This window comes from Nylanderia fulva, unplaced genomic scaffold (assembly GCF_048542155.1).
Source record: "Nylanderia fulva isolate GAGA-0341 unplaced genomic scaffold, ASM4854215v1 Scaffold71, whole genome shotgun sequence".
In the NCBI taxonomy this organism is placed as follows: Eukaryota; Metazoa; Arthropoda; class Insecta; order Hymenoptera; family Formicidae; genus Nylanderia; species Nylanderia fulva.
In genome coordinates, this window is record NW_028190819.1 from 548,851 (window position 1) to 620,939 (window position 72,089).

A 72,089-nucleotide genomic window follows, 5' to 3' on the forward strand; every position below is an offset into this window, starting at 1 on the left:
GGATTCTTTCAAGACTGGCCTAGCCAGGATTCTTTCACGACTGGCCTAGCCAGGATTCTATTAAGACTGGCCTAGCCAGGATTCTTTCAAGACTGGCCTAGCCAGAATTCTATTAAGACTGGCCTAGCCAGGATTCTTTCAAGACTGGCTTAGCCAGGATTCTATTAAGACTGGCCTAGCCAGGATTCTTTTAAGACTGGCCTAGCCAGGATTCTATTAAGACTGGCCTAGCCAGGATTCTTTCAAGACTGGCCTAGCCAGGATTCTATTAAGATTGGCCTAGCCAGGATACTAAAGTCATTCACATCTATTTAACGTATTGAATCTATTCGCTGCTACGATACCTTTTGTCTGGTTTAACGTACTAATTTTATGTTTATAAAATACTAACGTCACTTATGGTTGTTGATCTCACCAAGACTTATGTTTGGCTTGACGTCTTGATTTATATGTGTTTAATACTTATGTTTGGCTTGACGTCTTGATTTATATGTGTTTAATACTCATGTTTTGATTTGACGTCTTGATTTATATGTGTTTAATACTTATGTTTGACTTGACGTCTTGATTTATATGTGTTTAATACTTATGTTTGACTTGACGTCTTGATTTATATATGTTTAATTCTCAAGTTTGATTTGACGTCTTGATTTATATGTTTAATACTGTTGTTTGATTTGACGCCTTGCTTTTTTTATGTGTTTAATACTTATGTTTGGTTTGACGTCTTGATTTAAATTAGTTTAATACTTATGTTTGATTTGACGTCTTGATATATATATGTTTAATATTTATGTTTGATTTGATGTCATGTTTTATATATGTCTAATCCTTATATTTTATTTGACGTCATGAAATTATCATATCTTTAAGACATTTATGTTTGACTGAATTAAATGAAATTCTATATACCGTTCAGATATTCTGTTTTCTACATTTAACGGTGACTTATTAATTGGATATAATATCTATTATATTCCTTAAGCGTTAATATATATATATATATATATATGTGAAGATTTGATCATAATGAGTAAAGTTGATAGTATGTTTCTCTCACAATAAATTTCTGTTATTATATTTTATAAAAGTCCACCAACTCCCTAAGTATATCCGGAACAAAATTACAATCTATTTTTTTTAATTGATTAGAAGCAGCACATATGAATGATATTTAAGTCTCGAATTGAGGTTTAATTCCAAATAATTTAGCATCGTATCAAGCAAAATTCATGTGCACAACAAAATTATTCAGTTACAGCAAAAAATTTATTTCGTTATCACTGACACACCATTATCTGCTTACACTCTTTTAGTCAGTTAAATTCAAATTTCTAGTCAATATATACAGATTGCAAAAATGCTAATAAAAATATGATAACTACGATATAAACAACATAATCAATAAAATATAGATAATAAAATAAGAAATAGAAACAATTAAGTTAAGAAAGGTAACAAAATAAACCAAAATAATAAAATATTATTTGATATTATGCACAGAAGGATACATGAGTTCGTAGAATAAACAAATCATATTAATATAATTTTAAATAAAGACGTATTTTAATGATATTCATACCTTCTGTTATATAATAAAATTCATTATTATTGTTAAGAATTATGTAATATGTTTGGTGCTTTTGATAATTATCACAGTAATTTATCGGCATTAACCACACGTGCGCATCTGGAAAGCAGAAATCATCCCAATTATTAGGTCTTTTCGTACTTTCTCTGATCAACTTAATATGTTCATCTTTGTGTCGATGCCATCCGATTATTACACCTGTACAACTATTAGCAACATCTGTATGTTTTACTATCATTTCAACCGCAAATTTTACGTTTTCCCGACTTATATTCATTTGTTCGTTGAAATAAAATCGAAGCTGGAAAGTACAATATTAGATTTTAAATGATTTTTCTTGTCAATTAATTCCTAAACAGATTTTTATAACACGTTAAATTACACTACATACCATTTAAATTATAGATATTTTTAACTTGTATGTAATTGTATGTAATTATCAGAGAGAGTTCTCAGAGAAATTATATATATATATATATATATATATATATATATATTGTATGTATATATACATGTATTATATAGTGCTTTACATACCGTAATTACTTTGAAGTATTTCCATTCATGCGCATTAGACAATGAATTTTCGCAATAATTGAAATATTCTATTATATTCTTAAATATTTTCATCAATCTTACCGATATCTGAAAATAATTAAAAAGAAGTGAAAATTAAAGAAAACAGCTTTAATTACAAACAAAACAATGTAAGATTGTATAACTGTTTCAGCCTATGTATAAAGCGTGTCTCATTGATTCACATCTTTACGAACATATTAATTAAATTAGTGTTAAAATTAATAGAAATTATATATGTATGATATAGTATAGTTTTTACCTCTTTAGATGTTACAATTAAGGTATAATTTTTAGAATTGTCATTTGTTAAAGGCTGACTGGAAAAAGAATTTTGGATATTCTTAGAAAATTTGTTAAAGCACCTTATTTGGTCCGGGTTTCTGATTTTACGAACAATAAAAAATTATGTATATATGCATGTGTGTATATAATAAGAGTAATACTAGAAAGTATAGATAATTTCAAATCTAATATTACACTTACGACTTCCAAAGTAAAAGAAACTTGCAATTTTCCTCGTCTAAACTCAGTACCATACAATCTATACCAAGTCTTCTGGCCACACTTTTACATATTATTAATACAATTATTTCTTCGCCACATTTATCTTCTAAGACCTGCGTCAAAAATCAAAAAATACAGAAATTAATTAGAGTGCGAATATTGTAGATCCTTTAATTAAAATATATATTATAAAAATCTGTTATAAAACTAATATTATCTATACATAAATATTTTATGTTGGTGTGTTTTCCGCAAAATTGAAAGTTTAATGTGGTAAATATATATTCATGGATTGTATTCATAATCTCCATTGATTCTATTATATTTCGTTCCAATGATTTTCAAAGGCCATAAGATGGTTATTTTTCCAACGGAAAAAAGTTTCATTGGCTGTCGAGTGTATCGAATGATCGGGATATTTTTTTTTGAGGGAATTTAGCACACTCGTAACCATATTATCGATTGATGCTTCTATGGACTCATAAAGTACATTCTCTTCGGGTTTAATGCATTGTGCCATAGTAGTAGCAATCTTTTCAAAAATACCTTCTTCAGGAAACTCTTTTGTATATTTTATCAAGTTTTTTTCTGCGGAAATTTGCTTTAAATGGCGAAATAATTTTGAAACGCAATATCTTTCGGTTAGATCGCAATCAGTTCTGAAAAAATTAATACTGTGCAATAAGTATATTAATTTATAAAATGAATAGGACTATATATAATGGTATTGAAAAATGGTATCCTACTGTGAAGTATTTGCAAGCACGTATTTAAGCTCATCAATGATATAAGTGTATTTTTCAGGCGTAGTCGTTATTTCAGACAAATAATTGTTTAAACTATTATTTACATCGAATATGTTTGTAAAATTGATAAAATTATCTATTAGACAAATATATTGATTATGATCAGAAATACTTGGTTCTTGAAAATATTTTTTCTTTATTTCATCCACAATTTCTTGTAATTGTTTTACATAATTTTTGCCTGTGGACACAAAGTTTTCAATTTTTTTTCCGTTTTTGTTAAATATTTCTGTAGACTGTTTGTCATATAGTTTTTTTGTAGACGGCCATCTAAAATTGAATCAAAACATTTTTTAATAAAATTGTAAAAAAACTAAACATAATACTATTGCAACAGTAACGAATTTTCAATAAATTTTTCAATAAATTTGTTGAAATTTTATGTATGTATGAGAACAATAAAACTGTAAAGTAAATAAATTAATAGAACAGAAAACAATATATAATTAAAATAAATAGAAAAATAAAAGCCAAAATGTAACAAAAGGAAAGTGCGAGAAGTTATTTAAAAAATAAAAAAAAATACTTTGATTTATATTTTATTTTATTTATTAATGTGTTAAAATAACAATACAAAAACAACGCTATGTATTTTTTATACATTACATATTGTACTTTCATTTTTTAATTTAAATTAAAAATTTTTATTGAACTTTAAATTTTTTAATTTCTTACATTAAATTTTTTGTGCCTTATATTATCTTTTTTGAATATAAGTTTAAATGTATTTGAGTTAAATAATTAATAAATTATTTAGAGATAAATAATTTATTTTATTATATATACGTATTTATCTAAATATTTTATAAAAATATATATTAACTTTATAATGTGTATACATTCCAGTTTAAATTAATTACATAGTTATTCATGTTATTAAATTTAAAGAGAAATAAATACATATATATATTTTAGTGAATTTATTTTTTAATATATATATATTATAAACATTTTTAAATAAAGCAATAATTATACATTTGTATCATTATAGAAAGTTCATCTAAATATTATATATTATGTTGTCATTTACTTACAATTAGTGTAAATTTTTGATTTTACTATTTTTTGATGCTAATATTTTAATTTTTTTCTAGTATTATTAACAAAAATAAAATATAATTTATAAATATAATTTTTGAGAAAATATTTTTGATGATAATTAATTTTTGCAAAGAATTATTTTGGTTATAAACATAATTTTTGAGAAGATAATATATATTTGATTACGATTTTTTGTAAAGAATTATTGTTGTTTGCAAAAGATATAACTTAGCCTTTTTTTATATCTGTGATGTCTTTTTTAATGGGATTTCACATATTTTTGCAAAGTTCATTAATATATTAAAAAATATGTATATGTAAACATATATCTATGCTTACGTGCGCACATGCTTGTGTACTTACATATGTATGTGCATGCGTGTAGCTTTTATAGTGACTCTCAATATATTTTGTGCAACCGGTGCGCGAAAAGTCGCCCTTTACGCACATGATAAGATTTTAGAAAGGGCTCCCTTTCCACGCACCGGTCACACAAAATATCGTAGCTAACATGTGCGGGTCATAAATCGGCCGATCGTGCGCCAAACTTCCGCATTCTCGGCCGATTTACAATCCCCCGCACTTGTTAGCTATTATACTATTATACTACAGTTACTTTAGATAAAAATTGAGCTATATCTCAGAAAAAATGTTAGAAAACTGAAGTTTGGTACAGACTTTTGTTTTTGCATGAGATTAAAGAAAAAGGCCACTAAAACATAAAATTAAACAATTAGTACCCAAATTCTGTTATTTTGCAAATATCTCGTTATATATTCATTTTAAATAAAAATACAAAAGTACGAAATTAAAGAATGGACAATTTTGCATGAAGTATTCTATAACTTTTTTCGTATAAGCTATACTTTTTACTTAAAAAATTTACAAGTTGTTTGTTGTGCGGTGAATTGACAGAGCATGGTGGAGCGTGCCAACGGACGTTATGTGGATTAAAGTATTGCATGCGCGCACAAAAATGTCATAACTTTTGAACAAATTAGCAAACAGAAATTAAAAAAGAACCGTTGAAAATCTGGGAATTTCAGCTTTTTAATGTAATTTGTTTTGTTATTTTATGATAAATTTTCAAAAAATTCTAAGACTATCTGTTACTAATTAAATGAGAGAAGACAAACATTACATGTAACATTTTGTTTAAACTATCGTAAAATTTTTAAGTATTAGCGTAGTATAACAAAAGGTTGCATTAAAAAGTTGAAATCTCTGGCTTCTCAATGATTCTTCACTTATTTCTGTATTCGTTCAAAAGTTATGACATTTTTGTGCGCGCGTGTAACGCTTCAATCCACATAACGTCTGTCAGCACGCTCCATGAATACATCGCGCAGCGTACGTCTTGCAAAATTATTTACATAAAAAATATTACTTGTATGAAAGATTTATAGATAACATTTTTTATGCAAAATTATCAATTCTTTAATTTTGTACTTTTGTATTTTTTTTTGTTTTTTTGTTTTTTTTTGTAAAATCGATATTTAACTAGATATTTGCAAAAGACAAAATTTGAGTTCTAATTGTTTAATTTTTCTTCTTAACGACCACTATATAATAATAGTAATTTTTTTTCCATTCCAATCTTATGCAAAAACGAAGATTTGCACCAAAATTCAGCTCTTTAACATTTTGTGCGAGGTCAAACTCTAAAGTGACTGTAATATTATTAAATATAAAAGAGAAAGACAAAGGTGGGAAAAGAGAGAGAGAGAGAGAGAGAGAGAGAGAGAGAGAGAGAGAGAGACAATAGAACTATCAAGTTTGTTAAAATCTTATTTTATTAGAAAAAAATCGCGCTTTCGATTGATATGGTCATCTTTTCAAAAAAATGTTCCAGTTCATGAAATATTTCAAATTTTTGTTTTCATGGTTACGAAAATCGTGTTACATCCGGTAAAGGATACACAGTAGCGTCCTACGAATAATTTTCGTTATTGTTTTGGTATTTTTGCTATCTTTTCGATATCTTGCAGTTTTTTTTTGGTCTTTTTGTAGATTGTATTAAAAAACGCTACCGCGTCTCCTGATATATTGCGCGTGGTAGATTAATGAAAAAAGTTACATAATGCAACATAGTGCAAAATACTATTGTAACAGTAATGAATTTTCAATAAATTTTTTGAAATTTTATGTATATATGAGAAAAATAAAACTGTAAAATAAATAAATTAAAAAACAGAAAACAATATATTATTAAAATAAATAGAAAAATAAAAGGCAAAATGTAAAAAAAGGAATATGCGAGAAGTTATTTATAAAAATTTTAATTATTAAAGAAAATAAATTTAATAACATTTAAGTGAAAGTTAAAGTAAATTTTAAATTGAACAACTGAAAAAAATTTTATAAGATCTTGACTGCTCGTATATATTATTTTTTCTTATCTCTCATTAGTCGTATTTCTATTTTCCTACTTGTTTTTTATATCAATTTTATTTGAATTTTTTATCTGTTTCATATTATATGATATTTTTAATATTTTATAACTATTTTATTTTACTAGAATTCTTATAAAATTTTTGTTAAAAATGTAGGAAAAAAGATGCAGATTGCATTTCTCCATTCTATGCGTCTTTGGAGTTTAAAATTTAAACTGTATCTTTAAAATTTGAGACATATTTTTATTTAAATATCCCTTTGTATCATTTTATAGATTATAATAATTTGTAATAATTATTTTTATATTACAAAAAGTTTATGATAATAGCGCGATAAATTTCTTGATGACAGGTTGAAGAATCGGAGAGGAGAGGGAAGGGCAAATCATCTTTAAACACTTTCTAGCATAATTTTTTATAAAACATTTTTTTTTTATTTTAAGTATTTTTTAAATTCTCTACATATTTCTCTAAAACAAACGATATTCTTGTTTTATTGACTTTCTTATAATTTAATATATAATCTTCATTATATAACTTTCTTTTTCGTGATCTGGACAATTTTTTTATTTGTCCAACGATTATCTAGAAGTCTCCTTTGTTGTATTTCCTCGAGAAATTTGTAAAATCTTTAAGGTAGACAATTATTCTTTGTTAATAATTTCTCGTGGTCTAAAGTCAGTCTATCGGCAAAATCCATTTTTTGTACATCGATGACAATGATTGACGTTCCTTTTGACATTGATAAATATTTTAGTCTTCCAAATTGGCTGAATTAAAGCTGTCTTTTACTGCGGATTCTTCGCCGCTCGATTTTGCAGTCGAATTCCTAAGCAAGAATCTGTCTTTTCTGGACAACTCTTACGAAAAAAACCTACAAGAATACGAAAAAATTATAACAATAATATATTATTGAAGAACTACTGTTATATGAATAATTTTTTTAATTTTGTAGTTTCTTTTGTACTGGAAGTGAGTGTTCCATGTAACTTTGGCATTCGACAAAGCTCTATCTTACATATTTATTTTTTTCTTTGGCTCAAGAAGACTAGAGACCAGGAGACCGAACTCCTTAGAATTTCAGTGGTGCGGGTAAGTCAAAATACGGTCTCATTTCATGGGTGCTGTTCACCTTGTGGAAATTTATCTCTAGTCACGACAATAAATAATTTATTGTTTTATTTTTTAAGAAAAATCGATCATTGACGATTATATTTTATTGTAACTTCTTAAGTATATAAATTTATAAATTATATACTTTTTTTTATTATGAATTAAGAAATATTAAAAAGAAAAAGAATTGAATTAGTATTATCAAAAAGTTTCAAAATTTGCAGTTATTAAGATTACAATAATTACAGTCATATCTACTTATTCTTCTTTGAGGAATTTTATTTTGTTAAGAAATTTCTTTATTTTTATTCGTTAATTATTTGCTTATTAAAGACCTTTATACTGCAAATTTACTCTTATTTAACTTTAGTTATTGATTACATTTTATTATACTTCTTGCATTTAAAAGAGATAATTATTATTTATGAACGATAAAAAAATAGAAATAAATTTGCAAATTAATGTAGTATTTTACCAAATTAAGAAAATATGTACATACCTTACTTTTTCGATCTTCTTTACGATTTCCTAAAGAGTCTTTGACAGAATTTCAATTATTTTATTGAAATTTTTTTTACCGAATATTGTTCCGGATATACTTAGGGAGTTGGTGGACTTTTATAAAATATAATAACAGAAATTTATTGTGAGAGAAACATACTATCAACTTTACTCATTATGATCAAATCTTCACATATATATATATATATATATTAACGCTTAAGGAATATAATAGATATTATATCCAATTAATAAGTCACCGTTAAATGTAGAAAACAGAATATCTGAACGGTATATAGAATTTCATTTAATTCTGTCAAACATAAATGTCTTAAAGATATGATAATTTCATGACGTCAAATAAAATATAAGGATTAGACATATATAAAACATGACATCAAATCAAACATAAATATTAAACATATATATATCAAGACGTCAAATCAAACATAAGTATTAAACTAATTTAAATCAAGACGTCAAACCAAACATAAGTATTAAACACATAAAAAAGCAAGGCGTCAAATCAAACAACAGTATTAAACATATATAAATCAAGACGTCAAATCAAACTTGAGAATTAAACATATATAAATCAAGACGTCAAGTCAAACATAAGTATTAAACACATATAAATCAAGACGTCAAGTCAAACATAAGTATTAAACACATATAAATCAAGACGTCAAATCAAAACATGAGTATTAAACACATATAAATCAAGACGTCAAATCAAACTTGAGAATTAAACATATATAAATCAAGACGTCAAGCCAAACATAAGTCTTGGTGAGATCAACAACCATAAGTGACGTTAGTATTTTATAAACATATAACATTAGTACGTTAAACCAGACAAAAGGTATCGTAGCAGCGAATAGATTCAATACGTTAAATAGATGTGAATGACTTTAGTATCCTGGCTAGGCCAATCTTAATAGAATCCTGGCTAGGCCAGTCTTGAAAGAATCCTGGCTAGGCCAGTCTTAATAGAATCCTGGCTAGGCCAGTCTTAAAAGAATCCTGGCTAGGCCAGTCTTAATAGAATCCTGGCTAAGCCAGTCTTGAAAGAATCCTGGCTAGGCCAGTCTTAATAGAATTCTGGCTAGGCCAGTCTTGAAAGAATCCTGGCTAGGCCAGTCTTAATAGAATCCTGGCTAGGCCAGTCTTGAAAGCATCCTGGCTAGGCCAGTCTTAATAGAATCCTGGCTAGGCCAGTCTTGAGAGACTTGTTACCTTGTCGAATCCTTTTAATTAAGAATACGAACGGCTCTTTTTCTTTCCTCATCAGGCGAACTCAAGGGAATTTGTCCTCCAAACCAAGAGATATGTCCCATCTCATAGTTAACCTTAAAAGGTTCCAAAGCGTCCAAGCTCGTAGTTTTCCAAAAGAATTATATATTCAAATCAATCTCTTCTCAATGTCTGAACCGAACGGAAACCTTTTTATCACTGAACTAAAGCGTCTCCACGGACAGTAGAGAATCGACCAACAAGGATTCCTAAGCAACGATTCACGTTTGTTTTTTTTTTCAAGAGAGGATCGCGAACAGAAGCCGACTCGGCTTAGCGGGACGACGAAGGAAGAGGCTAGCGCCTCAAGCGTTCGTCTTAGGCACTAACGGCCTCTCGTAGCGCCTCTTCTTCCGGCGCGCTACGCGTCACTCGCGGAGGCGAATAAGACGCGAGAATTCAAACGTCAGAGAGTTTCCCAAACAAATATTTTTTCAAACGAAAAAAGAAACATAAAGTTCACACTTTGAAGGGGATCGATATCGATTAATTTTTAAATTATACTGTAATCCATATTCAAGATTAAATAAAATTATGTAGATTAATCGAGATGGTCAATATCAGTTGAGAATAATTAAAGAAACTGCATGAGCGGACTGAATAATTTTTTGCGAAGAAATGAATCACACTTTAGTCCATGATATATTATTATGATAAAGTCGTATTTCGAAAGCCTCATCATAATTTGTTAATTGTACGCACGTACAAATTGATTTAGCAAATTAAGAATTTTGAAAGTTCTTTTTGTGAAAGAATAGCATCAGATTTATTTATTGTAAGTAGTTTATTTTAATTATAAAAGTTTTTGAAATTAAAATTAAACATATCGGTTCTTGAACAAACCCGATTCCTGAATAAAAATAAACATTCGTTATTTTTATTTAGGTAAACTTTTATTTTGAAGACAAAATTTATACGTCAAAATAAAATATATAGAGTTTAGCGAAAAAAATACTTACCGCATACCAAAATTTAATTGTATTATTTGAGTTATGAATTTAAAAAAAGTTTAATATCATAAAAACGCATATTTTCATTCATGAATTAGTTCATGTATCTTAGTGGCATATAAATATAAAATTTTTATAAAAATGATTAAATATTACATTAATTTTAATTTATATAAATTTATTTAACGTCTAGTTTTATGCAACTTTAGCAAAAAGAAACGAAGAAAAGAAACACAGAAAGCGATAATATTTTCATTCAGGTGTTCTGTTCAGATCTGTGGAAGAGAAGAGAGTAAAAATGCATTGTATAGGAAATATTCAACCATTTCCAGACTTTTGGGACACTCTGTATATATGTATATATATTTGCTTGATTTGTTCTTACAAGGGACATGTCACAACTGTCCGGAACCGATTTGATTCTTCTTAAAATATATTGTTAAATACACAAATCTAGAAGACACATATTTTTTTATAGGTGCACAATATTCAATCCTAAAGAAAAATACCGTTTTCATTTAAAGGGGTATTTCACCCCTTAAAACATAAAATGCGCACGTATAAAAAAAATACGTGTCTTTTAGATTTGTGTATTTAACAATATATTTCAAGAAGAATCAAATCGGTTCCGGACAGTTGTGACATGTCCCTTGTTAGTGTATTTGTAGACGATGATTGTATATACAAATTTGAAAACTCCAAAAGAGAGCTTTTGTCACATTATATGATAAAATGTAATAAAGAAATATTTAAGACAATTCGATACATGCAGATTTCATCTGTATATTTGTCATTTTCAACGGAAACATATATGTTTTCGCAATTTTTTCTTTTATTTGATTAAAAACACTTTTCGATTGGAAACATTTTCTTCCTCATATAAAAATTAACACAACACATTTTTTAATACTAATACAAATATAATATATTTGATAAGTATTTGATAAGGACTTATTATTAATAAGTTCGTACATCCACACACGAATACCCTATATCTTTTCATTGTTTTCAATAAATGTTTAGTAAATATATTAAGTCATATAGTAGAATTTATCTATGCAAAGCATGATCCTATCAGTAAGCAGACAGGCAACCTGCCTACCGCTCGTACGCGCGCCGTAATTCGCTAACTATTTCTTTTAATATCTCAAAAACTAAACTTTGAATAATATTTTGGCAAAGGAAAAATCGTTTTAGAATTGAGTCAGGAATACGACATGTTAAGGACAAACGGTTGTTTAGAATCACCCTGTATATCTCGGCAGTTTTAGCAGAATCGTGAGGATAAATTGTTGCCACTTTTATTTGATACGTAATGTGTACTTGTAAATTCAAGAAAATAACGACCTATTTCGCTATTCTCGAGGTACATTTTAAATATATCTTACCCAGCACTGCAAGTTAGAGGTCAACCGGCAACTGAACAAGAAAAATTTTTTATATATATTGGCAGTTATAGCAGAATCGTCAGGATAAATTGTTGCCAGCCTTTCATTTGGTACGTAATGTGTGCCTTTAAATTCAAGAAAATAACGACCTATTTCGATATTCTTGATTCATTGCGGCGTTGTTAATTTCAAAACGTCTAAAATACAAAGTGCAACTTAAAATTATAATATAAATTAGAATTATTTTTTTTTAATTGGTTAGAAGCCGCACATATAAATGATATTTAAGTCTTGTATGGAAATTTAATTTCAAATTAACCTTCACATCGTATCAAGCAAAATTCATGTACACAACACAATTATTCAGTTACAGCGAAAAATTTATTTTGTTGTAACTGACACACTATTATCCGATTACTCTCTTTTAATCAGTTAAATTCAAATTTCTAGTCAATATATACAGATTTCAAAATTCTTAATAAAAATTTAATAACTACGATATAAACAACATAATCAATAAAATATAGATAATAAAATAAGAAATAGAAATAATTAAGTTAAGAAAGGTAACAAAATAAATCAAAATAATAAAATATTTTTTGATATTATGCACAGAAGGATGCATGAGTTCGTAGAATAACCAAATATAATTTTAAATAAAGACGTATTTTAATAATATTTATACCTTTTCCCACATAACAAAGTTCATTATGATTGTTAAGAATAATGTAAAATACTTTGTGTCTTTGATAATTATGACAGTAATTTATCGGCATTAACCACGCGTGCTCACGTGTAAAGCAGAAATCCTTCCAATAATTAGATCTTTTCGTATTTTTGGTAAACTAATATGTTCATCTTTGTGTCGATGTCCGATTATTACACCTGTACAACTATTAACATCATCTGTATGTTTTACTATCATTCCAACCGCAAATTTTACGTTTTTCCGACTTATATTCAATTGCATTTTTTGTTGAAGTGAATTCGGAGCTGAAAAGTATAATATTAGATTTTAAATGATTTTTCTTGTCAATTAATTCCTAAACAGATTTTTATAGCACGTTAAATTACAGTATATAGTACTTAAATTATAGATATTTTTAACTTGTATGTAATTGTATGTAATTATCAGAGAGAGTTTTCAGAGAAATTATATATATATTTATTTATATCCTTTTATATACAGGGTGTTCGGTAACAGGTGAGCCAAAATGTAAGGAGTGATTCTACATGATAAAATAAGACGAAAGTTAAGAATGACAAAATTGCGTTCGAGACTTTGTTTATTAATTATAAATATTTTACATTTTGCAAAATATACATCAACGGTTACGATGTAAGTTTTTGTATACCTATGCGTCACAGTGTATTTTGACGGCGACTCTACCGATGTACCTTACGCACGCCAAATATCGGAAAATTGCCGTGCGTCAGGCGCCCTTAATGCGAAGTTTAAAATATTTATAATTAATAAACAAAGTCTCGGACGCAATTTTGTCATTCTTGATTTTCGTCTTATTTTATCATGTAGAACCACTTCTTACATTTTGGCCCACCTGTTGCCGAACACCCTGTATGTCAAATATTTACAAGTGTTGAACTGTCCAGCACAATTTTAAATCTTGGTGACATATCTATAGACATTTATCCTAAAAATTTAATTTGAGTGTAACTTTATGTAGTATTAAGATATACTCTTACAATTAAGGAGTTTACACACAGCAAAAACAAAGAATTGCAAAAATCTCAAGAGTTCATACTGTTATAACACATAATGTTATTCAATAAAACGTTTTAAGAAAATAATGACATACTTGTTACAACTAAAATATAAATATATATTATATAATTATTAATATATATATTATCCATGTATTTTATATATGTATATCAATATATATTTCATGTATATTGTTTTATAGATGAAAAATAAAATAAATGGAATAAAATCGCAACTTATTAGTGTGTAAACTGCTCTACGAAATTATCTTGTAGATAAAAAAAATTCTTTATAATAAGTAAACATAACTTTAAATTCAACATAACGCGCATATAGTAAAAGATTATTTTATCTTCAACGTTTTACACGACGGAGTTATTCCAGCTCTCCAGCCACTGAATGCTCTGCTTGCTGTCAAGAGTGTCAATATAATTTGACAGGTCATCTTGGTGAATCCCAGTGGAAGCACAATACAAAATTGCAGTATTTTCTAATAATTCTTGCAATGGTTCCGTAGTCGACATAATTTCGTCTTCGAACGACGTTCCTTTCTGCTCCAGTTTTGCTTCAGTCACAACAATTTTGCGCTCCTTGCAAGATTTAGCAGCGGACTTCTCTCTTATGTATTTGTTTAAGCTCATTTGCCGATCAACGAGAGGGACTTGGTTACTCTCCGATGCAGAGTTGGGTAATAACTAGTTAATTAGTTAAAAGTTAAAAAAATTAAAAAGTTAATAATACTTTAAACTTAAATTTTAAGTTAAATTCTTTTATCTCTGAATACCATTACTGTTTTTTTACAAGTTATAATTGTATTATTTTTAAATTAAAGTATTATTAATTTTTTATGTTTATTTGTCATCAATTGTAATTACCAAAAAATATATTTCTATATAAAAATCAAAATTTCTTTGTTGTTATAAATTTTAAAAGAATTAACAAATAAAATTCTAATTGAATATATATATATATATATATTTATATATATATATATATATATATATATATATATATAATTAGAAAAAAATATTTTTATCGGCTCCCAATATTAAGAATATAAATATGATGCTTTTTTTAAATCGGCCAACAGAGCCAAAGCACGAAAAATTAATTATTCGGAACTGTTATCTCTTGATTCGAGATCACTAAGTTCCATATATAAATTAATCTCGAAACTTACATATGGAGAAATAGGCGCGAAAAATATAGGTTTGAAAAGTCGCTGAAGAGATACAGTTCCGAATAATTAATTTTTTGTGCTTTGGCTCTGTTGGCCGATTTAAAAAAAACATTTATATTCTATATATATAATGTTTTTAAAAATAAACTTTTGGTTTAACTTCAGTTATTTTAATTTTAATTAAACTTTAACTGAGTTAATTTTTTGTTCCTGCAACTAAATTAATTTAAAAACAACTAACTTAATTTTAAAAAATCATCAACTTACCCAACCTTGGTCCGATGACATCGAACAGCTGTTTTGGCTATTTTGAACACTCCTAGGGAGTTCACTGTTTCTGATCTTTTCCCCTAAGATCGGATTGTATCTCTTCCACTTTTCTTGCGTGAGATCGAGGTCCGAATTTCCATCCGGAATCACGAGGTTTGGATTTTCCTCCGCTGTTATTGCACCTTTCTGCCAGAAGTTCTTCGGCAAAGCTTTGTTGGCGCTCGAATCGTAAATCCGATTGTGTATCGCGGACTTCCTCAACGTGCCACTGTTGTATTCCGACAGAATTCTGGCGATCTCCGAAGCCTCGTTCGTACTGTTCTTCATCATCAGAACTTCATCAGCCGATTCTTTAACAATCCTTATTTTATCATAGCTTCTGCCTTTGTGGCTCTCTTTCACGACCTGGACAGTCTTCTCGTTCTCCAACTGGTCCTCCAGAAAGGTCTTCTTTGTCGTATTCGCGGAATATCTTTTCAAGGTGTACAGATTATTCCTCGTCGACAATTTCTCGTGCTCCAAAACCAGTTTGCCGGCAAAAGCCAGGTTCTTATAGATCGACGACACTTTACTTAGTGTCTTGACGTCTTCCAACTTCGCTGGACCGAAGCTGTTCTTCGCTCAGAAGTCTTCGCAGCTGGCTTTTCTCGAATTCTTTAACAGAATCAAGGAGCTGCTCGAGGCGTCTCGCAAGATCCATTTCAAATTCATCCCGATTGTCTCTCCGCTCTGCGGAATCATTTTCGAGCTGTTCTGTGCTTCCGGTGTAAAAGTTGCTGAAGACGAAGGACAAGTCGCGACAGGTCTTCGACGGTTCGGAATATTTTTATTCCGAGCTACAGCGATGGCTTCGATCAATTTTGCCGTTTCGGAGGAACTCGCGGTTTGGTTAGGCTTGAAATTTGCCATCCTTGCCGGTGCTTCCGCAAATGCGGGACCTGTCAACTTCAGCTGCTTCTCCACCGCTTGCTTATAAGCTGGGGCCATCACTTGCGAGCAATAACCGAGCACGCAGTGAAGACTTCCGTGCATGCACGTCTCGAAAAAGGTGTCTTCCCCGAAGAAGTAAACGTTCCACGTAACTTTGGGGTTTGACGAACCTCTGCCTTTCACCCTCGTCCTTCCCTTCGGCTTCTTCTCGGCGAAAGAGGCCCGTCGATCGCGATGCGGATCGACCGCGACCACTTCGATTTCCGGCTTGTCGATTATCTCGCAGAGGGAGAATCCGTCGAGGCTGGTGAAATATCTTCCTAGATACTCCACTGCCAGACCAGCCTGGAAAATAAAATTAATGAGATTTTTTAAATTTTTTTAAAATTAATTTGTATTATATTGAATATTTTTTTTTTATTAAAAGGAAAAATTATTGATGAAAATATTTATAAATTATATATTTTTTTCTATTAAGAATTTTTCTATTAAAGCGTATTATAAATTATATTAAAGAGAAACAGAGTATATTTAAAATTAATTAATGAAAGGCTCGTATAATTTAACAAAATTAAACAAATCATATATAGTAGGCCAACTGAACGAGCAAATAAATAAGGTGTAAAAATTTTTATTAATAGTTAAATAATTAAATTAACATTCCGTTACAGAATTGATATAAATTGTAAACGTTTCGACTGCACTACAGTCTTTATCAATACATAAAAGTTAAATATTAAAATACAAAGTTAAATGTTAAAAATACAAAGTTAGTTAAATATTAAAATATAAAATTGAAACGATTCTTCGCTGTTGACCAATAGATATGCAAGGCGATTGGTCTGAGATGCCAAGTTATGCGACATTTGAGCATGCTACGGATATAATACGCGAATTAAATCAATGTCAGAGAGAATTAAAAAATCTTTCAACTTACATTATCGTTTTAACAAGTCCTTTTCCCCGATATTTCAAGTGTGTGTTGCGAAGTCTGAATACCAAATGTCAAAATAGAGAGCGTGATGTATTTATTTATTACCAATGTTTTTTCTAAATTATGATTCAGCAAATTTTTTAAGTATGTCAAAATAACTACTGTCTAACAATTCGGTGTCTGTATTTAAATTAATTCCATTTTTCTGTTCTTTAATGTGGATCATTTCAGATATTAGTCTTTTATGGTAGTTCTTTTCGTGATCCATAATTTTAATATTGTCCCAGTCAAATGTATGTTGTTCGTTTAGAATGTGTTCTGTGACAACCGAATGTCTAGCAGAGTCTAATTTAATATTATTTTTATGTTCTTTAAGTCTCGTTCCTAACTGTCTTTTTGTCTGTCCGACATATGTGGCGTCACAATCGTTGCAATTCAATTTATAAATAACATTAGAATTCGTGGGGCAATTATTTTTGTCCTTTTGAACTCTTATGAAGTCATTCAATTTTTTAATGCAACGATATCCTACCACTACGTCAGGTCTTCTTATTGCTGAAGCAACTTTCTCAGATATTGATTCTATATATGGTATGACAAAATATTTAATGTTAGTATTAGTATTATTGGTATCTGTTATATTGTTATTATTAGGCTTGTTAAATTTCTTAGTTGAGAGATTTTTTGATCTGCGTTTTATTTCTGTGAAAATTAGATCAAGAGGATAACCGTTGGATAGCAAAATGTTAATAGCTTTCTCTATATTTTTTTTGTGAAATTGCGGATGTGATAGTAATAAAGCTCTATCTACCAAGTTATAAATTGTTCCTATTTTATGACAAGTCGGATGATTTGAAAAAAATGAAAGTAATCTACCTGAGAATGTCTTTTTGTGATACCAATCTAAATAAATTTTATTATCTATTACTTTGATCATTATGTCTAAAAAGCTTATACAACGATTATCCTCTTTTTCCAATGTAAATTGTAGTCTATCGTTATAATTGTTGAATTCGTTCAAAACATATGTAATATTGTCAGCGGAAGTGCATAAAATAATGTCGTCTACATAACGGATATATGCAACATTCTATCAGGGAAAACAATACAAGATACCGACATAATAGTTTCATTGGACGTTGTTTCATTATTTACTAATGTTTCTGTAGATCTTGCATTAAACGGTATCAATAATAGATGGCATTTTATAGAGTCACACACAAAGATTCCCAAAAATGAATTCATAGGTATGATAAAATTTATATTAACTTCTACATTTTTCACTTTTAATAACATAACTTACAAACAAATTTATGGGACTCCTATGGGTTCCCCACTTTCTCCGATCATTGCCGATATAGTCATGCAGGACTTGGAAACATTAGTAATTAGTAATTTAAATTGCGAAATGACTTTCTATTTCCGTTATGTAGACGACATTATTTTATGCACTTCCGCTGACAATATTACATATGTTTTGAACGAATTCAACAATTATAACGATAGACTACAATTTACATTGGAAAAAGAGGATAATCGTTGTATAAGTTTTTTAGACATAATGATCAAAGTAATAGATAATAAAATTTATTTAGATTGGTATCACAAAAAGACATTCTCAGGTAGATTACTTTCATTTTTTTCAAATCATCCGACTTGTCATAAAATAGGAACAATTTATAACTTGGTAGATAGAGCTTTATTACTATCACATCCGCAATTTCACAAAAAAAATATAGAGAAAGCTATTAACATTTTGCTATCCAACGGTTATCCTCTTGATCTAATTTTCACAGAAATAAAACGCAGATCAAAAAATCTCTCAACTAAGAAATTTAACAAGCCTAATAATAACAATATAACAGATACCAATAATACTAATACTAACATTAAATATTTTGTCATACCATATATAGAATCAATATCTGAGAAAGTTGCTTCAGCAATAAGAAGACCTGACGTAGTGGTAGGATATCGTTGCATTAAAAAATTGAATGACTTCATAAGAGTTCAAAAGGACAAAAATAATTGCCCCACGAATTCTAATGTTATTTATAAATTGAATTGCAACGATTGTGACGCCACATATGTCGGACAGACAAAAAGACAGTTAGGAACGAGACTTAAAGAACATAAAAATAATATTAAATTAGACTCTGCTAGACATTCGGTTGTCACAGAACACATTCTAAACGAACAACATACATTTGACTGGGACAATATTAAAATTATGGATCACGAAAAGAACTACCATAAAAGACTAATATCTGAAATGATCCACATTAAAGAACAGAAAAATGGAATTAATTTAAATACAGACACCGAATTGTTAGACAGTAGTTATTTTGACATACTTAAAAAATTTGCTGAATCATAATTTAGAAAAAACATTGGTAATAAATAAATACATCACGCTCTCTATTTTGACATTTGGTATTCAGACTTCGCAACACACACTTGAAATATCGGGGAAAAGGACTTGTTAAAACGATAATGTAAGTTGAAAGATTTTTTAATTCTCTCTGACATTGATTTAATTCGCGTATTATATCCGTAGCATGCTCAAATGTCGCATAACTTGGCATCTCAGACCAATCGCCTTGCATATCTATTGGTCAACGGCGAAGAATCGTTTCAATTTTATATTTTAATATTTAACTAACTGATAGGTGTTTGATACACACTGCAATTATATTAGACGTATCGAACATTAGATCTCGATATAACTATTATCGATTGTACTATCGATATGGATGTAACGTCCATTTTTGTTCTTTCTTCCCTTGTGTCTTTTCTATTATTACGCATAGCCGTAAGCATTCATTAAAGTACAACATATATGTATTAAGTCATTGCGTTATTCATATACACCTATCCTTTGAGTTATATAGATAAAGGTAAAAGGTGTATTTTCTGCTAACAAGGTTATGGGCCCAGGACGGGTAAATAAGTAAATAATCACATTAGTCGAGAGAAAAGTAAAAATAACCTAACTCTTAGTGGAAGGTTCTCGATCGAGGCAAATAAAACACACATTCAGAATGTCCTCGTTATCACAGATTGTTGATCGCATTGACAAATTAAATGGTGCAAATTATCGGTCATGGAAATTTAACATGAAGATGACCCTGGTACAAAGAGAGTTGTGGCAGCATGTAACCGGCGAAGCCGCCTTGCCGGACGGCCACACGCAAGAAGATGGAGAACGTTTCCGGAATAAAGAAAATAAAGCTTTGGCGACAATTGCTCTCGGTGTCGAACCTGAACATCAAATACATATCCTGGACTGTAACAAGGCATCTGATGCATGGGAGGCATTACAAAGAATTTTTGAACCGAAATCTCGTGCATGGATTCTACAACTAAAGAAGCAGATGTTGTCTATAAAACTGGAATCGACCGAGACGATGAATTCATATTTGGCAAGACTGAAGACATGTAGTGACAGTCTCAAAGAGGTAGGATATGAATTTAGAGATGATGATTTAGCATACGCTATGTTATCAGGTCTTCCGGATACATATGATGGAATAGTAATGGCGCTTGCAAATTTGGATGACGAAAAATTTAAATCGACCGAAATCAAAGAAATACTTATGAACGAATATGAACGTCGAGCACTGAAGGAAGGAGGACAGCCTGAGGAACCATCAAAAGAGGCATACCATCAAACAACTAGCAAGGAAACTAGTAAAGAAGAAAAAAGAAGGTGCTTTAGATGTAATAAAATAGGGCATTTAGCAAATAGTTGTAATGCAAAATTGTTTAATGCGAAAGGAACTAAAAAGCGTTACGGATCAAATACACATAAAAATAGTAATGTGTTATTATTAGAGTTAAATAATACTCAGCTAGATGATGCATGGTTGATAGATAGTGGAGCAACCCACCACGTATGTAAACATAGAGAATGGTTCGATAAATATAAAACAATAGCTAACGAAATAATTTATTCAGCAGACAGTAAAAATAGTGATACTCTGAAAGCTGTAGGTGTAGGTAATATAAAAATACGAACCTTTGTTGGTAATAAAAAATTCGATTTAACGCTACTAAATGTATATCACGTTCCAAATGTAAGACGTAACTTATTGTCAGTTTCTCAAATAGAAAAAAGATACAAAAGACTATTGATAGATAACGGAAAACTTAAGATTCAAGATAAAGAAAATAATATGATAGTGGGGGAAGCTCTATGCGAAAATGGTTTATATATTGTCAAAGCAAAAGTCATGAATGATATAAATAATGTGACTAAAAGCGAAGCGCATGTTACGTATACTAATAAGTTAACAGATTCTGTTAAGTGGCATCAAAGATTTTGTCATGTGAACATGAAAACTATTCATGAGCTATCAAAAGGAAATTTGGTTAGAGGTCTAGACAACGTAAATATAAATATAAACGATGCGCATTGTAGTAGTTGTAGCATTGCAAAATCAACAAAAGCACCTTGTAAAGAAGTAAGTCATAGACAAACAAAAAATGTATTAGAGCTCATTCATTCAGACTTATGTGGCCCTATGCCAATAAAATCAATTGGTGGAGCAAAATATTTTTTAACATTCACTGATGATTATTCCAGAAAAGCGACAGTATATTGCTTACAAACTAAGGATGAAGTAGTTGAATATATTCGTAAATATGTAGCTAGGGTAGAAAGAGAAACGGATAGAAAAATAAAAAGATTTAGAAGTGATAATGGATTAGAATATTGTAATAAGATTCTTGAACAAATGTTTGATGAAATGGGTATAAAACATGAACGAACAAATGTATATACACCACAAATGAATGGTGTTGCTGAACGATTCAATAGAACGTTATTAGATTTAGTACGAGCGATGCTTATAAATGCTGCATTACCTGAAAGATTTTGGGCCGAGGCCGTGGTAACCGCGTGTTATATTAAAAACAGAGTCATACATTCATTTGTTAATGATATTCCCGAAAGGATTTGGACAGGGAATAAACCAAGCGTGAAACACTTAAAAGTATATGGTTGCTTAGCCTATGCACATATAAATAAACAAGGTAGAAACAAGCTTAGTTCTAGAGGAAAAGAATGTATACTAATTGGCTATTCTAATCAAACAAAAGGATATAGACTGTGGGATCCAATTAAATGTGACGTAATACAAACAAAACATATAGAGTTCATTGAAAACGTTTGTGGGTATGAGCATATTTATAGTAAAAAGACATTGGAAACTCCGTTTACTAACACCGATAATGTAAATACTGTAGATGAAGATAAAGAATCAGTAACTAGTGAAACACAGGAAGAAAACGCGAATAAAAATACAGAATTTGTTAATTCGCATGAAACAATATCCGAAACAAAACGTAAAGTAGGTAGACCGAAGAAGGTAATTAAAAATCCTTGGGGTCGTGCAGGGAAACCTAAAAACGTAGAATTCAATTTAACAGAAATAATTGAACCGATAACATATGAAGAGGCGGAAATGTCACCACAATCGGAGGAATGGAAGTTAGCAATGGATGAAGAGTTAACAAGTTTGAATAATAGAAATACTTGGGAAATATTAAATAAACCGGAAAATGTTAATTGTATTGGAAGCAAATGGGTTTATAAAGTTAAAACAGATTTAACAGGAAAAATAGCAAGATATAAAGCTAGAGTAGTTGCACAGGGTTTTTCGCAAAAGAAAGACATTGATTATTCAGAATCATATGCACCCGTCGCAAATATTTCATTAATTAAATTATTAATATCTATGTCAGTATTACATGATTGGAAAATACATCATTTAGATGTGAAATGTGCATATCTCTACGGAAATCTTAAGGAAGAAATTTATATGAAATTGCCACCAGGACATAAAGACTATGAAATGAAAGTAACAAAACTTTTAAGACCAATATACGGTTTGAAACAAGCAGGGCATAACTGGAATAATGCAATTAATGAATTCTTAATAAAACACGGATTTAAAAGATTGCAAGCAAGCAATTGCGTTTACGTTTATGATAATAATCTTATTCTTACATTGTACGTAGATGATATTATATTATTTGCTCCATCAATTGACAAAGTAAATGAAATTAAATCATTACTTGCGTCTAAATACGAAATAAGAGACTTAGGTAGAGTATCATACTTATTAGGTATAACTATTGAATACGAAGAAAATAAAATAAGACTATCGCAAGCGTTATATATAAACAAATTGTTAAGCGATTATGGAATGAATGATAGTAAAACATGTAAAACACCGATTGAACCAGGGATAAAATTATCGAAATGTGACGGTCCACAGAGCGATATTGAAAGGAGCGAAATGAATAATATCCCATATAAACAATTAATTGGTTCATTAATGTATGTAGCGTTAGCAACACGGCCAGATATATTATATGCAGTAACGAAATTATCACAATTTAGTTCTAACCCAGGAAGAACACATTGGTTACAAGCTAAAAGAGTATTAAGATACTTGGCTGCGACAAAAGACATTGGCCTAATGTATACTTCTGGTACAAATGAAATAGAAATTTTTAGTGACGCAGACTGGGCATCAGATATAGATGATAGACACTCTTATAGTGGTATGGTAGTATTTTTATACGGAAATCCAATAATATGGAAATCGAACAAACAAAAGTCAATTTCAACATCTACTATGGAAGCTGAATACGTTGCGTTAGAAATAGCTGTAAAAGAAGTTATATGGTTGGATATGATGTTCAATGAATTATCACAGACAATTGATTTAGACATACCATGTAAGCCATATGTCATTAGATGTGATAATAAATCGGCAATTGACTTTACAAGAAATAGAATAGAGAGATCACGCACGAAACATATCGATATTGCTTATCATATTACTAGAGAAATGCATGAAAACGGTTTAATTGAATTAAAATATATCTCATCTAATGACAACGTGGCAGACATCTTCACAAAGCCATTACCTCATACTGTAATAAATAAACATATTGAGAAGTTGGGATTACAACTAATTGCAGAGTGATCATAGTGGGGGATTTGATAGGTGTTTGATACACACTGCAATTATATTAGACGTATCGAACATTAGATCTCGATATAACTATTATCGATTGTACTATCGATATGGATGTAACGTCCATTTTTGTTCTTTCTTCCCTTGTGTCTTTTCTATTATTACGCATAGCCGTAAGCATTCATTAAAGTACAACATATATGTATTAAGTCATTGCGTTATTCATATACACCTATCCTTTGAGTTATATAGATAAAGGTAAAAGGTGTATTTTCTGCTAACACTAACTTTGTATTTTTAACATTTAACTTTGTATTTTAATATTTAACTTTTATGTATTGATAAAGACTGTAGTGCAGTCGAAACGTTTACAATTTATATCGATTCTGTAACGGAATGTTAATTTAATTATTTAACTATTAATAAAAATTTTTACACCTTATTTATTTGCTCGTTCAGTTGGCCTACTATATATGATTTGTTTAAGAGTATATTTAATTTTATCTAAAGATTTTAAAATTTACAGCTGTTAAGATTATATAACAATTACTTTTATTTTCTTTCTTTGAGAAATTTTCGTAAATTTACTTTACCTTTTATTACTAATAAAGAGTAAGAATATTTAAATTAAATTATTTGTTTGATTATATAATTGGAGTATTTTACCTATTAAAAAAGATTTTTCTATTTTTATTTATTAATTATTGTTAATAATAGAGACTTTTATAATTAAATTGTCTATCATATAATGGTAATTTACTATAAAATAAATATTACGATTTAAGATTTTTCGAATTTAAAAATGTATAGAATTCTGGAAAATATCAATCTTTTAAAGATTCAAGACTAATTATTTCAATGAGAATCATAACATTTCATCTAGTTGACAAGCCTTTTAAGATTATAATTTGATACAAACAATAATTGAAGAAATATTAAAAATTACAAAATTAATTTAGTTAAGTTAAAAGTTTGCATGAACAAAAAATTAACTCAGTTAAAGTTAAAGTTAAAAATAAATTAACTAAAGTTAAATAAAAAGTTAATTTTTAAAATCATTATATTAAATTAGAATTTATTTGTTAATTCTTTTAAAATTTATAATTACAAATAACAAAGAAATTTTAATTTTTATATAGAAATATATCTTTTGTAATTACAATTGATGACAAATAAATATAAAAATTAATAATACTTAAATTTAAAACTAATACGTTTATAACTTATAAAAAAACAATAGTGGTATTCAGAGGTAAAAAAATTGAACTTGAAGAAAAAAAGTGAAGTTAAAAATTAGTACATTTTAAATTAATTAGGCTAAATTTAAAGTTTTTAACTTTTAACTAATGAACTAGTTGTTACCCTACCCTGATAATAATATTATATATTGCTAGAAAAGATCTTTCTTACTTGGGGATGAAAAACTGGTCTTTCGTGCATTCCATGCGCAGGCCATTCTTTCCATTCGGTCTCATCTTTTTTGGTAGGTGCCTGATAAGTTGCACCCACAGTATACATTTTTCGCGTGACGGATCTGGTTTTCATATATGGCATCGTGACTGATTTAATATGTTTAGCGGATTCATAATTTGCGCAAATTTCTCTCCTACTGTTGACTAATAATCGCTGTTTTGATGGAGGAAATTCCTTGTTCTTCTTGGATACTCGCATGGGATTTCGTCTCACCTCTACAATATCACGACTAAAAATGCATAGAGATATATTCTAATTCATTTAATATTAAGTTTTTGAAATATTTTTGACAAGTAGTATAAATTAGATTTTTTATATATAATTACTCTATAATGTAAATAATGTAAAAAAATATTAAAAATTAAAAAAATTAAATAAATACTTAAAAAAAAAGATGTTGAATATATTAAAGTTTATTATATAGATAATAAATAAATCAATCTCAAAAAGGTGTTAAAATTAAATGAAAAATTTAATAAAAGAATTAAATAAAAAATTTAATAAAAACAATTTTGAGAATTTAAAACGCGTACGATAAAATGATTTAAAATCTAATTAATTAAAATATTGAAATATTATTTATTAAATTTTCATGAAAATTAATAGAAAATTAATTATATATTCTATATAATATTATGCTTTTTTCCATATATATAACGCATATATAATTATTTTCTTTATTAAATTTAATTTTAAATAGAATTATTAAAAAATCAAGTATTATATTTATTAAAAATAGAAAAAATTCTTTGAATAAAAAATTTGTTATAATTAATCAATAACAATTTTGAAAATGTACCCAGGTAGCAAGCTGACGACATTAAACGTCAAAATGACATTTCGACATCGAATGACGTCATTTTGATATCAGCTTGCTACCTGGGTAATTTTATGTGTAAATTTATTTGTTACTTTAAATATGATTTTACATCGATTTATTATAAAAATCTTTCAATATTAAATATTTTTTAATATCTTTTAATATTAATATTTTTTAATATCTTTTCATATGAATATTTTTTAATATTAAATATTTAATATGCTCACGTTTTTTTCCTGGCCCGGATAAATCTTTTTGCTTTAGCAGCTATGCAACCGGAAGTCGAGCTGCTTCCACTGCTGTTTGTTTCCATCAATTCTCTGCAATCGCTATCCTCCCTGCTTGTCCTTGTTTCCTGTCTTATCACGACCGTATCAGGCGGTAATTTTCGTAGAATTTCCATATTTTCATAATGCAACCCGTCGTGCTGCAAATTAAATTCACTCTCTGCCATTTCTCCAAATTGTTGTCGCAGCATCATTTTAGAATCGCTGTCACTCAGCTCGATCAGCTGACGACCAGCTGGTTCTTGCTTCAATAAAATCACCTCCGTCTTTCTGTCAGATATTTTCTCCCCGATATGACTAATCGACGCTGAACTCGAGATCAAGTTACGATACGGAACGTATGTTCCATTTTCGATATTTTCATTTTGATTTTTCCCCACAGATGAACCAATGTTCTTCAAGATTTCCTCTTTTTCCTTGGGAGAAGCACTGTTCGTGCGAATTTTTCGGCGATACGTCCATTAACCTAAATTATTATAAGGTTAATTATTATATAAGATTAAAATTATAAGATTAATAATTCATGATAGAGTTTGCTTTTCTGCAACATTCATTCTGATATAATTTATAGTTAGATTTATTTAAAAAAATTCTTTATCTTGTGTGTATTTATATAGATAATTAAAAATATAGAAAGTAAAATGTAAAATGCTATTAATTACATTTTAATATATTTTTTGCATTTAGAGCAAGAAAATTCTTCGTAAGCAATAAATAAATTAATAAAATAATGCAATTAAACTTTAGATATATTTTTTAGAAATATTATAAATTATACAATTACATTTTTTTATATATAATTGTTTTATGATGTAAAGTATGTAAAAAATTATTAAAAATATCAAAAAATAATACTCAACGAAAGAGAAGAAGAAACATTGAAATTTTATATACAATTTTTATATACAAATATAATATAATATTTAAATAAATCAGTCTCAAAAAGGTGTTAAAATATACCTTGCTAACTTTTATTCACTCTTCTTCTCGATTTCCTTGATAGGATCTCAATAAGCTTAGTAAAATTTCTGCTTCACCGAATATACATCTTTCGTTACAACAAAACGAGAAATTCGTGTACTTGGAAAGCAACCGACACCGGCTAATTCTTGTAAGTATTTCGAAATATACACTCAAGATTGAGTGTAAAATTATTCAGATTAAGCGAGAGATGATCCATATAAATCGGGAATAATTAAGGGAAAACACGGAGCGAAACGAAACGGAGCACAGTTTTGTCCACGTCAGCTTTCACGGTAGTGTCGCCTTTCAGATGTCTCGTCCAAGGCCTGTTTGACAAATCGACAATTGAAGGTTTCTTTGAAAGGAGAGCGTCAGATTTATTGGGAGACGTAAATATGTTTTATTATTTTAATTTAAAAATCTGGAAATTAGGGTAAACGTACAGTTTCGTGAACTAGATAAAATCCTGAGCAAAGATATGCATTTTTTTATATTAAACTTTTATATGTCTTAAAGATATAAATTTATACATAATAAAGTAAAATATCTAGATTTTAGCAAAAAAATACCTCGCATATAAAATTTAATCGTATTATTAATATCGTATATTTTTTACTTTAAATTGAAAAGAAGTTTATTATCAATTCCTGAAATTGTCCTCAAAATGTATAAAAATTTTTGTTAGAATTTTTTTTAAAGCTCTAGTTAGATTTATTAGAATGTAAATGATTTATTTTAATTTAAAAATCATGATACTTTTTTTTTAGGTAAATGTATAGATTCGTAAACTTGACAAATTCTAAAAATATATATGCACTTTTTAAATTAAACTAAATATTTTAAAGATACAATTTTATACAATAAAATGAAATATATAGATTTTAGCGAAAAAATACACCTTATTTATGAAATTTAATTGTATTATTATTATCATATTATTTTACTATTTGAAGTTAAAAGTAATTTAATATCAAAATGTTCCGAATAAAAATGTACAGGAATTTTTTGTTCAGGAACAAGTAACTTTATATGCAGTAGTATATATAAAAAAAGTTTCTTATATAAAAAAATTAATTATTAAAATAAATTTCTTATTAAAATTAATTTTAATTTATACAACTTATATATTATTTTTATGGAAAATATCGATTTAATTATTAAAATTAAAGTCTATGTCTTATGCTCTATTGATTGTTAAAATTAGTAATATGTATATATTTGCAAAATATAATTTTTAAATAAAATCTGCCATTAAAATCTTTTCCTCCAGTTTTGGAACATCCTGTATAAAATAAGATAATAAATTAAAAAATAAAAATAAAAAAAATAAAAACAAATTTATAACCAATATATACATATAGTAAAATTAACAAATATATAGAATAAATTAAAATAATAATTTATATTGTGTACGAAAAGATGGATACGTAAAATAAAGAAATATAATTCTAAATAAGGGCACGTCTTAATGATGATATTCATATACTTTCTTCCACGAGACACATTTTATTATTTTCGGCAAGAATTATGTAATTTATTATTTGTTGTTTTGCAGAAGTATAATTACGATATGAAATTAATGGCATTATATTGTTTAATTGTGTAAAATTGATATTAAGATTTTCTCCTTCTTCGAAATATGTAGTGCATAATAAATCTTTTGATCGATACCATCCAATTATCACACTACCGTTACAATTATTTTGATGTTTATCACTATGTTTTACGATATTTTACGATATCATTCCGATCGCAAATTTTACGTTCTCGTGACTTATATTTAATTTCTTGGTTTTTATAAAGCAAAGGTGGAACTGGAAAGTGCAAGATTAGACTTTAAATAATTATTCTTGTCAATTGATTCCTCAATAGATTTTTATAGCACGTTAAATTACAGTACATAACATTAAAATAATAAATAATTAATAATATATAATTTGTAGTAATTGTACGTGCGTTATCATAGAGAAACCACAGAGATATTATTATTATTATTATATGTATATTAATATGCAACATATATATATATATATATATATATTTATTGAATATATAGTGTCTTGTCGTGTGGTCATGCACGCTGCGTCGCGGAAACTCGCCTGAGGCGAAGAAGATGCGGAACGCAGGTTCGAGCCCAGACATAATACGTATAAGAAAATTAGTCATACGGTGGCTGCGTCACCGATGGCAATCAAATTTTCATTTGCAAATACACAGCTGTTACATGTTCCATGGTTATATCTTATTTGCAAATGTCTCATTATCCCGTGTTCTTGAACTTCCATCGTCGCTATGGTGTCTCTATCTATTGGCATCAACTGGAATTGTATGTGTACGGTTAGAAACAGATTGATTATGTTAGTGCGCGTATGTTTTTTACACAGTATAATTCACTTTAACTAATCCCAAATTGGTTATTGTATGTTCCTTTATAATCATTTAACAAAAATTTGTATCATCTCCAACATCTAAAAAAGTTAATTAAACATGAATAAAGTTTAAATGTATACAAGGATCTAATTATAAATTAAGAAATGAGAGATGTACATTTCTCTTCTTTCTATACACATATAATGTAATTTATTAATTCCTTGTCAATTTACAAGCATATTAATAACTTAAAATTAATAGAAGTAATAAATAAGTTTCAACCTTTTCAGTTCCTATATTGGTGACGTCACGATGTGTTTCAATACGCTTGTAATATGGTAGAGAATTATGAAGACAATTCGGGTAATTGTTCGGATAATCTTTTATATAAAAACATCGTGTATTTTCTAAATTATTCGTGACGCTGTAAACAATTAAAATAAAACCTTAATCATATGAAAATTTTTATAATAAAAAATTATATATGTATGCGTATAATAAAAAAAGAAAGATTATCGAGAAATAATGATAATGTCTATTCTAATATATATCTGTACTTACAATTCTGGTTTCCAAAATACACAGAATTGATTAGAAACTCGTAGTACATCGCAACGTAGACCAAGTCTTCTAGCCACGCTATGAAATATTGTATATACAATGATATCTTGACCATATTTAGTTTGTAAAACCTGTGCCAAATATAATACAGAACAAATTGATCAAAGCGAGAGAATATTAAGAACAATATATAATATATACATATATGGCCCATAATTATATATATTATAATCTCTAATAACTTACATGCTCTATACAAATCCATTTGATATCTTGGGGTGAATATGGGGTGATATTTGCTCGAAAGTTCAAGATGCCAAATATATATTCCTGGAGTGTATCCATAATCTGCGTACTTTCTGTTTCATTCCAATGATTATCTTCGATATTGTTGATTTTCCAATAAGAAAAAGTTTCATCAGACGTGGAGAATATCGAATGGTTCGGATGCTTCACTCTGAGACAATTCAATACCTCTTGTGCGATTGTATCCAATAATGCACTTACATTTGTGTAACATACATCTTTTCGAGGTTGAATATATGTTGTGCTATAAACGTACAAACTTCTTCAAAAAGCTGTTCTCTTTCAGGTTTTACTATATATCTGTCCAACTCATTTCGTATCGAAGATAGCTTCTCATAGTGATACTTTTCTATATTGCAATATCTTTCGATTGATTTGCGATCAATTCCTCTAAAAAATTTATATATATTGAATTATTAACTAATGAATAAATACATTAAATTGTAATAATAGTAGCATTATAATATATATGAAGATCCTACTGTGGAAATGGTTATCTAGAAAAATACTGTGGTGGTTAACAAGCATTTAATCTCCTCAATATAAAACATATATTTCAGCACATCTACAGGCTCATGTGTACGTTTAGAAACAAGTTGATTTACATATTTATCGATATTACCACTGAATTTTTTTACATTTTTTTCGAGTTCGAATACTTTTTTAATTGAGTCATCGAAATAATATTCATTTGATCTATTATTGTAATAATAATCATAAAAAAGAATTTGAGACAAATAATTTCGCAATTGTGTCGCAGAATTTATGCCTATTGTAACAAAGCTTTCTTTCTTTTCTTTCTCCGTAAGACTTTCATATTTTTTCTTCGCATAGGGCCATCTAAAATACGACCATAAAATATTGTAATAAATTTTTGATAATGATACTTAGTGTTGTGTCAAGATTAATTTAAAATTAGCTGGATAAAGATGAAATAAAAGTATATAAATTTATCTTAGATAGGATAAAGATGATTTTGTTTTAAGTATATCTAGATAACAGATATAATTATATAGCGATTTATTTAGATAATTGTTTAGATAATAATATTTAAGACTGCTTATGTAAACACAGTTATACAAGAAATATAAGTTATGAAAAAGAAACAACAATATATGTATTCATATTTTCATTTATAAATTTTTATCGCTTTATTGTCTACTTTAAGTATTCTTATGTGCTAAGATTCTAAATCAAATATCATACAAAATCTAATATTATTAGTAAGCTTTTATTGTCTCCTTTAACTCATTCTACGCTTTTTATGAAGGAATTATTTCAAAATATAAAAATCTTTGCCTTTTATTAAGATACCTGTTTATATTGATACAAATGCAACACACTATTGATTATAAAAGTTTCAAAATAATAGATATTAATAGATGCAAATTAGTTACGTCATATTTTTCACACTTAAAACGTTAAAAAAAGTTAGAAAACTAATTAATTTTTTTATTTTAAGATTTATTAATTCTTCTGCACCAATTCAAATTGTTGCAGTCACAAAATTTTCTTACTTTATAAATACATATATATTATAATACTTATAAATATATATTAATTCACACAATAAATATTGCAAGAAGATAATGAATATATTTTATTCATCGTTGATTCTTAATTGTCGAATCCATCTGTCTGTAGATTGATCTGTAGATGGATTATATATTATGATAATTTCACAATTATGATAACGGCACATTTTACGTATTTATTTATGCGTTCTATTTAAAAAAAGACAGAAACTGTAAAATTTTTACTTTAATTGACTTTTTTGTGAATAAATGTCTCAATAAACATTTAAAACACGTTAAATTATAGAAAATTGTAAATTAAACATAATTGTTATTTGAAAGAATCTCACAAAGTTCAATATTTTTACAATTGTATATATTATAAAGTAAAACGCGCGGTCCGTTGTCTGTACACGTTAACATTTTACTTGGATTAATTCCAAAGCGGTTATTTCATGTTCTATTATAAACTGTCCAATGCAACTTCTCATTATCAACAACATTTTAACAAGTAAATTAAATATAAAATGCAAACAAGAATTAAATGTAAACAAGACTCTAATTATAAATTAAAAAATAAGAGATAATACATTTCTCTTGATTCTATACATATACATATAGTGTAATTTATTGATTCTTTGTAAATTTACAAATATATTAAAAACTTAAAATTAATATAAGTACAAAATAAGTAATTTTCAACCTTTTTATTTGTTATTGCGAGCTCGCAAAGGCAATATTGTTGCCTCTTGTACTCTGATATATGATCAATAAGACAATTCGGGAAATTCTCGCCTTTTATGTAAAAACATCGTGGATTTTCTGAATTATTAATAAGGCTCTGAACAATTAAAATTTTATCTTAATCATAAATAAAATTTTTATAATAAAAAATTATATATCCGTATAATAAGAAAAGAAAGATTACCGAAAAATAATGATAATGTCGAATCTAATATATCTGTACTTACAATGTTGATTTCCAAAATATACAGATTTTAGTGTAAACATTTATTAGATTGCAACGTAGACCAAGTCTTCTAACCACGCTTTGAAATATTGTAAATACAATGATCTTGTGACCATATTTACTTTGTAAAACCTGCATCAGATATAATACAGAATAAATTAATCAAAGCGAGAGAATATTGAGAACAACATATAACATATACATATATGGCCCAAAATTATATAGATATTGTTTTCTATAATAACTTACATAAACTATACACAAACGTTTGATATCTAGACTACGTGAGTAGCAACATGGTCAAAAGTTCAAGGTGCCAAATATATATTCCTGGAGTCTATCCATAATCTGCGTACTTTCTGTTTCGTCCCAATGATTATCTCTGATATTGTTGGTTTCCCAATAGGAAAAAGATTCTTTAGACGTAAAGAATATCGAATGGTTGGAATGCTTCTCTCTAATAAAATTTCGTATCTCTTGTGCGATTGTATCCAATAATGCACTTACATTCGTGTAACATAAATCTTTTCGAACTTGAATATATTTTGCCACGAAAGTACATGTTTCTTCCAAAATCGTCCAATTCATTTCTTATCGAGGATAGCTTCACATAGTGAGACATTTCTATATTGCAATATCTTTTGATTGATTTGCGGATCAATTCCCCTAAAAAATATATATCGAAGTATTAAGTTAATCAATAAAATAAAACATTAAATTATGATAATAGTAGCACTATAATCCTCTTACCGTGTAAACATGTATTTAAGCTCGTCGATATAGAATATATGTTTTATCTCAGTTATTTTTTTATATGCCGTTTCAGATACATTAATAAGAATAAGTTTATTTTGAAGCGGGCTATTTACATATTTATCGATATTATTCATGAATTGCATTATATTATTATTAAATACCACTACATTATCGATTGAACCATTGAAATAATTTTGATTTGATCTATCATTGTAATAATAATCGTAAAAAAAAAAATTTGAGACAAATAATTTCGCAATTGTATCACAGAATTTATGCCTTTTTTACAAAGGTTATGGTTTCTCCATCTTCTGTTTTCTTAAGAATTTCATATCTTCTCTTCGCATAGGGCCATAAAATATGACAATGAAATATTGTAATAAAATTTTGATAATGATACTCAGTGTTCTGATAAGATTATTTTAAAATTAGCTAGATAAGATGAGATAAAAATATGTAAATTCATCTTAGATAGGATAAAGATGATTTTGTTTTAAGTATATCTAGGTAAAAGATATAATTATATGGCAATTTATTTAGATAATTGTTAAGATAATAATTTTTAAGACTGCTTATGTAAACACAGTTATACAAGAAATATAAATTATGAAAAAGATACAACAATATATGTATTCATATTTTTATTTATAAATTTTTATCGTTTTACTGTCTGCTTTAAGTATTTTAATGTGCTATGATTCTAAACCAAAATTATCTGAAAATTATTCTAGATAAATAATATAGTAAAGGTAGTACTTTTTTTATTTACTTGTAAGATGCAGATATAAAGATAATACATATTTTTATTATCTATTTGCAGATAAGATGACGCCACAGTTCTTCCATTTAATTTTATTTAGATAAAAGACAGCAAACTTTGATGATAATAAACAATGTGATTGCACAAGTAATATTTCAAATTAATAAATTTTTTGAAGTATACAATTCAAAGCATGAGTATATATATATCACATCTTTTTATACTTTAATCAGAAAAAAAAAATATATAATAGTCAATTTTAATTTGTAATTTAATTTATACTATTCAAATTTTGACTCCAATATGTATATTGCATAATAATATAAGTGTATTCTATATGCATTAATAAACATTAATGTGCTTATGTGTATGTATGTATAGATTAATTTTTTTTTTAATATTTTGTAGAACAATTTTTTCGAAAGCATATTTACAAACAATGTCGACTGTGCTTATATATGTCACTTGGCATGTTTTTACTTTTATAAAGATTTTATTGTGATTTCAATGCTATTTATGAAAAAGAACCGATAGAAAAATATCAAATCTGTTTGTTTCTATCACAAATACATATTATATATATAATCTTTATATTTAAAAATGCAATTAAATATATTGAAGAATACACATTAAAATAAATAAGCAAAGTTACTTTTAAATTTTATTTTTAACAATTAAATCTAAAAAAAAATATTTAATGACTAAATATTTTTCGATCGATACAAGCCAACTAATATTTATTTAATTAGTTTATACTAACTACTTAATACAGTTTTGCACCTGTGTCGCACAAGTTAGGCCTCTTGCAAGAAAGTTCATGTTTTCTCCATCCTTTGTTTCCTTAAAAATTTTATATTGTCTCTTTACATCGGGCCATCTGAAAAACATAGTTATAAAAAAATGTTAATTATAAAAAGGACACAATAATATATATTTATTTATATTTATAAATTTTTATCGGTTTACCGTCTACTTTAAGTATTTTTATGTGCTATGATTTTAAACCAAAATTATCTGAAAATTACTCTAGATAAATAATATAGTAAAGATAGTACTTTTTTCTTATCTACTTGTAAAATGCAGATATAAAGATAATACATATTTTTATTATCTATATACAGATAAGATGACGCCAGTAGTTCTTTCATTTAATTTTATTTAGATAACACACAGCAAACTTTGATAATAGTAAACAATGTGATTGCACAAGTAATTTTTCAAATTAATAAATTTTTTAAAGTATACAATTCAAAGTATGAATATATATATGTCACTTCTTTTTATACTTTAATCAGAAAAATAAAATATATAATATTCAATTTAAATTTGTAATTGTTTATGTAAATATTTATTTTTGAACTACATATTCCTAAAAGTATATTAAAATTATATTTTCAAATTTTGACTTTAATATGTATATTGCGTAATTTTATATGTGTATTCTATATGCTATTAATAAACTCTAATGTGCGTTTGTGTACATATTAGAATTTTTTAAAAATTAATTTTAGAACAATTTTTTCGAAAGCATATTTACATACAATGTTGACTGTGTTTATAAATGTTACTTGGCATGCTTTTACTTTTATGAAGATTTTATTATAATTTCAGTGTTATTTATTAAAAAAACAGATAAAAAAATATCAATCCTGTTTGTTTTAATCACGAATATATATCAAAAATATAATCTTTATTTTTGAAATACAATTAAATATATTGAAGAATACACATTAAAATAAATAAACAAAGTTAATTTTACGTTACGTTTTTAGTAATTAAAAATTTGAAAGAAATTATTTAATGATTAAATCTTTTTCGACCGATACAGGCCAATTAATATTTATTTAATTAATCACACAACGTTTCATATAATTTCTGTCGTTCTCAAGTGTACTGTCAAGTGTGCGAAGGACCAAAATTATGGTCGAAACACCGTGGTCGAAACGGTGTGTGATTAATGCTTAAAGGTTTCTTCTGCATCTTCCCGAGAAGATAGAATAGAAAAATGCATTTTGCATAAAATGTAGGAAAAAAAGATGCAGATTGCATTTCTCTATTCTATGCGTTTTTGGAGTTTAAAATTTAAACTGTATCTTTAAAATTTGAGATATATTTTTCTTAAATATTTCTTTATATTCATTCTGTAGATTTTAATAATTTGTAATAATTATTTTTATATTAAGAAATTTTATTTGTTTATCCGTTAATTATTTGCTTATTAAAAGACTCCTTTATACTCTGATATAACTCATGCTATTAATTACATTTTATTATACATTTTGCATCTAAAACAGATAATTATTCTTTATGAACACTGAAAGAAAATAGAAATAAATTTGCAAATTAATGTAGCACTATTACCAAACTAAGAAAATATACCATACTTTTGCAATCTTTTTAATAAAATCTTTTTAACCTTATTTAATAGAAAGAAAAACTTTGACAAAAATTTAATTATCTTAATAAAATTTATCTCTTTTACCGAATATATTTCAATCGTTAAAAAAGAAACATAAAGTTTGTATTTTGAAGGTGATCAATGTCGATCAATTTTTAAAGTATATCGTATACTCAAGATCTATCTCTATACTCAAGACTAAATAAAATTATGTAGATTAATCGAGATGATTGATATCAATTGAAAATAATTATAGAAGATGTATGAGCGTACTGAAAAATGTTTCGCGAAGAAATAAATCACACTTTAGTCCATGATCGATTTCTATGTTAAAATCGTACTTCGAATATCTCATCATGGTCCTAATTAAAGATAAAAGTAAAATCTAAGCGATATTGTAATTCGCTTATTATATATTAAACTTTCGATATATTTTTCAGAAGTATTATAAATTATAATAGTAATTTTTTTATATAGTATATCTAATTATTTTGTGATGTAAAGAATGTAAAAAATATTTAAAAAATAAATTATACTTAATAAATAAACAGAGAAAATAACATTTTGAAGTTTATATATACAAATATTATGTAGGATGGGTAAATAAATAAGTCTCAAAAAATTAAATTAAATTATCCAAATTAAGCGAGATAATCGATATCTATCCAAAAAAATTAAGGGAAGACGTTTGAGTGAAATAAAAAATGTTTTGCGAAAAAACGGAGTATTCTTTAGTCGCTTTTTAGCTTTTATGTCTGGTCTGTTTTTATAAAAATTTATATGTATTTGATTAATTTCAATTTATATTACTAATTACATTTAAAATTTTAGAAAAAAAATCGATAATATATATAATTATTAAAATTAAATGTCTAATCTTAATTAAGTAACAATAAAATCGGTAAAAATGTCGTATACTTACATTTGCAAGATGTACTTTTCAAAAAATTCTATCTATTTTGCATTGCAATTTTGTGAGAACATTCCTTACGAAAATACATACATACCCACATACACGAGAAAGTTACATAATATAATTTTTATATTAATTTATATTAGTTCCCAGCTACAGCAATCACACACATCCTGAAGGTAAATTTTTGTCAGCATTTCATTCGGTATGTAGTGCGTGTTCTCAAATTGACAAAAGTAGCGACCAATATCGCTATTTTCCATCAATTTTGGTTTGGTTATTTCCACAGAGTCTAAAATAAAAAATGCAAATTAAAATTATAATGTAAATTAGAATTTGTTTTTTTAACTGGTTAGAAGAGTCGTACACGAAAGATATTTAAGTCTCGAATTGATAGGTTATTCCAAATAATTTTTAGCATCGTATTAAGCAATTAAAATTAATGTGCACAACTATTCAGTTACACCGAAAAATTTATTTTTCTTGTAACTGACACACTATTTATTCGCTTACACGTTTTTAATCAGTTAAATTGAAATTTATATTCAATATATAGAGACTTAAAAATTTTAAATAAAAAACAAAAGTATTTTGCTATACTTCGGTATAAAAGTATTTTGCTATTTGACTTATTGTCTTGATTGCCGTCACCTCAATATGAGAGTGCTTAGTCTTAACAAAGTGGATATAACAAAAATCGACAACGACTGATCAAATTGACTAGTGCATGTCATCAATATTGGCTTATCAACCAAGGAAATGTCTGCGTAGAAGTATTTATAATGAAAGATCATCTGTTTTATACTTATATAAAAAACTTTTTAAAATTTTTGACATTATTGTAAAAATAGGTATTATTTATAAATTTATACGTTAGATTTCTTTGTTTTTACCGAAAAATATTAAGCGATGAATTTATATTTGTTTGTTATCGGTGAACATAACGATGAATTTATACTTATTAATTTAACATAAGATTTTAGTTTATTATTTAAGTTTATTTTGCTGTCGCTGAAGAAGGTCATAAAATTGACCGAAACGTTTGGTTAAATGGTCGTTAGTTTAATGTATAAAATTTTATATAATGAAATATTAATGTGAAACAGTAACAATGTTTAATGCTCTTAATAGCCATATGTAATATCACTTTATTTATATATTTTAAATAATATCCTGATAAAAAACATTTCATTAAGTTTATATTCTTGCATGTTACAAATATATAATTAAAGAATATTTCTTTGGAGAATTTTTCTCTTAAATTAAGAGGCTTCTTTTGACAGATCTGTGCAGATTTTTTGTACAAATAAATCATAAAATAAACATAAAATATTTAAATGACATTTTTATTTATAACAGATCACAGTCATACAATTCTTTAACCGTAAAATATACGGTGTTTCCAAATTCATAGAGGGTACTGTTGGTATATTCTAACTTTTTCTTCTTTGAATAAGATTTTGTAATTTCAAGAATTGTAATATCATATTATAATATATTTATCAATATTTTTATCAACAATTTTCCCATCTAAAAAGAATTAAAAATCAGAAAAGATTAAACCTGAAGAGAGCTTTAATTACAAAACAAAAAATAAAATAGTGTATAATTTTTCGGCTTATATATAAAGCGTGACTCGCGTCTTTATCTTTATCTGTACAAAGATATTAATTAGTTCGTGTTAAAATTAATAGAATATATGATTATAGTAATCTACCTTTTTAGCAAATAAAAAAATTTCTTCATAATTGTCTTTCGAATCGCTCTTCATCTCTCGAAGATAGGAAGACAATGAGAATTTCTTCGAAATTACAAAGCGTCTCACATTTTTGAAATTTATACCTCTGTAAACAATAAAGAATTATGTATATATATGTACGTGTGTGTATATAATAAGAGTAATACCGAAAGGTGTTTCGATAATTTCAAATCTAATCATTACACTTACTTATATTGTGGCCTCCAATATATATAGCATATGTCCTGCTGGTAAATTGATGGTTTCATTATTTCGCAATATAGGCCAAGTCTTCTGGCCACGCTCTCACATATTATTAATAAAATTAATTGGTAGCCACATTTATCTGTTAAGACCTGTGTCAAAAATAAAATATAGAAATTAATTAAAGGGATGATATATTTTTAAAATATAACAAACATATGGGCATGCTCACAGCATAAAAAAGATCGCTTTTTTCCATAAATAGAGTAAAATCATAAAAAAGTAGTGTCTTTTTGTATTAAATATAATTAAATTAATTAAATGTAATTTATTATAATATATAATATATAATATATAATAGTACATAATTATTTTAATATTTAAAAAATATATAAAAAAGTAAATTAAATAATTAATTATATTTAATTAAATAAAATTATATTTCATAAATTTAATTAAAAACAAAACTATTTTTTTACGATTTTACTTTATTTATAAAAATAAAACGCAAATCAATTTTTTACAACTCATAAGAAACAAACATCATCTTGAAATCATGATCTCTGTTTTCAGAATGTTTGAAGGATATGTTATTAAACTTTTTTAAGAAATTGATTTTAATTTGCATTAAATAATACTCTAATAAAAACTTATTTAAAGTCGATATTTTCGAAGTAGCATTTTGGCGTATGTGCCCTTTTTCCATTTGCCTCAATTATAATATATTATAATCTATAATAACTCACATTATCTAGACACAAGTATTTCAAATTTCTATCTTTATATTCGCACGGTTGAAATTTGTCAAGCATATATTTCTGAAGTGTATCCATAATTTGGATTCCTTCTGCTTCGGTCCAACAATTATCATCGATTTTGTTGTCTTGCCAATAGATAAAAGTTTCAGTAGACGTCAAGAATATGGAATGATTGGGATATTCTTTTTTTAGATAACCCATTACATCTTTTGCGATATTATCTAATGACGCTTGTACTTTCGAGCAAGAGATGTCCTCTTCGGGTTTAATCCATTGTGCTATAATCATAGCAATCATTTCATTAAGATATTTTTCAGAAAGTAATTTTATATAGATTCTTGAGTTCTTTTTTTCCAAATATTGTTTCATAAGACGATATATCTTAATATAGCAACCTGTTTCGTTTAGATCGTTAGTTCTGAAAATAACATATTAATTATTGTGTAATAAGTATCTATATATTAGTATATTTAATAGTTTATAAAATTAAATAAAATTATTTATAAAACATATAATTTATATTGAAAATCTTACGGTGAAGATTGTTTAATCAAGTATTGAAGCTCATCAAGGTAGAATAAACTGCATATTGATTCTATTGCAATAGGGTTATTATTATTTAAATCAATGTTTTTCAAAAAGTCAATGTCCTTCAAAATAATATTATCTATTATTCGATAGAAATACTCATGATTATGTACAAAAATAATTGAGTTAAGATCTTTGTACGTTAATAATTCATCTTGCAAATTCCAAGCACAATTTACGCCCATTATTATAAAGTTTAAGCTTTTTTTATCTTTTTGTTCGTTTTCTTCCGTTTGCTCGTTATTTTCAAATTGCTTATCATAATATTCTTTCGCAGTAGGCCATCTAAAATTGGATTAAAAACATTTTTTTAATAAGTTTTAAAAAAATATACTAAACAGTACTGTTGCAAGTAATGAATTTTTAATAAATTTTATCAAATACATAATTCAAAATATTAGTCAAAATATAATTTTTTTATTTTAATAAAACAGAAAAAATATATAATCTTGAATACATTAACAATAAGAATATACAATAGTAAATACAATGAACAATATACTGTATTTACGTTATATCTTTATTATAGTATGTTTATGAATTAATAAATTAATTATAAAAAATAAAACTGTAAAGTGAATATATTAATAAAACAAAAATTTATATATATATATATCGAGAATTCAAAATAAAGCATTACAAATTTTTCTCTTCCATATATTGTTTTTATTAATTATTTTTATATTTTTTAAAAAATATTTTTTTTGCTCTTTTCCCAAACTAAAAGAGAGAAGAAAAACAACCAATCAAATTATCATAGAATTATTTATATTAAAAAAAATAAATAAAAAATAATATGCAAAAACCGTCCTTTTTAAATTGTTTAATGATTTTTAATATACATATATAGAAACATTATAAACAACATATTTTGAAAATAAATATAAGAAAAATTGATTAATTGACTAATGAAACTCAAAGTGTAAAAAAGAAGATCTGAGCAGTTATTTTTACAAATTTAATAAGTAAGGAAAATAAATTTAACTAAATTCAATTGCATTAATTAAAGTAAATTTTAAATTGAACAATTGAAGGAAATTTTGATAAGATTTCACTGTTTGCACATATTATATCTTTTCTGCGTATCATATTTGTATTTTTCTATTCGTTTTTACATTAATTTTATACTATTTTTATCTGCTTGTGTTACATCCCTATAAGCGCATGATATTATTTAATATTTAAGCAATATTCTAGACGTATTTTTAGAATATTTAATATTCTAAGAATACGCCTAGAATATTAAATAATATCATGCGCTTATAAGAATTATACTTTTAACATTTTCTATTTATATTTTTTATTCTTATAAAATATATTTTTTGCAGAAATGATACATTGTATTTTTAGTAGACGTGATAAATTAAGGGAAAAAAAAATATTTTTGCAATGCCTGTTGCGAAAGTTTGATTTTCGATTACTGTTTAGCATGCGGAAAATGCGCTTATTTTATCAACAATTCAATGTATGCCTTACTTTACCACTAATGCGAGAAAAGCATCTTTATTATTTACTTTACTGCACTAGTGCGGTAATGTGTTACCATGGTTACACTTTACCGCACTAGTGGAAAAAAATCTTCTTTATTCTTGATTGACAGGACAAACTTGAACGTAACAAAATTCACACGAGACAAAACGTCAATTTGTTATAACCTTCATTATTCAAGAAAGGATCACATGGATAAAAGAAACAAGTGTTCAAGATCGTCCATGCTGTTAGAACTTATATAGAAGCAGCTGAATCTGCCACGAAGACTTTATTACCGAAAACATCAAGAGATAAGTACATGAGTAAAAACATCTCAAATCGAACTTTCGCGATAGGCATTACAATTAGTTATTTGTGCAACAGGTGCGCGGAAAGTCGCCCTTTCCGCACATGATGAGATTTTAGAAAGAGTTCTCTTTCCACGCACCGGTCACACAAAATATCGTGACCATCATATGCGGGTCGCAAATCGGCCGATTTACGATTCCCCGCACTTGTTAGCTAATATACTATTATATTACAAGTGGTGCGTCTAAAATTTAAAGCGGGGAGCACACACTCTTGCATAAGCGCATAAGCATATGCATAAGAAATTCGATTGATTGAATTTCTTGTGCATACGTTTATAGACCAATCAAGATTCTTATGCTTACGCTTATGCGCTTATGCAAAAGTGTGTGCTCCTCGCTTAAAGAAAGACTTGCGGGGTGATATAATTGGAGAATAAGAAGAGTGTCGGAAATGAGCTGTGTGGGAATGAATGAAACTGTGCAGGAATGAGATATTAACTGCACTGTTTTGAGTGGAAAATTTCTCGTGTGTGGAATTAGTTATTTCTCGCACAGAAGATACGCGCGTAATGGGCGACTTTCTATGCACGTGTAATATAATAAATATTTACCTTGCAAAAATTTCTTTTACTACGCGCTCTTCAAATGAAATTTGCACTTCAGTTGTTTTACATTTGTTGTTTGAGTGTATGTCATTAAAAATATCCAATGAAGGGTGATCGTCAAAAAGGTTGTTTATAGATAAATGCTCAATCTTACACATTATGAATGAAATAATACACAAAAAAAAATAAATAAAGTCGATGATTACAATAATACCCTTATTCGGTATAAATTAATTAATAAATTTCTTCCCTTTTTTAGAAGCATCAACTACTGTTTATGTGTTTTTTTCTTTCTTAATTTTGCAAATTACAAAAAGCACATGTAGACGCTTGAATCACGTGTTTTGCCTACTGAACACATTTCTTCTGAAGAGACCGAACTTCAATTGTGAGGATAAAGCAAGAAGCACACACTCTTGCTAATGACTTTAGTCTGATTTTTCTTATAGTGTTTTCGATTGGGGTGCACTGGCTGCACTGAATGTCAGGCGCGTGTTCGATTGGTAGTGCCAATGCGCACTTGGCTAGTGTTGCGTGTTCGTTTGAACGCACAACATTCGCATAGTGCGCACTCAGTGCGCACTAAAGTGGCACGAGATATTTTGACGGTGCCAGTTCAGTGCACTGGATGCATGCAAGCAGTAGGGCATTCTTTTGAACTCTTGCTAATGACTTTAGTCTGATCTTTCTTATAGCGTTTTCGATTGGGGTGCACTGGCTGCACTGAATGTCAGGCGCGTGTTCGATTGGTAGTGCCAATGCGCACTTGGCTAGTGTTGCGTGTTCGTTTGAACGCACAACACTCGCATAGTGCGCACTCAGTGCGCACTAATAGCGTTTTTCACTGGGAGAACTAGTGCGCACTGAGTGCGCACTCGTCATGGGCAACGTGTTTCACTGCGCATTTCGGTGCGCATGAAAACGGTGCGTGCTGTTTCACTGGAAAGTCTAGGGCCGAGTTTTCGCACTTTAGTGCAAGAATTCGGCACGAGCTCTGAGAGACGGTGCCAGTTTAGTGCAATCAATATGGCTGCGTGGGATGCACGATTAATGTTTGAACTGTTAGATTTGCTTTCTTCATCATCATCTAGCAGTGATGAAGATGATGATATATTATTTATATCATATGAATATTATATTAATTACTAATAATATATAATAATTAATATTAATTTTAAGATTAATAAATTATAATATATATTTGTGAATATTATTAATTTAATTATAAAAACATTTATAATATATTCTTTTTATAATTCGTATAATTATATTATATTATATTATATATATATATATATAATATATATATATAATAAATATATAAATAAATAAATATATAATTATATTATATTATATATATATATATATATATATATCCCAGCAAACACAATATATAAATGTTATATACTTAAGCATGTTACATGTAACGTATATGTTAGTTGTAATTTCCCACTCATAGATGTAACATTTTTAATATTACATATATTACATTGTAGTTATATTATCATTATATCCCAAGATAGCACTGACTTATCAATACATCAATGTGCTATTTAGCATATAATTACAATATAACTACAATGTAATATGTTATATTAAAATGTTACATCTATGAGTGAGAAATTACAACTAACATGGATGTTACATGTAACGTACACGTTATATTACCTGTTATATTCCGTTTTATTATAGCAATGTAACAATTATATATTGGTGTTTGCTGGGATATATATATATATATATATATATATATATATATATAATAAATATATTTCCTCCATACATATAAATATATTATATATAACTTGATATGATTATATATGAACCCTTATAATTTAACTCTTGTTCGCTTGGATCGAGAGTTAAGTTCAATAGGTCATTATTGACCTTAAAATTAATGTTAAATCCTTCCATATTCAGGGCGACAAATATGCACAGAACTGCACTGAGAGTATACCAGAATGTTTAGCTGGAAGCGCAAGAAATTCGCACTTTTAGTGCACTCGGACAGTGCCATCTAAACTCAACGAGTTTTCGGTGCGCACTCATTGTCAGTGCTACCCAGTGAAAAACGATATAAGTGGCACGAGATATTTTGACGGTGCCAGTTCAGTGCACTGGATGCATGCAAGCAATAGGGCATTCTTTTGAACGAAAATTCGACATAATGAGCAATTCGGATTTGGCTCTCTTTAATATTTTGGAGACATTTTTGGAATCTTCTTCTAGTTCAAGCGAGCAAGAAGAAATAATTACAACTCTTCGAACTAGAAGAATAATTCCAAAAACTGTAAATTATGTAGAATGTGTGAAAAAAATGGATAATGACACCGTAAGTGTTATATCTTTTTATATAAACATCGAACCTATACTCTTTTTTAAAATATAATTAATGTACTTAATGTAATAGCATTTTTATACTGAATAATAATAATTTTTATATTTGTCATACGTGATATTCTTGATCATCTTCTATATTTAATTACATATAATAAAAATCATTACTGAACTGAACACAAGATGTCGAGGTTACTTTTTCGTTCTTCCCGGAATCTAGTCAACTCAAGTGGCACTGAAAATTTCGGCGTGTTCTTTTTCACCTGCACTATTCAGTGCAACCCATGGAACTTGTCCAGTGTTCGTGTGAACTGAGTGCGCACTGGTGCGCACTAACTTTTTCCCAATCGAAAACGCTATTAATCTTGTGTCCACGATACTAAAAATTGGTCCGAATTCTCGAACCGAGAAATGTGTAGCCAATATGCAGTTTTTACAGAAAGGCAGCAATTTCATTGGCTACACATTTCTCAGTCCGGACTAACTTTTAGTATTAACTCGGACCAATTTCTAGTATGGTGGACACAAGGCTTAAGTCTAGTCAGAAGTTGACTTAAGATCCCGTTCAACCAATCAAATGTCTGCGTAGTGTCTTTAGTTTGGACTTAAGACGATCTCTTAGGTCGGGTCTACAATAGATGTAGTAAACTCTAAGCCTTAAGAAATTGATTTCTTGGGTTTAGAGCTCACTACATCTATTGTAGACCCAGCCTAAATATAAGATCTAACTATGAACATGGTCTTATTTTATGGGCGCTGTTGATCGCGGTATGATTGTCGACTAATTCATAAACCACGGCGTGCTGAACTTCGCTTTTTTGATAAAAAAAAAAGGTTTTCTATGTGAATTTTGTCGTTCTTAATTATCGTATATTATTTATTATTTATTAATACTTACGACCAAATTGACATTCTGCCAAGATGCCAAGCTTATGTTTTGATTATATTACACGAAACTTCGAAATCCAGCACGCCGTAGTTCATGAATTGGCCGGCGATCATACCGCAAACAGTGCCCATAAAATGAGATCATTTTGACTCAACCCTACCACTGAAATTCTAAAGAGTTTGGTCTCCTGGTCTTTAGTCTTCTTGGATTTTTCTTAAACTTGATTGTTATCCATTATTTCCTTCCCCCCTGTCAGTTGTTACGCGACCCTTGGTAAGGATACAAAAGAGAAACAAGTCAAGTCCAAGAATAGGAAAGATCTCAGCAAACACCAAGTAACTATTATATAACTATTAGTTATAATTTCCCACTCAACAATAATATAAATGCAATATAACACGTGCGATATTGTTTTTAACTGGGTTTGTTTCGGACGTTTGCTTAATAACTTCTTTTCATAATGCATCTTTCCTTTCTGTATATAATATATATATATCTTTATAATACGTGTCTATACAATTTAAAATTTAAACTGTCTTTAAAATTTGAGAAATATTTTTCTTAAATATTTCTTTATTTTACTCTGTAGATTTTAATAATTTGTAATAATTATTTTTATATTAAATAAAGTTCTTGAAAATAGAGCGATATAAATTTCTTGATGTCAGGTCGAAGAGTCAGGGGCGAATCATCATTAAACACTTATTTCTAACATATTTTTTTTTAAAACGTTATATTATTTTTAAGTATATTTAAATTCTCTATACATATTTTTCTGAAAAAAGAAATTTTGTTTTATTTCGTAATAAAATTGATTTTCACCTATAATTTAATATATAATCTTCATTTTATAATTTCCCAAGGAACACAACGCAGTCAAAATGACATCATTTTGACGTCATAATTATATCACGATAGAAAGTCAATATGATGATCACATTATGGCGAATACTTTTATAAATATGACAATTTGTAACACGCATAAATTTCTAACAAATTCTCGACTCAAATTAACGGACTATTAGTAAATTTTAAGAATATGATGTTTTATTTGTAAGAATTATAAATTACGTAACACTGTTATATTGAAGAAGACCGCGTGCGATTGAAACGTTTATATGGAAGATTTTTGTAATTTTAATATATTGTGTATGAAATAAAATTTAATTAGATACATCTTAAATATTGCTCGATAAATTGGCCTCTTTTGAATACATTTGTTGTTTTATAAAATATATAGATTTTAGCGAGAAGAATACTTATCGCATACGAAATTTAATTGTATTATTTGAGTTATGAATTTAAAAGAAGTTTAATATCATAAAAACGCATATTTTTATTCATGAATTAGTTTATGTATCTTAGTGAAATATAAATATAAAATTTTTATAAAAATGATTAAATATTACATTATTTTAATTTATATAAACTTATTTAGCGTTTAGTTTTATGCAACTTTAGCAAAAAGAAACGAAGAAAAGAAACACAGAAAGCGATAATATTTTCATTCAGGTGTACTATTCAGATCTGTAGAAGAATAGAGGGTAAAAATACATTGTATAGGAAATATTCAACCATTTCCAGACTTTTCCAGACAGGGACATCCTGTATATATGTATATATATTTGCTACATATATATTTGCTTCATTTGTTCTTAGTGTATTTGTAGACGATATAAAGAGTAAAATGAGACTTTAACGAACTTGATAGCTCTATTGGTTGCGGAGATATGAATTTTTTAAGTAATTTTTTGGTGGAAAAGGTGGAAAATCACTTTTTTGTCAGACTACGGCGTCGTACTTGTCCCGGTCACCCATCCTGACAAAGTGATTTTGTCCGCAGCTGCTTTACTTTATCCGCGGCCACCCATCATAGTATACTGACATTTTCCTCAACTGCTTAACCTTTTAAGCAACCAAACGAAAAATAAATTCTCGCTCTCTCTCTCTCTCTCCCCCTTCTCGCCCTTTCTCTCTTGCTTTTCCACGCCTTTATTCGTTCTCTCTCACCCTCTCTCGTTCTCTCTCGCTCTCTCCCGCTCTCTCTCGCTCTCTCTCGCTCTCTCTCTCTCTTTCTCTCTCTCTCTCTCTCTCTCTCTCTCTCTTCCCCACATCTGTCTTTCTCTCTTATATTTAATATTACAGTTACTTTAGAGTTTAACCTCGGACAAAAGCTGAATTTTGGCAAATCTTCGTTTTTGCATATAAGATTAAAGAGGCAAAAAATTACCATTATTATATAGTGGTCTTTAAGAAAAAAGAGTAAACAATTAGGCCTCAAATTTTGTTCTTTGCAAATGTCTAGTTGAATATCGATTTTACAGAAAAAACAAAAAAATACAAAATTAAAGAATGGATAATTTTGCATAAAAATGTTATTTATAAGTCTTTCATACAAGTAATACTTTTTATGTAAATAATTTTACAAGACATACGCTGCACGGTGTATTCACGGAGCCTGCTGACAGACGTTATGTGGATTGAAGCGTTACACGCGCGCACAAAAATGTCATAACTTTTAAACGAATTATTGTACAAAAATGAGTGAAGAGTCGAGGGTTGAGAGTCTGAGTTGAGAAGTCAGAGATTTCAACTTTTTAATGCAATCTTTTGTTATTCTACGCTAATACTTTAAAAAATTACGATAATTTAAGCAAAATGTTACATGTAATGTTTGTCTTCTCTTATTAAATTAGTAACAGATAGTCTTAGAATTTTTAGAAAATTTATCATAAAATAACAAAACAAATTACATTAAAAAGCTGAAATCTCCAGATTTTCAACGGTTCTTTTTTCATTTCTGTTCAATAATTTATTCAAAAGTTATGACATTTTTGTGCACGCATGCAATACTTTAATCTACATAACGTCTGTTGACACGTTCCACCACGTTTTGTCAATACACCGCAATAAACAACTTGTAAATTTTTGAAGTAAAAAGTTTAGCTTATACAAAAATAATTATAGAATACTTCATGCAAATAACAGAATTTGGGTACTAATTGTTTAATTTTATTTTTTAGCGGCCACTGTACAATAATAAACTTTTTTCTTTAATTTCATGCAAAAACGAAAGTCTGTACCAAACTTCAGTTTGCTAACATTTTTTCTGAGGTATCGCTCAATTTTTATCTAAAGTAACTGTAGTATAAAATATAGCTAAGTATTTTTTGTACAATACATTACATTTTTTTTACTTTTATTTTTTAATTTAAATTAAAAATTTTTATTTAACTTTAAATTTTTTTAATTTTCTAAATTTAATTCTTTGTGCCTTATATTACCTTTTTTGAATATACGTTTAAATATATTTGAATTAAATAATTATTTAGAGATAAATAATTTATTTTATTATATATATCTATTTAACAAAATTAAACAAATCAAATATAGTAGGCCAACTGAACGAGCAAATAAATAAGATGTAAAAATTTATTAATAGTTAAATTATTAAATTATCATTCCGTTACAGAAACAATATAAATCGTAAACGTTTCGACTGCACTACAGTCTTTTTCAATACATAAAAGTTAAATATTAAAATACAAAGTTAAATGTTAAAAATACAAAGTTAGTTAAATATTAAAATATAAAATTAAAACGATTCTTCGCTGTTGACCAATAGATGTGCAAGGCGATTGGTCTGAGGTGCCAAGTTATGCGACATTTACTCATGCTGCGGATATATTACGCGGATTAAATCAATGTCAGAGAAAATTAAAAAATCTTTCAACTTACATTATCGTTTTAACAAGTCCTTTTTCCCGATATTTCAAGTGTGTGTTGCGAAGTCTGAGTAACAAATGTCAAAGTAGAGAGCGTGATGTATTTATTTATTACCAATGTTTTTTCTAAACTATGATTCAGCAAATTTTTTAAGTATGTCAAAATAACAACTGTCTAACAATTCGGTATCTTTATTTAAATTAATTCCATTTTTCTGTTCTTTAATGTGGATCATTTCAGATATTAGTCTTTTATGGTAATTCTTTTCATGATCCATAATTTTAATATTGTCCCAGTCAAATGTATGTTGTTCGTTTAGAATGTGTTCCGTGACAACCGAATGTCTAGCAGAGTCTAATTTAATATCAGGAGACGCTGTAACGTCTCGCTAAGTTATATCTTTCATTCGTCAAATTAAAATACAATCTACAAAAAAACAAAAAAAAATATCGAAAAATATCGAAAAAAAAGCGAAAATATCGAAACAATAGCGAAAATTATCCGTAGGACGCTACTGTGTATCCTTTACCGGACGTAACACGATTTTCGTAACCTTGAAAACAAAAATTTGAAATATTTCATGAACGGAAACATATTTTTCAAAAGATGACCATATCAATCGAAAGCGCGATTTTTTCCGAGTAAAATGAGACCTTAACGAACTTGATAGCTCTATTGGTTGCGGAGATATAAATTTTTCAAGTTATTTTTTGGTCGAAAAGGTGTCACTTTTTTGTCCGAGTACGGCGTCGTACTTGTCCGCGGTCACCCATCCCGACAAAGTGATTCTGTCCGAAGCTGCTTTACCTTATCCGCGGTCACCCATCCTAGTATAGTGACATTTTCCTCAGTTGCTTAACCTTTTTAGCAACCAAACGAAAAATAAATTCTCGCTCTCTCTCATTCTCTCCCGCTTTCTATCGCTCCCTATTGCTCTCTCTCGCTCTCTCTCGCTCTTTCTCGTTCCCTCTTGCTCTCTCCCGCTCTCTCGCGTTCTCTCGCTCTCTCCCGCTTTCTCTCGCTCTCTCTTGCTCTCTTCCGCTCTCTCTCTCTCTCTCTCTCTCTCTCTCTCTCTCTCTCTCTCTCTCTCTCTCTCGCGTCCTCTCGCTCTCTATCGTTTTCTCTCGCTCTCTTTCGCCCTCTCTCGCTCTTTCTCGCTCTCTCTGCTCTCTCCCGTTCCCTCTCTCGCGTTCTCTTGCTCTCTCTCGCTTTCTCTTGCTGTTTCTCGCCTTTTCTCGTTCTCTCACGCTCTCCCTCGCTCTTTCTCGCTCTCTTCCGCTCTCTCTTGCTCTCTCCCGCTCTCTATTGCTTTCTCTCACTCTTTTTCGCTCTTTCTTGCTCTCTCTCACTCTCTCTTGCTCTGTCCCGCTCTCTCTCGCGTTCTCTCGCTCTCTCTCGTCTTTTCTCGCTGTCTTTCGGTTTTTTTTCGCTTTCTCTCGCCTTCTCTCGCTCTCTCACGCTCTCTATCGCTCTCTTTCGCCCTCTCTCGTTCTCTCGCTCTCTTTTTCGCCCTCTCCCGCTCTCTATTGCTCTCTCTCGCTCTCTATCGCCCTCTCTCGCCCTCTCTCGCTCTCTTTTGCTCTCTTTTGCTCTCTCTCTCTCTCTTTCTCTCTCTTTTTTTCTCTTTCTCCCCCACATTTGTCTTTTTCTCTTATATATAATAATATTACAGTTACTTTAGGGTTTAACCTCGGACAAAAGCTGAATTTTGGCAAATCTTCGTTTTTGCATAAGGTTAAAGAGAAAAAAAATTACCATTATTATATAGTGGTCTTTAAAAAAATAAGTAAACAATTAGGCCTAAATTTTGTTTTTTGCAAATGTCTAGTTGAATATCGATTTTACAGAAAAAACAAAAAAATACAAAATTAGAGAATGGATAATTTTGCATAAAAATGTTATCTATAAGTCTTTCATACAAGTAATACTTTTTATGTAAATAATTTTACAAGACATACGCTGCACGGTGTATTCACGGAGCCTGCTGACAGACGTTATGTGGATTGAAGCGTTACACGCGCGCACATAAATGTCATAACTTTTGAACGAATTATTGTACAAAAATGAGTGAAGAGTCGAGGGTTGAGAGTCTGAGTTGAGAAGTCAGAGATTTCAACTTTTTAATGCAACCTTTTGTTATTCTACGCTAATACTTTAAAAAATTATGATAATTTAAGCAAAATGTTACATGTAATGTTTGTCTTCTCTTATTAAATTAGTCTTAGAATTTTTAGAAAATTTATCATAAAATAACAAAACAAATTACATTAAAAAACTGAAATCTCTAGATTTTCAACGGTTCTTTTTTCATTTCTGTTCGATAATTTATTTAAAAGTTATGACATTTTTGTGCGCGCATGCAATACTTTAACCTTTAGACCGCCGGCATTTGACCTATAGTAATTCCCTTAGAAAATTCCCGAAATATTGTACTTACCATATTTTACTGTACTTACCATATAATGTACCAAATATTGTACTTACCATATTGTACTTACCATATCTTGGATATAACCTATATAATAGGGGATCTTCCGTAGCGTCTATATTTAGACTTTCCGGCGATCAAAAGGTTAATCTACATAACGTCTGTTGGCACGTTCCACCACGTTTTGTCAATACACCGCAATAAACAACTTGTAAATTTTTGAAGTAAAAAGTTTAGATTATACGAAAACAGTTATAGAATACTTTATGCAAATAACAGAATTTGGGTACTAATTGTTTAATTTTATGTTTTAGCGGCCACTGTACAATGATAAACTTTTTTCTTTAATTCCATGCAAAAACGAAAGTCTTTACCAAACTTCAGTTTGCTAACATTTTTTCTAAGGTATCGCTCAATTTTTATCTAAAGTAACTGTAGTATAAAATATATTGAGAGTCACTATAAAAGCTACACGCATGCACATACATATGTAATTACACAAGCATGTGCGTACGTAAGCATAGATATATGTTTACATTTACATATTTTTTATTATATCTTTTAATGAACTTTGCAAAAATATGTGAAATCCCACTAAAAGACATCACAGATGTAAAAAAAGTGCTAAGTTATATCTTTCGCAAACAACAATAATTCTTGACAAATATTGCATGTTACATTATATACATATATTTCATACATGTATATCGATATGTTCAGCTAGCTACATGTCATTCGAATATCGAGCCACGTAATATGTTTATAGATTTCTATTGAAGCGTATTGCAGTAAAAAAATTAGTCTATACTTTAATTTATATTTTATTTTATTTACTAATGTGTTAAAATAACAATACAAAAACAGCGCTATTTTTTGTACATAACATTTTTTTTACTTTTATTTTTTAATTTAAATTAAAAATTTTTATTTAACTTTAAATTTTTTAAATTTTCTAAATTTAATTCTTTGTGCCTTATATTACCTTTTTTGACTATACGTTTAAATATATTTAAATTAAATAATTATTTAGAGATAAATAATTTATTTTATTATATATATCTATTTATATATATATAAATATTTTATAAAAATATATAATAATTTTACAATGTATATACATTCCAGTTTAAATTAATTACATAATTATTCATGTTATTTAAATGTAAAGATAAATAAATATATATATATATATATATATTTTTATTTTACTGAATTTATTTTGTTATTATATATATTATAAACGTTTTAAAATAAAGCAATAATTATACATTTGTATCATTATAGGAAATTTATCTAAATATTATATATTATATATGTTGTCACTTACTTAGTGCAATTTTTTGATTTCACTACTTTTTGATGCTAATATTTTAATCTTTTTTCTCGTTTTATCAATATAATTATTTAGCGCAATTTTTTGATTTCATTACTTTTTGATGCTAATATTTTAATTTTTTTCTAGTATTATTAACAAAAATAAAATACAATTTATAAATATAATTTTTGAGAAAATATTTTTGATAATAATTAATTTTTGCAAAGAATTATTTTGGCTATAAACATAATTTTTGAAAAGATAATATATTTGATTACGACTTTTTGTAAAGAATTATTGTTGCTTGCGAAAGATATAACTTAGCACTTTTTTTACATCTGTGATGTCTTTTAGTGGGATTATTTTTATGTTCTTTAAGTCTCGTTCCTAACTGTCTTTTTGTCTGTCCGACATATGTGGCGTCACAATCGTTGCAATTCAATTTATAAATAACATTAGAATTCGTGGGGCAATTATTTCTGTCCTTTTGAACTTTTATGAAGTCATTCAATTTTTTAATGCAACGATATCCCACCACTACGTCAGGTCTTCTTATTGCTGAAGCAACTTTCTCAGATATTGATTCTATATATGGTATGACAAAATATTTAATGTTAGTATTAGTATTATTAGTGTCTGTTATATTGTTGTTATTAGGCTTATTAAATTTCTTAGTTGAGAGATTTTTTAATCTGCGTTTTATTTCTGTGAAAATTAGATCAAGAGGATAACCGTTGGATAGCAAAATGTTAATAGCTTTCTCTATATTTTTTTTGTGAAATTGCGGATGTGATAGTAATATAGCTCTATCTACCAAGTTATAAATTGTTCCTATTTTATGACAAGTCGGATGATTTGAAAAAAATGAAAGTAATCTACCTGAGAATGTCTTTTTGTGATACCAATCTAAATAAATTTTATTATCTATTACTTTGATCATTATGTCTAAAAAGCTTATACACCGATTATCCTCTTTTTCCAATGTGAATTGTAGTCTATCGTTATAATTGTTGAATTCGTTCAAAACATACGTAATATTGTCAGCGGAAGTGCATAAAATAATGTCGTCTACATAACGGAAATAAAAAGTCAGTTCGCAATTTAAATTACTAATTACCAATGTTTCCAAGTCCTGCATGACTATATCGGCAATGATCGGAGAAAGTGGGGAACCCATAGGAGTCCCATAAATTTGTTTGTAAGTTATGTTATTGAAAGTGAAAAATGTAGAAGTTAATATAAATTTTATCATATCTATGAATTCATTTTTGGGAATCTTTGTGTGTGACTCTATAAAATGCCATCTATTATTGATACCGTTTAATGCAAGAAACATTAGTAAATAATGAAACAACGTCCAATGAAACTATTATGTCGGAATCTTGTAGTGTTTTCCCTGATAGAATGTTGCATATATCGAAACTGTTATTCACAGAACTATCAGCTCTATGAATTTATTTTGTTATTATATAAATTATTATATAAATAAAGTTTTAAAATAAAGCAATAATTATACATTTGTATCATTATAGGAAATTTATCTAAATATTATATATTATGTTGTCACTTACTTAGTGCAACTTTTTGATTTCACTACTTTTTGATGCTAATATTTTAATTTTTTTCTAGTATTATTAACAAAAATAAAATATAATTTATAAATATAATTTTTGAGAAAATATTTTTGATAATGATTAATTTTTGCAAAAAATTATTTAGGCTATAAACATAATTTTTGAGAAGATAATATACTTGATTACGACTTTTTGTAAAGAATTATTATTGCTTGCAAAAGATATATCTTACCCAGCACTGGAAGTTGAAAGCCAATCGGTGAAAGCGAATCAGAAAAAGTTGTATTATATTCCTTGACAATTATAGCAAAATCTTGAGGATAAATTGTTGCCAGCCTTTTATTTGGTACGTAATGTGTGCCGTTAAATGTAAGAAAATAACGACCTATTTCGCTATTATTGATCCATTGCGGCGTTGTTAATTTCAAAACGTCTAAAATACAAAGTGCAACTTAAAATTAGAATGTAAATTACAATATATTTTTTTTAATTAATTAGAAGCCGCACATATGAATAATATTTAAATCTCGAATTGAGGTTTAATTCCAAATAACTCTTAGCATTGTATCAAGCAAAACTCATGTGCACAACAATATTATTCAGTTACAGCAAAAAATTTATTTTGTTATCACTGACACATTATTATTTACTTACACTCTTTTAGTCAATTAAATTCAAATTTCTAATCAATATATACAGATTTCAAAAATGTTAATAAAAATATAATAACTATACGATATAAACAACATAATCAATAAAATATAAATAATAAAATAAGAAATAGAAACAATTAAGTTAAGAAAGGTAACAAAATAAACCAAAATAATGAAATATTATTTGATATTATGCACAGAAGGATGCATAAGTTTGTAGAATAACTAAATTATATTAATATAATTTTAAATAAAGACCGACAGACTCTTGTGCACGTCCGGTACAATTTTGCTGCAAGTCTCTGACTTGCAAGAGCAAGTGTAGTAATTTTGTCAACTTCCCGGCAGATTGTGCTACCAGGAGATGCATGAGTTCGTAGAATAACCAAATATAATTTTAAATAAAGACATATTTTAATGATATTTATACCTTCTTCCATATAACAAAATTCATTATCGTTGTTAAGAATTATGTAATATGTGTTGTGCTTTTGATAATTATGACAGTAATTTATCGGCATTAACCATTTGTGCTCACGTGTCAAGCAGAACTCATTCCAACAGTTGGGTCTTTTCGTATTTTCTAAGATCAATTTAATATGTTCATCTTTGTCTCGATGCCATCCGATTATTACACCTGTACAACTATTAACACCATCTGTATGTTTTACGAACATTCCAACCGCAAATTTTACGTTTTCCCGACTTATATTCATTTGTTCGTTGAAGTGAATTCGGAGCTGGAAAGTACATTATTAGTTATAAAAATACATAATGACAAATATTGGAAAGTTGAAAAAAATGATGACCTTTTTCGACATTTTTGCTGAGGAAAAATCGTTCCTAAATTGACCAAAGAATCCATTTGTAATCATTGGTCCATTAGTTACCGGACACCCTGTATATATATATATATATATACAGGGTTGGGAAGTAACGAGTTACTTGTAACAAAGTTACAGTTACAGTTACTTTTTTTCGGTAACTGTAACTTAACTTCGTTACTTTTCTCCATCTGTAACTGTAACTGTAACTTAGTTACATTTTTTTAGTAACTAGTAACTATTTTAACAGTTACTTTATTAGTTACTTTTTTTGGAAACATCCGCTAAAAGTATCGTTTAAGTTTAGTAGCCGTTATATTGTTAAATTAAATTTTGATAACAGTAGCATATGGATCTTCATATGATTTAATCATTTACTTAAAATTTTCATTTTGTGTACATAAAATAATTTAACACATAATTAAGATCGACCAATCACAGTCAAGTATTTAAAAAAATTCTTAAATGTAATAATTGATCGATTTGCTTGCGACTTTGCGATTACCATTTAGTAAGTTACTATAACTATTTTTACTGTTGTATATAAAGGTCATTCATAAATTGATGGTAATCGCAAAGTCGCAACCAAATCGATCAATATTACATTCAAGAATTTTTTTAAATACTTGACTGTGATTGTGCATAAAATGTAAGCTCCTTATATTTAAAATAATGTATAATTATTTTTAAAAAGTAACTGAAAAGTAACAACTCGTTACTTTTTGAGTAACTGTAACTGTAACGAGTTATTTTTAAAAATCAGTAACTTGTAACTGTAACTAGTTACTTTTTCAATAAAATAACTGTAACTGTAACTAATTATTTTTACAAAGTAACTTTCCCAACCCTGTATATATATATATATATATATATATATATATATATATATATACATGTATATATACATACAATATATATATATATATATATATACATATTATATATTGCATGTATATATACATGTATTATATAGTGCTTAACATACCGTAATTACTTCGAAGTATTTCCATTCATGCGGATTAGATAAAGAATGTTCGCAATAATTGAAATGTTTTGTTATACCCATAAATATTTCCATCAAATTTACCAATATCTGAAAATAATTAAAAAGAAGTAAAAATTAAAGAAGACAGCTTTAATTACAAACAAAAAAATGTAAGATTGTATAACTGTTTCAGCCTATGTATAAAGCGTGTCTCATTGATTCACATCTTTACGAACATATTAATTAAATTAGTGTTAAAATTAATAGAAATTATATATGTATGATATAGTAATTCTTACCTCCATACATGCTATTTTGTAATAATCTTCAGGACCCGTCAAAACCAGACTGTAAGGATAACAACAAAGATGAAAGCTTGTCTTTGGGATATTCTTCAAAACTTTGGTAAAGCACCTCTTTTGGTTCGGGTTTCTGGTTTTGCGAACAATAAAGAATTATGTATATATACATGTGTGTATATAATAAGAGTAATACTGGAAGATATAGATAATTTCAAATCTAATATTACACTTACGACTTCCAAAGTAAAAGAAAATTGCAATTTTTGATGTTGTCTGTACCCCTTAATATACAATCTATACCAAGTCTTCTGGCCACACTTGTACATATTATTAATACAATTATTTCTTCGCCACATTTATCTTCTAAGACCTGCGTCAAAAATCAAAAAATACAGAAATTAATTGGAGTGCGAATATTGTAGATCCTTTAATTAAAATATATATTATAAAAATCTGTTATAAAACTAACATTATCTATACATAAATATTTTATGTTGGTGTGTTTTCCGCAAAATTGAAAGTTTAATGTGGTAAATATATATTCATGGATTGTATTCATAATCTCCATTGATTCTATTTCGTTCCAATGATTTTCAAAGGCCATAAGATGGTTATTTTTCCAACGGAAAAAAGTTTCATTGGCTGTCGAGTGTATCGAATGATCGGGATATTTTCTTTTGAGGGAATTCAGCACATTCGTAACCATATTATCGATTGATGCTTCTATGGACTCATAAAGTACATCCTCTTCGGGTTTAATGCATTGTGCCATAGTAGTAGCAATCTTTTCAAAAATACCTTCTTCAGGAAACTCTTTTGTATATTTTATCAAGTTTTTTTCTGCGGAAATTTGCTTTAAATGGCGAAATAATTTTGAAACGCAATATCTTTCGGTTAAATCGCAATCAGTTCTGAAAAAATTAATACTATGCAATAAGTACATTAATTTATAAAATTAATAGGACTATATATAATGGTATTGAAAAATGGTATCCTACCGTGAAGTATATTCAAGCATGTACTTAAGCTCATCAATGATATAAGTACATTAATTTATAAACTTAATAGGACTATATGTAATGGTATTGAAAAATGGTATCCTACCGTGAAGTATATTCAAGCATGTACTTAAGCTCATCAATGATATAAGTGTATTTTTCAGGCGTAGTCGTTATTTCAGACAAATAATTGTTTAAACTATCATTTACATCAAATATGTCTGTAAAATTTATAAAATTATCTATTAGACAAATATATTGATTATGATCAGAAATACTTGATTCTTGAAAATATTTTTTCTTTATTTCATCCACAATTTCCTGTAATTGTGTCACATCATTTTTGCCTGTGAACACAAAGTTTAAACTTTTTTCATTTTTTTCTTTGTTCTTTTTATATATTTTCATAGACTGATTGTCATATCGTTTTCTTGCATACGGACATCTAAAATTGAATTAAAACATTTTGTAATAAAATACTATTGCAACAGTAATGAATTTTAAATAAATTTTTCAATAAATTTTTTGAAATTTTATGTATGTATGAGAAAAAAAACTGTAAATTAAATAAATTAAAAAAACAGAAAACAATATATTATTAAAATAATGAGAAAAATAAAAGCCAAAATGTAAAAAAAAGAATATGCGAGAGGTTATTTATAAAAATTTTAATTATTAAAGAAAATAAATTTAACTAAATTTAATAACATTTAAGTAAAGTAAATTTTAAATTGAACAATTGAAAAAAATTTTATAAGATCATGACTGCTCGAATATATTATTTTCTCTTATCTCTCATTAGTCGTATTCCTATTTTCTTACTCGTTTTTTATATCGATTTTATTTGAATTTTTTATCTGTTTCATATTATATAATATTTTTAATATTTTATAACTATTTTATTTTACTAGAATTCTTATAAAATTTTCTGTAGAATTAATATATTGCGCGTGATAGATTAATGAAAAAAGTTACAAAATATTTATAAACAAAAAGAGAGTTACCTCTTAAAAAACATGTTTTCTATATTACGGTCATATCCACCGATGTGGGTATTATTTGGGTTGTATGAAGAAATGATATACTCCATCATATAGTAACTAGCAAAATCGGTCATCTTGAGATGTAGGTTTATTAACGTATTCATTATAAATACAAAAAAAATAAAGTCGATAATTACACTATTCGCGTATAAATTATTTGACAAATTTCTTACTTTTTTTAGACACACTACTGTAGTCTTGTGTTCTCTTCTTTCCTAACTTTAGAGTTCAGCTGGAGACGACTTATTCGCCACTTTGCACTGGATTCATGCTGTGGATTCTGCTGAGCCACTGATCTAGGCTTTCCTACTACCTGCCGTTGTCACGTGACTCCCTTGGTAAGGATACAAAAAAGAAACAAGTCAGGTCAAAAATTAGGAAGGGTCCATGGGCGTCCACATAAGGGAGCAAAAGGGACATTTGCCTCTCCCCCTTGAAATTAGTAAAAAAATTAAGCATTTGCTCTTTTTTTGACAACACTAAGTAATACTAAAATTTATTTGCATATTTAATATAAAAGAATAAAAATATAAAAGAAATAAAATTTAAAAGAATCAAGAACAAGAAATTTTAAAAATCTCATATGCTCTCTTCTGGAAAAAATTCTGCGGACGCCCATGGAAGGGTCGTTTTTACCTGGGTTTATTTTGGACATTTGCTTAAAGATTTTATCTGCATTTTAATAAAAGAAAGGAAAAGTGCATTTTGCATCAAATGTAGGAAGAAAAGATGCAGAATACACATTTCCACTTTATACGCCTTTAGAGTTTAAAATTTTAACTGTATTTATAAAATTTGAGATATATTTGTTTTTAATATCTCTTTGTAACTCTATAGATTTTAATAATATGTAATAGTTATTTTTATATTAAATAAAGTTCTGGAAAATAGCGCAATAACAATTTTTTTATTTTTAAGTATTTTTTAAATTTTCTACATATTTCTAAAAAAAAAACGATATTCTTGTTTTATTTTAAAATAAAATTGCCTTTTTGTTATAATTTAATATATAATCTTTATTTTATAACTTTCTTTTTTGTGGTCTGAACAATTTTCTCATTTGTCCAACAATTCTCTAGACGTCTTTTTTATTGTTGTATTCTCTCGAGAAATTCTAATTTCTTGTGATTTAAAGCTGGTATATCAGCAAAATCCATTTTTTGCAAATCGATGACAATGATTGACGCCCTTTTTGAGATTGATATAAATATTTTAGTCTTCCAAATTGGCTGAATTAAAGCTGTCTTTTGCTGCGGATTCTTCGCCGCTAGATTTCGCAGTCGAATTCCTAAACAAGAATGCGTCTTTTCTGAACAATTCTTACGAAAACAAACTACAAGAATACGAAAAAATTACTAGTATAACAATAATATATTATTAAAGAACTATTGTTATATGAGTACTTTTTTTATTCTTGTAGTTTTTTTCGTACTGGAAGTAAGTGTTCTATGTAACTTTGTCATTCGACAAATCTCTATCTTTCAGTTATTCTTTTCTTTGGCTTTAAGGTAGTTCTATCGCTACATTATCCATTCAAAGTTATTTTTAATTATAAATAAATTATTAAACTAAACGGTGAATCGGCTTCAAAATTTCGTAATCGATAGATATTAACTCCGTCTACAACAAATTAAAATTTTAAAAAATTCGTAAGAAGTGTGAAAACGATAGAACTGCCTTCAATCGACAAGCAAAACATTTGAAGCGCGATGGGAAAAAATAATTTGTTGAGGCTGATAAAATCTCTTTTTAGATACTTTAGTACCACACCAGGTTGAAGAAGAAACAGATTATATAAAAGACATCGTAAATAATGAAGCATTTTCTTTAACGAATTTGTAGTTTTGAATAATTATTGTTTTATTTTTTAAGAAAAATTTATCATTATTTGATATATTTTATTGTAACTTCTTAAGAAGTATCTAAATTTATAAATTATATATCTTTTTCGATTAAGAATAAAGGTATATTAAAGAGAAAGAGAATTTAATAATATTATAAAAACATGTTAAGATTTGCAGTTATTAAAGTTACAATAATATAATTACAATTATCTCTGCTTATTCTTCTTTGAGGAATTTTATTTTCTTAAAAAATTTTTTATTTTTATTCGCCAATTATTTGCTTATAAAAGACTCCTTTATACTGCAACTCTTATATTTAACTCATACTATTAATTACATTTTATTATACTTTTTGCGTCTAAAACAGATAATAATTATTCACGAACGATGAAGAAAAATAGAAATAAATTTGCAAATTAATGTATTGCATTACTAAACTAAGAATATACATACCTTACTTTTTTAATCTGCTTTACGATTTTCTAGAGAGTCCTCGACAGAATCTCAATTATTTTTATTGAAATTTGTTTTACCAGATATATTTCAAACAAAAAAAAACATAAAGTTCATACTTTGAAGGTAATTGATACCGATTAATTTTTAAAGAGTACCATAATTCTTATTCAAGATTAAATAAAATTATGTAGATTAATCGAGATGATCGATATCAATTGAGAATAATTAAGAAAAATGTATGAGCGGACTGAAAAATGTTTCGCAAAGAAACAAATCACACTTTAGTCCATGATCGATTATTATGATAAAGTCGTATTTCGAAAGCCTCATCATAGCCTGTTAATTGTACGCACGTACAAATTGATTTGATAAATTAAGAATTTTGAAAGTTCTTTTCGTGAAAGGATAGCATCAGATTTATTTATTGTAAATAATTTATTTTAATTATAAAAGTTTTTGAAATTAAAATTAAACATATCGGTTCCTGAACAAACCTGATTCCTGAATAAAGATAAGCATTCTTCATTTTTATTTAAACTTTTATTTTGAAGACAAAATTTATACCCGAAAATAAAATATATAAATTTTAGCGAAAAAAATACCTATCGTATACGTAATGTAACTGTATTATTTGAGTTATAAATTTAAAAGAAGTTTAGTATCATTATATAATTATGCATATTTTTATTCATGAATTAGTACGTTTATATATTTTACGTATATAGAAATGTATTTTATAAAAATTAATAGATATTACATTAATTTCAATTTATATATATAACTAATTATATATTAATATTGCTATAGAAAAATCGATAACTTATGTTTTATAGGCATGTTCCGTTGATAATGTGGCAGTAAAATGTATAATTATAAAATTAATAATAATCGTATATAATTGCAAAATGTAATTTAGAAAAATGCTTTTTATTTTGCGCGTTGCATTTTTTGAGAAAAGTTTTTACAAATACATATACACACACTCATTTATAGCAACATCTTTAGGGTAGACTTTGGCCAGCATTTTAGTTGGTACGTTATATGTGCCTTCGAATTTACAATAATAACGACCGATTTCGCTATTATCGATCTTTTTCGGCGTTGTTAAACTTATAGTGTCTAAAATAAAAAAAAATAAAAAATACATTTATAATATCTAAGATAAACAAAATAATATAATAAAATAAGAAATATAACAAATAAAATAACTAAATTAAAAAAGAAAAGAAACGAAATAAAATAATAACAAAATATATAACCAATGTATAATAAAATAAACAAATATATAGAATAAAATAAAATATTGGTTTTCAATGTGTACGAAAAGATGGACACGAAAAATAAACAAATATAATTTGAAATAAAGACACAGCTTAATATGATGATATTCATACCTTCTTCCACGAGACACATTTCATTATTTTCCGTAAGAATTATGTAATTTGTTTGTTGCTTTGCAAAATTGTAATTACGACAGGAAATTAATGGTATAATACTGTCAAATTGTGTAAAGTTGGTATGAGGATTGTGTTTTTTGAAATATGTAGTACATGTATCTATTGGTCGACACCATCCAATTATCACACCGATACAATTATTTTGAAGTCTATCACTATGTTTTACGATCATACCAACCGCAAACTTTATGTTCTCCCGACTCATATCTAATCTCACTTTTCTTGTTTGATAGTAAACATGGTAGAGCTGGAAAGTGCAAAATTAGATATTAAATAATTATTCTTGTAAATTTTGATTTGTCAATAAAGAATCCTTTTAGTAGCACGTTAAATAACAGTACGTAATTGGAAAATAATTTACTATAATAATTTATTATAATATGTAATTTATAGTAATTGTACATGCGTTATTATAGCGAAACCGCAGAGATATTATTATTATTATTATTATTATTATATATTAAGATACAACATATATATATATATATATATATATATATATATATATATATATATATATATAGTGCTTACGTACCCGTTCCCCAGGCCATACACAGCTAATTGTAAGTAGATATCTAGAAAATTTATCATGGTATAACGTATAATTAAACATCTTCGTCAACATTCTTCATATCTGTAAAAGAAGGAATTAAATATGAAAAAAATGATAAGATTATACATTCCTTAAATTTATATATTAATTAATGTCAAAATTAATAGAAATCATACAGGGTTTGTCCGGAAAGTAATGCGTCGCATTTTTTTGTGACGCGACTATACATCGCAGAGCGATGGGACCGGTTGGGGAGGAAGGGGGGTACCCTTAGCTTTCCAACGGTAGGTCGCTCAATTGTTTCCATGCGCTTGGAGGGTTAGGACGGCTTATTCTGTGAACCTCTGCTTAGTGGTCGCGTCGAACTTGTGATGGAGAGAACGATAGAGCAACGCTATGCGATAAAGTTTTACGTGAAGCTGGACAAGACGCCGCTGGAAACTTTTGAAATGCTCAAGAAAGTTTGGCCCCGGCGGACTTTTTTTTATTTCCTCGGCTGAAAAGGGAGCTCAAAGGACAACAGCTCGAGTCGGTTGACAACGTACAAGCTACTTCGACGGCCTCCCTGAACAGCATCCCAGTCAAGGAGTTCCAGAAATCTTATGACGCATGGAAATCGCGTTGGCAAAAATGTATTGACGCAGAAGGGTCATACTTCGAACAATTTTAAGTTGTTTTACCTATGCGATCAATAAATTCTTTTTTAAAAAAATGCGACGCATTACTTTCCGGACAAACCCTGTATATGAATAATTGTCAACCTCACTAGCTGTTATTTTAAAAGTGTTCTCGTTAATGAACTGTTCTTCTATAGAATGCTCTGTCCAATTTTCAAGAATTTCGTTAAAACATTTTACATTTTCTAAATCAATCGTGACACTGTGAACAATAAAAAGTTATCTATGTTGCGTGTCTACCATAAGAATAATGTCAAGAATACCATGTTAAATTACACTTACTAGCTCCATTTCCAAAATAAACATAGAGATTTACTATTAATATGAGACGGGGAGTTAATCATTTTGTGTATATCGCAACGTAGACCAAGCCTCTTAGCAACGCTGATATATTATTAATAAAATTAATCCATGACCATATTTATTTTTTAAGACCTGTGCCGGAAATTATAGTACAGAAATTATTTGATGCGAGTACATTTTTAGGATATAACAAACATATAATAATAGCAATCCTTTCGAAAAGCTGTTCTTCAGGTAGTCGTTCTTTATAGATCTTCCATTTCCTCACCACCAAAGATTGCCTTATAAAGAGAAATAATTTTGTTTTGCAATATTTTTCGTTTAGATCGCAACTAATTCCTCTGCAAAATTTACATATTAACTATGCAATATATACATTAATCTATAAAATTTATTATCACTTTAATTTATAATTTATAATGAAAATCTTACAGTGCAGATTGTTCGTTAAGCATGTTTTTAAGTTCGTCAATGAAAAAATAACATAATATAAAACTTTTAGGTTTATGTATTATATTATCAACGTTCAAATATTTATTTAAATCATATATGTATGGCAAGTGTGTAAAATTGTCAATGAAATTATTATAATGAGAATGAAATGACACATTAGGTGTATGAATTAATCGAGGTAAAATTTTTCGTAATTGTATCGCACAATATATACCAGTTTTCACAAAATCAAAGGTTTCCTTTTCTTTCCGTTCTCTTTTCCTAGACTTCTTTCGCTCATTTTCTTCAGACTGCTTGTCATAAAGTTTTTTCGCATAAGACCATCTAAAATTAAACCAAGTTTTACAATAAGCTTTTGAAAATTATATAGCAATGCTTTTTCAATAATAATAAATTTTAATAAACTCTACAATGCTTAAAATTTTCAAATTATCAATTTTTTATTACACACTACAATATATAATATATCATATCTTATAAAGTTTACACTAAGAATGTACAATAGTAAATTTAATGGACTAAAAACTAAATTTACATTACATCTTATCATACAGAACATTTTTTTATAAAATTATTTTATATTTAGATTCTATTTATTAAACTGTTTGTTTATAATTTATCAAATTAATTAAAACATAAAAAGTAAATTAAAATAAGTAAGAAAATAAATTAATAAAATGAGAATCATAAAATAGTAACTAAAAATCATTAAGTTAATGCATTAGAAATGCAAATTTGTTTATTTTTATACATTATTCTTTGTTGTTTTAATTAAAAATATATATACCAAATAAAATATTTCAAAATCCACATTCTCCGATAATTTTCAAATAGAGTTTATTATAATAAAATTTTAATTTAAAGTTTTCTTATAAAGATATATGATAGCAAAAATTGGGAACAAAAAATTATGGCGTTCTTCGACATTTTTGTTGAAGAAAAATTGTTTCCAAACACAACAAGATCTACATTTATATAATTTACCTTTTATGTCAGACACCCTATATATAATATGTATATATGTGCGTGTGTGCGTGTGTGTGTGTGTGTGTGTGTGTGTGTGTGTATAGGGTATATATGAGTATATATAGGGTGTCTGACATAAAAGGTTTTACATTAAATTTATGTATATTATATTTGGTGTGGAACCTTTATTTATAAGTATATATACATTATCCGTTATGTCAAGTGTCATCGGTCATCTGTGGAAAGAATATCGTCTCCGTGCGCGTTGCTAGGGTTTTGTTTTAAAAAAACAGCGCGACTTCCGGTTTGGTTTAACGCCCGTCGAACTACGCAAACGTATTATATAATCACAGTGTTATTTTGTGTAATTTAATATCAATTATATTGTTCGTTATCGTTTCATTGTATTGGATTTTAACATTAAAGTTTATTGCTTTATTTCGTGAGTTTATTCGTATACCGAACGCGTGTGAGAGAATGAGTGAGTGCGGATTTTTCTTTGCGAACCGTTCGAGAAATCTGAAGGCTCGTCCGGGATCAACGAGAGGAAACGAGCAGCAGGATGTCGACGGTACATTCACCAAGAAAAACACAAACTCCGGCGGCGAACTTGACAGAAATGAATTCGTTGCGGGCAATTCTTCAGGAATTGGAACAGATGAGAGAGAAACAGAAGATGGAGTGAGAGCTGATGCAACAGGAGCTTCGTCAGAAAAATGAAACGTTACACCGATTAGAGCAGGAAATCGCCTAGATAAGTCGCTCTACTAATATTGCGAATACCGAAAACGAGCGTATTGTGAATGTCAAGAATGAGCGTATAAATTAACGGATACTTTTCATGTGACAGGGTCGTTGAGGGAGTTCTTTACTCAGTTTGAATTGATAGCGTGAGCGAATCGATGGACGGATGAAATAAAAACTGTAATATTAGCATCTAGTCTGAAAGAAAAAGCGCGCGCGATCGGTTTTAGATTGTATAAAAGAGATAGAAAAATTAGAATTTGAGGAATTAAAATCGAAATTAGAATTGCGATTCGGAAAGGGACATCTTTCGGGAACTTATTATACACAGTTTACAAATCGGCGACAAAAATTCGATGAAGAAATTGTAACTTTGGGAGGTGATATTGAGCGTTTAGCGCAATTGACTTATCCAGAATGCGCAGAAGAGATCCTCGAAAAAATAGCGTACGCGCAATTTATTAATGCTATTAATGAGGGTTTCATGAAGAGAACGTTACAATTAGAGGAGGTTTCATCTTTTAAAATGGCAATAGAAAAGAGCAATGGCCATCAAGGTACTTATTGAGAATAGTTTTCAGAAAAAGGAGGAATATAATAATGATAATAGTTCAAAGCGGAATTTTTACGGTAAAAATAAAAATTCAGAAATTTAAAGTAAACAAAAGGATAAAGAACAGGAAAATTATAGAAAAAGGAATTTAATAGAAAAAATAAAATAGAGTGTTGGCATTGTGGAACGTATGGACATTATCGTTCGGAATGTCCTAAAATTTCAGAAGGAAAATAGAAAAGGTTCCTAAATTTCAAAGTCATTGGGAAGGGCCTTTCCCAAGAAAATTCAAAGTAAAGAAAAGGATAAAGAACAGAAAAATTATAGTAAAAAGAAATTTAATAGAAAAAATAAAATAGAGTGTTGGCATTGTGGAACGTATGGACATTATCGTTCGGAATGTCCTAAAATTTCAGAAGGAAAATAGAAAAGGCTCCTAAATTTCAAAGTCATTGGGAAGGGCCTTTCCCAAGAAAATTTAAAGTAAAGAAAAGGATAAAGAACAGAAAAATTCTAGTAAAAAAGAATTTAATAGAAAAAATAAAATAGAGTGTTGGCATTGTGGAACGTATGGACATTATCGTTCGGAATGTCCTAAAATTTCAGAAGGAAAATAGAAAAGGCTCCTAAATTTCAAAGTCATTGGGAAGGGCCTTTCCCAAGAAAATTTAAAGTAAAGAAAAGGATAAAGAACAGAAAAATTATAGTAAAAAAGAATTTAATAGAAAAAATAAAATAGAGTGTTGGCATTGTGGAACGTATGGACATTATCGTTCGGAATGTCCTAAAATTTCAGAAGAAAAATAGAAAAGGCTCCTAAATTTCAAAGTCATTGGGAAGGGCCTTTCCCAAGAAAATTTAAAGTAAAGAAAAGGATAAAGAACAGAAAAATTATAGTAAAAAAGAATTTAATAGAAAAAATAAAATAGAGTGTTGGCATTGTGGAACGTATGGACATTATCGTTCGGAATGTTCTAAAATTTCAGAAGGAAAATAGAAAAGGCTCCTAAATTTCAAAGTCATTGGGAAGGGCCTTTCCCAAGAAAATTTAAAGTAAAGAAAAGGATAAAGAACAGAAAAATTCTAGTAAAAAAGAATTTAATAGAAAAAATAAAATAGAGTGTTGGCATTGTGGAACGTATGGACATTATCGTTCGGAATGTCCTAAAATTTCAGAAGGAAAATAGAAAAGGCTCCTAAATTTCAAAGTCATTGGGAAGGGCCTTTCCCAAGAAAATTTAAAGTAAAGAAAAGGATAAAGAACAGCAAAATTATAGTAAAAAAGAATTTAATAGAAAAAATAAAATAGAGTGTTGGCATTGTGGAACGTATGGACATTATCGTTCGGAATGTCCTAAAATTTCAGAAGGAAAATAGAAAAGGCTCCTAAATTTCAAAGTCATTGGGAAGGGAATATCGCAAGAAAATGTAAAGTAAAGAAAAGGAGAAAGAACAGAATAATTATAGTAAAAAAGAATTTAATAGAAAAAATAAAATAGAGTGTTGGCATTGTGGAACGTATGGACATTATCGTTCGGAATGTCCTAAAATTTCAGAAGAAAAATAGAAAAGGCTCCTAAATTTCAAAGTCATTGGGAAGGGCCTTTCCCAAGAAAATTTAAAGTAAAGAAAAGGATAAAGAACAGAAAAATTCTAGTAAAAAAGAATTTAATAGAAAAAATAAAATAGAGTGTTGGCATTGTGGAACGTATGGACATTATCGTTCGGAATGTCCTAAAATTTCAGAAGGAAAATAGAAAAGGCTCCTAAATTTCAAAGTCATTGGGAAGGGCCTTTCCCAAGAAAATTTAAAGTAAAGAAAAGGATAAAGAACAGAAAAATTATAGTAAAAAAGAATTTAATAGAAAAAATAAAATAGAGTGTTGGCATTGTGGAACGTATGGACATTATCGTTCGGAATGTCCTAAAATTTCAGAAGGAAAATAGAAAAGGCTCCTAAATTGCAAAGTGATTGGGAAGGGCCTTTCACAAGAAAATTTAAAGTAAAGAAAAGGATAAAGAACAGAAAAATTCTAGTAAAAAAGAATTTAATAGAAAAAATAAAATAGAGTGTTGGCATTGTGGAACGTATGGACATTATCGTTCGGAATGTCCTAAAATTTCAGAAGGAAAATAGAAAAGGCTCCTAAATTTCAAAGTCATTGGGAAGGGCCTTTCCCAAGAAAATTTAAAGTAAAGAAAAGGATAAAGAACAGAAAAATTCTAGTAAAAAAGAATTTAATAGAAAAAATAAAATAGAGTGTTGGCATTGTGGAACGTATGGACATTATCGTTCGGAATGTCCTAAAATTTCAGAAGGATAATAGAAAAGGCTCCTAAATTTCAAAGTCATTGGGAAGGGCCTTACCCAAGAAAATTTAAAGTAAAGAAAAGGATAAAGAACAGAAAAATTATAGTAAAAAAGAATTTAATAGAAAAAATAAAATAGAGTGTTGGCATTGTGGAACGTATGGACATTATCGTTCGGAATGTCCTAAAATTTCAGAAGGAAAATAGAAAAGGCTCCTAAATTTCAAAGTCATTGGGAAGGGCCTTTCCCAAGAAAATTTAAAGTAAAGAAAAGGATAAAGAACAGAAAAATTATAGTAAAAAAGAATTTAATAGAAAAAATAAAATAGAGTGTTGGCATTGTGGAACGTATGGACATTATCGTTCGGAATGTCCTAAAATTTCAGAAGAAAAATAGAAAAGGCTCCTAAATTTCAAAGTCATTGGGAAGGGCCTTTCCCAAGAAAATTTAAAGTAAAGAAAAGGATAAAGAACAGAAAAATTCTAGTAAAAAAGAATTTAATAGAAAAAATAAAATAGAGTGTTGGCATTGTGGAACGTATGGACATTATCGTTTGGAATGTCCTAAAATTTCAGAAGGAAAATAGAAAAGGCTCCTAAATTTCAAAGTCATTGGGAAGGGCCTTTCCCAAGAAAATTTAAAGTAAAGAAAAGGATAAAGAACAGAAAAATTCTAGTAAAAAAGAATTTAATAGAAAAAATAAAATAGAGTGTTGGCATTGTGGAACGTATGGACATTATCGTTCGGA

At 28.0% G+C, this 72,089-nt stretch overlaps 2 protein-coding genes and 2 long non-coding RNA genes across 4 annotated transcripts; all 4 read right to left on the reverse strand.

Annotated features, from left to right (window-relative positions):
• Positions 1-1,442: 1,442 nt before the first annotated feature.
• On the reverse strand, positions 1,443-3,793 carry LOC146720322 (uncharacterized). The gene is made up of 3 exons (XR_014926127.1): positions 2,654-3,793; positions 2,129-2,236; positions 1,443-1,892 (listed from the first exon to the last, which is right to left on the reverse strand). It is a non-coding gene; the product is annotated as an uncharacterized LOC146720322 (long non-coding RNA).
• Positions 3,794-7,883: 4,090 nt separating this feature from the next.
• Positions 7,884-10,136, reverse strand: LOC114937438 (uncharacterized). The gene is made up of 2 exons (XR_014926126.1): positions 8,527-10,136; positions 7,884-8,063 (listed from the first exon to the last, which is right to left on the reverse strand). It is a non-coding gene; the product is annotated as an uncharacterized LOC114937438 (long non-coding RNA).
• Positions 10,137-14,244: 4,108 nt separating this feature from the next.
• On the reverse strand, positions 14,245-27,813 carry LOC114937363 (uncharacterized). Its single transcript, XM_085488777.1, is given in 5 exon segments — positions 14,245-14,577; positions 15,330-16,607; positions 25,596-25,887; positions 26,706-27,194; positions 27,803-27,813. Coding segments are annotated over 5 exon segments (2,403 nt in total).
• Positions 27,814-38,375: 10,562 nt separating this feature from the next.
• LOC114937607 (uncharacterized) lies at positions 38,376-41,382 on the reverse strand. Its single transcript, XM_029311126.2, has 4 exons — positions 40,965-41,382; positions 40,225-40,370; positions 39,994-40,120; positions 38,376-38,568 (listed from the first exon to the last, which is right to left on the reverse strand). Exons 1-4 carry the CDS (start codon positions 41,343-41,345, stop codon positions 38,554-38,556), a joined length of 669 nt encoding a protein of 222 aa, XP_029166959.1. The 5' UTR covers positions 41,346-41,382; the 3' UTR covers positions 38,376-38,553.
• Between the last annotated feature and the right edge of the window lie 30,707 nt (positions 41,383-72,089).

What these genes read in the sequence shown, in the direction of transcription:
- LOC114937607 (XM_029311126.2), bottom strand. Translation starts at nt 41,345, where the DNA reads ATGAAACAATATTTGGAAAAAAAGAACTCAAGAATCTATATAAAATTA. An exon ending in AATACTTGTGTCTAGATAAT is followed by an intron (nt 40,371 to 40,964) that starts GTGAGTTATTAT and finishes TTTTTGACACAG; the next exon opens with GTCTTAACAGATAAATGTGG. An exon ending in TATTGGAGGCCACAATATAA is followed by an intron (nt 40,121 to 40,224) that starts GTAAGTGTAATG and finishes TATTGTTTACAG; the next exon opens with AGGTATAAATTTCAAAAATG.